A 72,089-nucleotide genomic window follows, 5' to 3' on the forward strand; every position below is an offset into this window, starting at 1 on the left:
CCATGGGAGGCACAGGTAGGAAAGGAGAGAACAGCCTCACGAAAGGCAATTTACTTCACCAGTAACTCTCTGAGTCTCCAGGAGTTTTTACACGATCTGTGTTTTACAGTAAGAGTTTTCTGTTTCTCGGAGCTCACCCCAGCACCACAGTGTCACTTGTCACTGGTAGTGAAGTTGCAGTATGTTGTCCTCGATCGGATGTGATGCCCCAGATTCACTGTTACACGAGTCTGTGGCACACAAGAGTGGCAAGTGTGAAGAAGACATTCGCTTAAAGTAAGTATTTTGTTGTTATGATCATGTGCAAAGTGTTCCTTCACATGAAATACTGCCAGGGGAGAGTTGTCCCTCCAGGAGGACCTGTGTTCTTCACCCTCCTCCTCTGCTACAAGGAGGAAACAGAGGTCTCAGCTGAGGCTTGAAGCTAGGTAGAGGGACACTTGTCACTTAAATGACACTTGGTGTCATTTAAGGAGCTCTGGCATATCCCAAGTAAAATCAGCGGTATGTAGGGATGCATGGCTGCTGGGGAAAAAGGGCTGCAGTAGGTATAAAAAAACCCAAACAACCCACACATGCTTTTAGCATCTCAGGCTTAAAACACAGGGAAAAGGTATAAGCTGAATGAAAAATATGTCCCACTGCGTATTCTGTATCTTTTCAGTGATTAAAAGGTTGTGATATTTCAAGACAGATGGTCAACCCTTGGCCAAAAACCATCCTCTGCAAGCTAAGAACTGCTGCAATATCACATAATACTATTTGATAGTATTATGACAGATAATATATATTATTATATACAGATTATATTATAATATATATATTATAATATATATTATTATATACAGCTTATATACACAGATAACTATTTAGTTATCTGTAGGCTGCCTGTGATGATCTTAATAATTAAAATCATAATAGAAAGAGCTTAACTCAAAATTAAATAGAAATAGTTTAATCTTAATAAATCTGGGAGGTGGAAGCTTTTGCTTGTCCCAGCTGCCACAAGCCGTGCTCTCTCCATCCTGGGCTCTTCCAGTCAAGGGAGCAAGCAAAGAATTGCACAATTTACACTTTCAGGGTTTGTTTGCATTTAACTAAAAAGGTGGATATTCAGTTCAAAAGACCTTCTTAAAAACCTTAATGACACAGTTTAAATTTCCGTGATTTTAAAAGGACACTCCAACAAGTATTTAATCAGCCACCTCTACACCGTTCATTCACCTTCCTAACCGTGAACGATGATTGTATGTTATAAGGAAGATTTTGCTTCTAAGGCAGGTATTCACAGGGTACTAAATATTTTTCACTGTGTATCAGAGGAACTATCCTCTTTTGCACTGTTCAAAAGTCCCATTTTCTTCATATTTTGCATTCAGCAGCTGTGCATATTTAAAATCCATGTAGCGTATACACAATCCAACTATGCGGTTTCTTCAGCTCAGAGTTCCCGTCACATATGGAAATATAGTTTTACCCCATTTTGTGTGTGTATTTTAAAAGCAAGGCAACATACTACACCTACTCCTTCTCAATTTCGTTGAGACCCAAGGATATTTGTAGGGCAGCCATCAAAAAGCCAGTGGCCACAGCCAGTTCCAGCCCTCGTCACCATGGCCAAGGGGCAAAGAGCAGCAGATTATTCTCCTCCGCCTTCTGCAGTTACATAAACCAGGGCAAAGCAGATTTTAGAACAATTATGTCAATGACAGCGTTTAACAATCATTTGGCACCATTTAATGTTGGCACTTACACCCTGTGCATAAGAAAATGGTCCTCCATAAGTGTCACCTCCTATAGGCAACACTCATCTTGCCTTGAAGAAGAGCGGGATGAGTAGGAGAAACAATCACAAATTTAGCAGAGAAACACATTTGTACCTGTGAAAAATTTGTCCTTGTTGAAAATGCTTTTAACATTGAGGTCTGTGGATACAATGCAAACGAAGCGGGTAAGAGGAAAAGCCACATCTGATTATGTGGGATCGTTCAGGTGGTGATGGGTGTGATTCTTGTTTAGTGGTTTGGGAGAGCTTGTACTGAATTTTAGCCTGTCTTCTTTTGAGCAGGATGCAATAACTCATCCTAAGGAAGCAAGTCATGTTTTTGGACATCTTAAATCATCTTGTGTTCGCCTGATATCTTACCGTTTTCCTACAAACCGGAGTTACCACAAAACTAAAAATTCAGCCTGGGAAAATACTCTACTTTGCTAGTTTTGATGTAGAAACATAAATTATGTTCATACCTTTATCCTGGACGAGTGAACCGAGCACCAGGCTTTGGGTTTCGGTAGCCAGGAGTGGGCACCTGCACTGCAAGGACCTTGCAGGGGCTGAAGAAGGGAAACTTCATGGTTGCCCCCACCCCTTTGTTCAACCTGTGCCAGGCTCGGTTTGCCCATAGGACACTGGGCTCCAGGGGGGCGATGTTTCCAGGGGTACCCACGACTGATGGAATCCTCTGAGAGGATGGAGGAAGAAGCCTGGAAGAACTCTCTGTGTCACAGTGGTTCTTTTCTTCCAGCTTTCCCCTTTGCTAACAGGTTTTGGATACGGTTGCTATCTCTTTCTCTCTTGCTAAGACAGGGATGTACCACAAATCAGAAATAAGAGGCAGAGGGCGGAAGGAGTGGAAATTCTTAAACATTCCAGAAGTAATAATTGGCCTAAAAATAGTCACTTTCTGCATGAAGGGAGGAAAAAAAGGAGAATGAGGCCAGTGTTTCTGCTAGGTTTTATTTATTACATTTGTGCCACTTCAGCCTCTGGGATACTATGGCGATACAGTCCCTCTTTTTAACCAGCCAGTCCAGTTCCCAAGCCAGTCTTCCCCAGTGAAAGGGTTTAATCCCAGCACAGTTGCGTTCCCCCTGGGTCTGCAGCTCCATTTCTCCCCCTTGCATCGGCCCATGCTTGTCCCCAGCCCAGATGTCACTGGGATCCTACGGGGTCCTACGATGGGCCTCGAGGGTGGGATTTGTCCTCGAGGGGCAAATCGAAGGGCTACATGAACTCCAATACTCCTTTCCCAATCTTCCTGAGCTTGGGTTTTACAACACATGGGCAAAATCCCAAATGGCTGTTGATTCAGGTAATGTGAATATTTGAGGAGAGCCATATGTTCATTAAATGGAAGCTTCACAGTGAATAAATAACAAAATTAATGATATTAATAGTATATCTATAGATAGTCTACAGGTGATTTTCAACTGCTTCCAGAAAGCAACTCCTTATCCCACTAAAATATTTGTATATTTAGCTTCTCACTAGAAGCTCTTAACACATTTCTTCACACAGAAAAGCTTTGAATAGCAAAATTAAAAGCAGGTATTACGTTTAATCATTTTGTACTTATCGTCCCTAACTCATTGATTTTCCAGTGTATGCTCAGTGTCTTCTCCTCTACTATGGTTTGCTTGAAAACAGTGTTTATTGTATATACTTTTAACAATAACTGTTAAGAAATCTTTGGGTAGCGATGCAATGCAAGAGTATATGCTTTATCATAGCACAATATTGAAAGGAAACCACAGAAATCTGTTCTTCACAGCTTTTTCATGTGCAGTGTGACAAGGTATCTGTTTGCCCAACTTGTTTTTTCTTCAGTGGCATAGAGTTACCTCGTGGCATTTCTCACCTTTACCCTTCCTTTGAATTTTCAATGATTTTTCATCTTTTATTTGTTTTCTTATTTTAAGTTTCTTTAATAATGTGATGTGCTCACATTTGGTTTGAATCCTTTTAGTTGGAAATATCCCAGAACTGTATCATCAGTCTCTCTTTTTATTTACCTGTGAAGCAAAACTTTCCTTTCTATTATTCCAGAAGTTGTAAAACAGCTGCAGGTTAAACAAAAATGAACTTTTAGTGTACACTGCAGGTCCTCCTGATACAGTGGCAGTTATCTCCCACAGACATCCTCTCTGAGCCGGCTTTGCTTTATATCATGTGGTGGACATGTTCTTAGGACGGGTGCCCATGGAAAGGAAATCCCTGTAGATAAGAAACTGCTTCAAATCAGAAAACAGCCAAATTAATGGAAAATAACCCTAGATCTGCTTTGTCTTTGTTGCAAACCAAGTCAACGTAGGACAGATGCCAGTAGCCCACGTCTATTGGCAAATGAGATGGCTTTGCATGTGAAAGGGCTCCCCAGTCCAACACAAATGCTCTTTTCTCATTTCATTCCCTATTATTTATCCCCTCGCTCCCTGTCAAAAAGCTGTTCAAACATGCTCACGTCGGGGGCGTGTTTAAGTTTAAGAAAGGCCCGGGCTCCCACCAGCTGCTTTGACAATAAGGAGCACCCCAGGCTCTGTGATATCTTCACTGGAGGATGCCCAAGCTTTTCATGTTCAGAACAGATCTCTACAAATAAACAGAAGATTTTTCTGCCTGTAACTTACCATGACTGTTACTTGTTTTTCACTTTTCAACCAGTTCTATTCAGGAACAAAAACCAGAAAAGCATAGTTCTGCTGGCAGGAAGGAGACACCTAAATAATTACATTTCTCTATTAAAACTTCAGGTATTTGACCCCCTAAAAATCTATTCGTTATTTGGCGTACACCTTTTCCTTACCTTATCCGGCACCGGTGGGAAGGAAGGCAGAACATACCACTGTCCAAGTATATTTAGAGCAAGCAGCTGCCCAACAACGGCGAAGAAATTTCCCAGGATTTGCGAGAATTATCCCAAGTGCAGTCTGCAGCATCAGGAATATTTAGTAGGCCCTGGGAACCTCTACCTTCACGGATCATTTTAAACTCCCTTTATACATAAATTCTGTAATGAGATTGTTATAGCTCCTAGAAAATTAATCTGTATGTCATTAATTCTCTCTACTTGGGGCCTTAGCTGTTTCGGTGCCTTTCTTTTGTGTCAATTATTATAATTATTACTCATTTTGGCTACCCACGAAGGAGCCTTACCAGCTTTGTGATGCTTTCCTTCTCACTTCTCAAACACAGAGAAGACAGTTCCCAAATTCTCTCATTATTTTCCTCCTTATGTGATATTTCTTTGCATGAGGAGAGCCTACCCTCGTTAAGAGGTGCAACTGCACAGACAGGTCTCAGCCATGAACAGCCAACAAACAAAAATGTTCAGAAAACCAGTTTATCTCAGCTCAGTCTGGTTCTTGAGCTGCTCCGGACTCACCACGCTGCACAAGAGTGCTCAGTGGCATAAAATGTAGGTAATAAAGTCCATAGATAAGTAAGTCTACAGAGGTTAGATGTAGCGCAGGTGTCGCAGTGGTCAGGGAAGTACTCTCAACATCCAAACCAACTTATTTTTCTAGCCACTATCCAGTAAAGTTTATGCAGTACTGTGGAAAAAACTGTAGTTTACTGTAGCTGCAGTGTGGCTACAAAAATAAGGATTTTTTTTTTTGAACTTTCAAAGCCCTTTTCTACTGTGTTGCATATTTTCACTGGGGAGCAATAAATCAGGTATCTTTTGAGAATCTTCCCTGCTTTTACTCAGAGTAAAAAAGTTGCAGATTTACAATTAAATAAATAAAAAATTTGACAAAAGACACAAAAATAACCTCTTAATCAACAGTTTGGCCTATGGTGATGCTCGGCGTGTGCTAACAATAGCTCCTGGCTGGCTCGTGCTCCGGTTCCCGGTGCCTGCCAGAGCCTGGCTGGGAGATAGATCTTTATTGCTACTCCTGTCCCGATGGAATCCAGCAAAGAGCCAACGCTTTACTCGCTGTACAAATACCTTAAGACCAAAGAAACAGACTGAATTGCCAGGGACTGTGGAAGAGACAAAGAACAGAAAAGGGGGAGAGAAATCCCTGCCAAGCTGAAGGACTCGGACGGCAATCGCTAGGGGGAGATTTGGGTTCATCCCTTTCACACCCGTTGAAGGGTGTGAAATCCTTTTCAGACCCACCTCTTAAGGGTGGAGAGATGGTTTGCAATGTGTCGCTCCCAGAAATGTCCCCCTTGAATGAAAAGTGTTATGGAGCCTTGGAATGGGCTGCCTGGGGAAGTGGTTGAGGCACCATCCCCGGAGGTATTTAAAAGATGGGTTGACATAGTGCTTAGAGACATGGTTTAGTGATGGCTTTTATCAGAGTTAGGTTGATGGTTGGACTAGATGATCTTAAAGGTCCCTTCCAACCCAGACAATTCTATGTTTCTATTCTATTCTATTCTAATCCTTCCTGTGGCTTTACGGCAGGTCAGTCAAACATGCCCAAAGACATGTTTGCAAGACCTGTCCGTGCAGAAATAATTTCACAACCTGCAGGTGTCAAGAACCAAGATAAAATAACACAGCACACACCAGCCTGAATGTGGTTAACTAAGTTGCTTTTAGTTTATTAATTTTACCCATATACAGAGTTGGTTTTGAAAACACCATGTGAAAGAGCCAGGACAAAGTGTAACAAAACGGTGCAGGAAAAGATTTCAATACCCAACGTGCCAGTGTAATAACTGTGTTTTATACATACTTTACTTTGAAAACCAAAAAACCCCCAGTTTTCCAAGGAAGTACACATTTTATTTGGGACTGGCAAATTTAGTTTATTAATACGTAAAAAAATAAATCTACAATAGCAACAGTGCAAACACGTGACAACCCGCCTGGCGTACGGAACACAAACGAATAAAAACTATTATACAAAGGGCCCGATGTTTCCTACGGTGCTGGCTGGGACATGTACAACAAACAACAGGGTGAGGAATAAACTGCCACGTGAACAGGAAGATGAGCTGCATATTACTGGTTCTGTCTTGTACGGTCTCTCTATTTCAGGGGGCAAAGCCGTCATGCCTTGGATCTGCAATGAAAATAATAAAAATTGATCAGGGCTTAATCACGCAAGATTAGAAACCTGTGTCTTCCTCTCTAACTAGTTGGCAGCTTGCAGGAGAATCGTTAGTTTTGTAGTGGCGTTGTGACTCTTACTGTGGAGACATCAAGATCAGTAAAAATATTAATATATTATGTGCCAAATGAGTGTGCACATCCCTTCGTCTCAGCTCGGGAACAGCTGTACACACCGGCATCGTCAGTAAAGCAAGGGTAGGCTTTTTTTGCTTGATTTGTATGACCTTACTTTGCTTTGTGGGATTGTGCGGTTGGTTTAGGTTTTGTTTTCATCTTTCTGGCAGATAAAAATTTAAGTCGACAGTGTTACAGTCCTATTGGGATATTGGGTGATATTTGAACGCCTTCATTTGTACATCCAAGGCTTACACTTGCAGTTATTCCTGCACACATTTATTTCACAAAGTCACAGAATGGTTTAAGTTGGAAGGGACCACTGGAGATCACCTGGTCCAAAGTCCCTGCTCAAGCAGGGCCACCTACTGCAGTGTCATATTTCTATATATTGAGCATTTTTTACTCTTCCATTAGAACTCAGTGCAATTTTTACGGAGTTAGACACAACTACCTGCCTATCCTGGCTTTGACATGAAAGTGGAGAGATTTGGGTACACTGCTTGGCTATGCTTTTCCTAAATGTACTCCCTACACATTAGAGAAAAGAAGCTACGGAAAAAGCGAGCTCCTGGACAAAACATTTTTGAAAGTCTGAATGCCCACCTGCACAGCATGTGCTTGCTTGGGGTTTTTTCCATGTTGCAATTATCCGGCATTTCAGGAAAAAAATAATCTAAATATTGACTTAATCTTAGCAAACTCAACACAAAGCTAAAACTGATCAAGGGACCATCCCTACAGAAGGATAAAGGTATTTTCAACTCAATTCCTCTGTCTCAAGTTTTCTCCTTCTTGTAACAACTTCCTGATTGTTTGGCTATTCAGGTTAAATCTGTTCTTGATTTTGATGAAGATGGCCAATTTAATGTAATATCACTAATAAGGAAAGGGAAAGGAAAGAGTCCTAATCTTAGCTTTGATGAATATGCCCTAGTCAGTTGAAATAGGAAACTATGATTAAAAGGAAGAACTAAGCACTCCCAGGTCCAGTGAGCTCATTCTTTGACTATGTTCTTTAAGTTGCAGGTATTGTTCCTTATTCCTGTAAGATAAAGGGGAACAGCATTTTCCAGAAAGAATACAATTTATTTATTTTTTTTTTAAAAAGAAGCCTATCCTCTCTTGATAAAATTTCTATGTGCTTTTCATCATCTTAACTTGTCCTCTGACAAATAACAAGTGAAAGAGCAGCTACGCAGCTGCTACTGGCCAGCAGTTGCAAAGGTCAAGAAGTTTAACCAAAATTGGTGAATAGTGGCGTGTACTGTCAATATCTACTTTTCACAGAAGGTCTGCAGTGGGACGAATATTAGAAAAAATAGGGTGAGGAGAATGAGGCAAAAGTCCTTTCCAAGGAAGTATCTCATCAGTAGTATCGCGTATCAGCTCTGTCAGACTGGCCTAAAATCACAGTAGGAGATAAGCCAGTACAATGAGACAATCTCCGTTTCTGAGCAGAAAAGCTAATATAAGTAAAATTAAGTCTTGAATTTGTACTCCCTAAAGAAGTTCAAGGAGCAATATCTATTTTTCAGCATCTCCTCCAGGCATAATACTATGTCCATTAGTAGTTCTTCATAAACACACATCAACACTAAAAATGACAGCTTTTCCCAGCAGTCCTGTTAAAATACCAGTAGACACTCACAATAAATAATAATTTACTGGGGAATTATTTTTTATCTTACAGATTTTTTCATCAAGAGAACAGGGAAAGGAAAACTATAGAAGATAAAACCTTCCAAAGGTGCACAAAGGAACCAGACAAGCCAAATGTCCTTTTTTTTGGCCCAATACTATAGACATCTCTAAGACACAAGACCAACAGAAAAGCAAGAGATATTGAAAGAGAACTCATATAACTTTAGGTAGTCTAAATATTTAAGTTAAGAAGTTAGATTCTTGAGGCTTCCTTATGCAGTCAATATGCTTTGCCCTTCAGAGCGATGCAGAGAAGAAACCCGATTTAGGGATTTTGAATCATCCATCAGGAGACCCTGAGATATAAGTCCCTGATAACGGAGGCAGCCAAGAGAAAACAGCTTTTTATTAACTCGGTCACCTCATCTGGACACATAGGGTTACTCTCCGGTCAGTCCCAGACACACTGAAAGACTCCATCCTCCTGTTACTGATCCCAAGTCCTAATCAAAGCTCCAACTTTTCTATTCTTTTTAAACACTTCTAAAATTCAAGTTAGGTGAAAGCACCAATAAAACACTCTCATCATTTGTTGCTGTATGTAAATGTAATACGGCCGTGTAAACAGCCTGAAGACATAAAACCAGCTACTTGTTCATATACAATGAAGTGCAGTAAATCACATTTGTTTCATGGCACAGTTGCCCCCTTTTCAACACTTAGACTTACCGACCACTCTGCATTATCTGTTTTTGAACATCTCACGTTCACTGGTAGTTTAAGCACAAGTTCATTGTAGGAGAGACCCTCCGATCTGGACCATTTGAATTTGTTCATTGCATCCATAAAAGACAGGTTTTTATATTGCTTGGGACTCTTGATAATGAAAGGCCAAGTCCTAAAGAAAAATAATTAAATAAATAGGTTTTAAAACATAGATAAATACCATCAAGTTTGAACTGATGAGGAAAAGTTTTTGGAGAATTTACTCAGAAAAATAAATGTACTGTTAATATGTATATTATGCCTGACTCACATTCTCAGCTAAGTTCTCTGCTACTGAAAACTGATGCAGTTTCATTGATTTTAACAGAATTACGAAAGTTTTCCAGCAGTTTAGGGCTTGCTGCCAGATGCTTTTAGAAATGAAGGACTTTGACTTAAGAAAAAGAATTACACGGCTCTTCTCTGATCTACAAGCTGAATACACAGGCAATACAAAACAGATCTTCTGCTGTAACTTCTCAAAAAGAAAAAAAAAAAAAGAAAACAAACAAAAAAATCACCACACCCTCTACTAGGCTTGGCAGAATGTGGTGTAAAGAAACATTTGCCATCAGAAAGCTGCTTCCAGATGGCTCTGCCAAGCTCTGGTCATAACTCAGATAACAGGTCAAAACTCAGCCCAGCACAGGAGCTGCTCCAGCGTGCGTTGGTTGGCAGCAGTGCCAGAAGATCAAATGAGAAGAACCGTGGACTTTGCCTTTTGGCATGTCCCTACATGTTGGCTTCAAGGGGACTTTTCACCCGGGGTGGGATAGAGACCTGCCGCGCTGTTGTGAGAGATCTTCCTCTTTGCCCACATGTGAGAATCCTCCCCGTGAAAAAGTGGGGCCAATCCTGTTCCTCACCAGCCACAGGTGTGGAAAGGGAAGGAATGAGATTTCTCCTCTTTCATTTAATAAATAAAACTCAAAAATAATAACAAAGGAGGGAAAAAAGAAACAGCTAAAGAAAACCTTTTCCATGGTTCTTGCTCTTTCCCTGTTTGACTCTACTGGGATGAATGAAAATCATGGTGGAGAGGCCAAGGTTTTACAAACAGCAAGTCCAATACAGCCAGTGGAACAATTAAAATAGCCAAAACTTTATCTAATTAATAAAACCCAATTAATACTTTGGTTGGAGCATGAGTTATCTTTTTAAAGCACATTAGACAGATCTGTGTTATCTTGCAGTAGGCTGTCTCCCACTTGCTTTGGGTGAAGCGCTGCCCATGCCAATGTTCTGCTCTACTCAACACCGAAGCACGCAGGACTTCATTTTAATCAAACACCTAATTTACACTATTGCAGCCCAATCGCTTTCATCCCAGCTCCTCATGATTTATATCACTGTCTGTGCCACCAGACTGAGGAAAAAAAAGAAGAGTTTTAAAGTGAGCCACAAAGTGCCTTGATCCTGCTTCCAGTTTGCCTTCATGTGTAAGTCAAGCCAGACTTTAGAGGAGTCAGTGGAGCAATTCCTGTGTAAGACTGACACGAGGGAGATGAGTATCAGGTCACATACCCTTAGGCTGACAGAGCTTAATGAAACAAGAATTGTGGATTAGGTCATAAATACTAGGGGCATTAATAATCTCTTCTTCTAATTACTATTCCATTTGCGGCAGACAGTCTGCATACTTACTCTATTCAAAACATCTTTATTTCCCCAGGCCAAATGTGCATTTTTTCCTTAAGTGCAGTTATCATGAATGAACACTCAAGAGAGCGTACATTTGTTAGAATATTTTCTTTCTAAGCTCAAAAAGACTCTTTTAGCTAAGGCTAATTTAGAACTGTCTTCTCCCTGTATTAAGAGATTTTAAATAGAAATAGCGTGGAAAATGAAGTAGACATTGATTGCATTGTGGCTTTCTTCAAACTCTTCTGACTTGGATATGAATTTCAGAACTAATACCAGTAAGCCTGTATGTCAAATTACTTTGCAATAATAGTTTTATATGGTTTTGTTAAGATAAACTTTACAAGGAAATACAGCTACCAAAATTTAAATGTGATGACACACTGTTAGTCTACCAATTTTATTTTAAACTCTTACTACTACCTTAGTTTAATGCAACTGACTATACAAATGTAATTCCCCTTTCACCACTAATAGTGCATTCTACTTTCTATTGTTTGATTATTTTTCTGCATTTCATTCATTTGGGAACTTTCCTCTTTAGACTATTCTCACTCTGTTTACAATCGCTTCCACTGCTATTGAGGTGCTTTAATTTTAAGCACTGTAAGGAACATTTCAAAACTGAAATGTGCTGTTTATTGATCTATTCATACACATTTATCCCGTCTATAGTGGGCTTCCTCCCATCTCCTACCAAAATTTAAATTTTATGTTAGATTCTGGAAATCACTTTCGCTTTTAGTGAGCAATATTTTTGCACAGCTCATCCCACTGAAATTCAAAGGCAGAAAAACCAGATCCAGCACCACACTGGGAAGCATTTTATTCTTTGCCGAGGACTCTCGTGATGAAGGACAGCAAGACTTCTGCTGACTTAATGAAGAAACTGTAACACCTTGTTTAAAATCCACCAGCGCTGTGGTTTTCCCCAGCAGTCAGATGCCAGCTGAATTGCATGGCCCTTCGTGGTGGTTATTACAGATCCTGAGTTGCGTAAATGGTAACAGTCGCCACCCCTTGCCATTCACAGAGGGGATAGTTAATATTTCTGGAGCGCTGAAGTAGACAGATCTCACAACAAAATTATATTACCGCTTTTGAGCTGAGCAGCAGGCCAATATTCAGATTCTTGTGGGTTATTTTTATTAGGAAGAAATATTGAAGAATTATCTAGGGGGGTTTTCTTTCTAACATGGATTTACATCTCAAAAATACGCAGTGTCCTGCTTCCCTGAACGGTAGGAGTCCAAGACTCAGGACACAGTGTCTTTGCACAGAATTGCAAGCCCCTGCATCCAACAGTTCACCTAAAAAGATCTGCTCTTCCTCTTGGCCAGATTCCGACCACTGGTTCCATGTTTTTATCTCTACTCACCTTGCATCCTCTGGCTTGTTAATCTTCCAAAGCCTCCATTCTCTATTTCTCTCCATCATGGTGCTTATCTACCATTTACCTTTTACTATGAACAATTTAATATTCTCTCAATCCCTCCATTTCCCTTCTGACTTACAACTTCTTCTCCTTGTGTGTATTTTTATCAGTGTCACCAGGATAGCATTAAGCTCTATATACAAGGAACAGTTCCAGAACCTGGTTGCACCAATTGACTTCAGCAGAATTTCCCAGGGTAATTCAATACCCAAGCTCCCAAACTCCTCTTTCAAAATTATCTCTCTATGTGTGGAACACTGATATGTTTTGATAAATTGATAGATTTGAAACATTGACATGACATTGATACGTAGTCTTTTTAGAGATGGTTGCGGTGAAAAAAACCACGGCTGTGAGAAATACTATTTCTTTAACAGAAGAAACTGCTCTTTTATTAAAAAGAAGTAAAATAATTTGGCAGGAAAAAATAAGTAGCAGCACAGCATATTGACCAAAAAGAAGTGGCATGAGTGACCCTGCAACATGTTGCGCTACTAGAAAGAAATAAAGGTCGCATAAAAATGACCCTGTGTAATCCCACAGACAGAAATAGAGGTGATACACAGATTCATAAACATTTTACTTGCCTGACTGGTCTATAGATTTCCTTAACTCCGATGAACTGGAGCTGTTCCATTATGTCTGGAATACTTGCACATCGGGTGAGGTTGATTCTCGGGTAGTAGAGCAGGTACGACAGACACATTTCATTCCTGGTGCTCAGACCACCCTGAAAATGGAATTATTTTTTTCTTTTAATCAAGATAGCATTGAAATCCCGCAGATAAAAACACTGATTAGCATTTATATGCTAATGAAATGTGTGTCAGGAGGCCCAATTAAATGGGTTTACTTTGTACATTAGGCTACCAGGTAGCAAGGAGTTATTACATAATTAAATACAAAATACACTGCAAGCTCAAGCAATAGCTCCTGAGCTTAAAAAAATGTCAGAAACAACAATTATCAATAAAATAAGATTCCTATTATGTTGAAGACCACTGTCTGAGTTCAGGCTTATTTTCAGCTGTCTCCAAGTTACTTATACCTCCCATGTTTCAGAAAAAAGGCCTTCAAAGTGGAGCAGATGTAGAAAAAATCTGGTAGGATAATTAGTCCATTTAATAAGAAATTAAATGACCTTTGCCTAGTAAAATCGAGGCTGGGATGGAATATGTGTCTATAAGGACTCTCCTTGTAAGTATATATGCAGAGTATGGAAAGAGTAAGAAAGAAAAGTGTTATTTAAGTTAACAGAAAATGTTGACTCAAGAACAAATGAGCACTAACCATAAAATAATTTATCACAGTAAGATTTTTAGCTAGCGGAAGAAACAGGCTCTTAAACAGTCTTCCATTGAGAGTGATGGGGCAAAGAACTAATTTAAAATTAATCTTGGTAAATATGGACAAGATTATGAGTTGCACGTTCCTAAAACCCATGTGAGAACTGTTCCACAAATCTCACAGGACCACAGGAATAGGAACGGAGAAGACAAAATACATGAACCAAGGGCCAAGAGCTAGTGTGGTCACCACAGAGGACAATAGGACAAAAACTCAAAAGCCTTCATTCTCACTCTTTTGCTTTTCTTTATATACCTACTGCATGCACCTACATGCCAGCCATGGAGAAGAGGGAGAGGCATCATCACAGGGAGAGGTATCCAGGATGCCAGGACCAGGTCTTCCTTGCCCAACAGAAGCCCCTCAGGTCTCACCTCTGGAGGTCTGGATCCAGCCCCTCCCAGGGAAGCGGGATCAGCCCCTGCCAAAGGCTGGGTGCCGGCAGCTACAGCCCTCCCATAAACGCACTGGCTCTGGCATCACTCTCTGGTTTCGCAGCCAGCTGGCACACTCCAGCCCAGGTCCTAACAACCAAATTTGCTTCAACTCCAAAACCAAGTGGCCACATAGCTACAGCCTCTGCTAACCTAAAAAGCTGCGTCTGGGAGACCATGCGCTGCCATGGGCCAAGCCTGAGCTGGACCACCTCAACCTTGAAGGGGATGCTCACCCCCTGGCCATGGCCCTGCCTTGTCCTCTTCCATGGACATTCACCCTCGGCGAAAGGGTGTGAGGGTACGGTGTGGGCTCCTCCTAAGCCATCCCAGGGGCAGCAGATCTCCTGGAAGGTCCCTGAGGCTGGAAAACCCACCATGCGAGAAAGGGAATGGGAAGAGGCTCACTGATCCTTCTCCTCCCAGCCCCAAATCCTGCCTTCCTCCTGGATTCTACATTACAAAAGCAATTAGTCCCATCTTGGTCATGGCACAAGTAAAAATCAGTATTTAAGAACCGGCAATTACAACTTTGGGGAAAAATGTGTAACAAGTTCATAAAAATAATTCATTAGAATATGCAGAATTTGCATGTTAATACATGTTAGGAAGGAAGGACTCCTTACACTAGTGAAGTTTGATTTTTAATGATCTTCCATGAGCTGGCTTGCTTCTTTTTTATAAACTAGTCATTTGAATGCCTTATGCAAGAGATCAGACCACGATCATAATAGCCCTGATGACTTTAAAACCTACGAATCTATGAAAGGAAAGATAATGCATAATTACATGCACAAAGGCATTAGCAAGTAAGTTCACACGTTTTAATAGCATTTTATGAAAAAGGGTTTAGCGCCCAATGTTATCTGTGTACTTATTTTGATCCATTCAAACTTGTCTTACCCATGTCATGTGAGTTCGGTCCACAGTACTATAGTGACATTCTGTGATTAAATTATCCCCCTGAAACACAAGATTTAGGAAGTTCACGGTTCTGAAGTTCATCAGCACCAGCTTCAGGTAAGCACAGATGACAGCAATCACTTAAGAAATAAAGATCAGAGCAGTGGATATGACTTTTTGAAAGAGCAAAGGATTAGGTAATAGGCATACGGTAAGGCTTTGGCACTGAGCAGTCATATTATCCCAGATCCCCAGGCATCCCCCATGGATTTAAACAGAGTCTTATTAATAGTCTGGTCTGTTTTTCTAAAATAGCAATGGAGGTGTCCAGTTATAATCCTATTTTTAGGAGAATTATCTATGTAGACGATGTATACATATGAGCCTTGTTCCAAAACTCACCCAGTTCTAGTTTGGATAGCTTTCCCCAGGCTAATTTATCCTGCCAACTTCAACATAAATACTTGCCAAATGAGGAAAAGAGGGTTTTCCACATCACAATAACAACTATTTATCTGCCAAGCCTGGGAGTAGAGGAGTGGCAGGCAAAGACTTAAACTATATTGACAGATACGTATGGGAAAGGCTGATTACTTACCTTCTCAAGTACATACAATTAACTTCTTGCTGTCTTGACAAACTGATCTACAGTTTGGTTTGACCTTTATTCCCTGTACCTAACCAAATACAAATCTCAAATTCACCACGATAACCAAGTGGGAATTAAAATATTGAAGAACATAGCCAGGTGTCAAAAATGTGATATTTTTGGGCAACTTCATATTGCAAGGATGGCAGAGGTTTATTTGTTTTCGTTAATTTATTTCTTAATTTTTTCTGTATCAGCATCTTCCCTTATTACTCATTCTACTAATCTGAAAAAAAAAATAAAATATCAGATTATCCTTCAAAGGTTGAGAATTTCTCCTTTCCTGTGGGTTGTCTCGTTGCCGAATCAATGACAGCACTAACTGTACCCCGAGCTGCTGCAAGAAAGTTCGTCAGGAGCCGGAGCTCCCTGAAGCTGCTCCTGGTGGGAATATGCTAGCTCCCACCAGTGAGGTCTCTGGCTCTCGTGGTTTACGGACTGGATAACTCTCACTAAAAGTGTTCCTTCTGTGAGATTAAATCTTTTGCTTCCAAATTTGGAAGAGAGTGCTGGTACGCGAAGAAAACAAATAATCTGGACTCCGCGAGCTGAAAGAAGGATGGATACACTCTTGGAAGAGCTGGCAGAAGGAGAGAATAACAAGAACTCTTATGGAAATTTTTAATATTAATAATTAATTGATTAGGTTGTGGTCCGAATTACACCAGAATGATGTATGTAAAACTGTACTGGTATTTTTTGCATAAGACGAAAACAATAAAAGGCATGAAAAAGGCTCACTTCAGAGAAAGAATTCCTGCTTCTACTCGAGCTGTCTTTTTTAAGTTGCTGATACCATCAAATACCTCTTTTAGTCTCTCTGCTGTCTACACCCTTTTGTTCTTGAATTTTAAGAGGCCTTTCTCTATAATCTGCATGGATTTTCCTAAAAATATTACAGGCTTTCTCTGAAAACCTGTCATCTTCTGCCAGCCCTCTTCCTAAACTCTTCAGCACTTCTTTCCTGGAGGAGGTAACACCAGTTTGTCTTTGAAGTCCCTGTGGACTACAAGCAGTTGGACTTCAAAGAGTAAATCCTGCACCTGAACGTCCATGTTTTGCTGTAGAAATTAAATTAGATAGCAAGCATTTTAGCTTCTTGCCTTTAAAGGACAAATATCAAAGTATCCCAGTGTGAGGGAAGAAACATGAGAGAGCAAGGGACTTGAAGTCTGGAAGTTTAAACCATGGGGGTCCTGACCATACTTGAAGTTCAGCCATCCCAAAAGTCTTTCCAGCTCCCTTCCCTTACTGGCTTCAATCATAAAAAAAGAAATCCAGTTGTTTTCTATTTTGTACCTGACCAATTCCATCAAGTAATGTGTTTGTTCACATGCTCCCAGACAGGCATCTCCAGCTGCTCTGCTGGTCAGGTCTGGAGCACCCAACCTTTGCAGCACTAACATTCTGTCCTCAGACCAAAGCTTGAAAAATACATTCAAGAATTCTGCAGCAAAATTAATCCTACATGTGAGTAAATGTCAGGCACACCATCTTCTAAACACTTTCAGGGAAAGAATGAAAAGTGTCGTACTGGCAAGATGGTTCTTTCTTCTTTCAGATACTGAAACTCCTGGAAGTTGAAGTCAAACTCATCGTCATAAGCAAGAAGCTTCTGCTCCTGGCCGTTGCGGAAGTGGCGCATCCTGATAGCTCTGCCGGCAAGATGGGCATGAAGAAGTACTGCAAACACATGAATCCCAGCAGGTCTCTCAGCACCTAGAGCCTGGCAAGGCGAAACCATAGAATCATAGAATTGCCTGGGTTGGAAGAGACCTTTCAGATCATTGAGCCTAACCTTCAACCCAGCACTGACAAAAACCATCACTAACCCATGTCCCTCAGCACCACGTCTGCCCGGCTTTTAAATACTTCCAGGGATGGGGACTCCACCACTTCCCTGGGCAGCCCATTCCAATGCTTAATAATCCTTTCAGTGTAAAAATTTTCCTAATATCCAATCTAAACCTCCCCTGGTACAACCTGAGGCCATTTCCTCTTGTCCTAGTGTCTGTTAGTTGGTGATACCAACATCCAACCAACATCAGCCACGTGCCCAGATACAACGAATGTAATGCAATGTACAAACAGAATGAAAATATATTAATAAATGCATTTTACATTCCCTCAGTTCACAGCAAAATGGGGTCTGGGGCAAAAAAAAAGATATCTGTATGTGAAACTAAAGTTTTATCTACAAAAAAGCTTGGGTTTTGCCTGTGATTTTTTAAACAAACAAAGAAACAAAGATGTTTTGACTCCTAATGCACTTTTATGAAAATCTACTGGACTGCCAATAATTCTCAATAGATTAAGACTTTCAAGGGTGTTATACTAAAACTTGCATATTATTTTACTGCTATTGGCTGGTACTACTGAACATGTATGTTTATTTTGAAAAAAAAAATTGTATGCAGTTATGAACAACATTATCATCAGTATCGTGCCAAGAGAAGCACTTTAAGTTAAAAGAATGTAATTATAATATGTTCCATTTCCCATCTTCAAGTTAACTGGTAGTGAAATACTATAGGTTTACTTCTGAAACTTTTTTCCAGGTCAAAAACATTTCAAAATTAACTTTTCTAAATTGACACAACCCTGACGTTGCTCCCATTCTAACTGAGACCGACAAACCTGAACTTTCGATTTGTTAAACTATGACTCTTGTTCAGAGCCCAAACCAGAAATAACCTGATATCACAATACCTTTCAAATACAGCCTTAAGGTCAGAAACCTCACATTAACAGATTACTCAAGTGCTTTTAGGCTGAAAAATGCTGGGACAGTATGCAGCATTTAACACTAGCAAGAACAAATTTAAACTCCATATCTAATTTGCACTTCACTCCAAACCACATCATAACAAGCATCGATTCAACCTTTCTCCATAACGAAGAAGTATATGAGAATCTCCTGTGATACACTAATCTCGGATTTTAGACAATACTTCCATCATCTGTAGAGATATATAGATTATCCTAATAAAACCAAGTATTTAATGAATGCATAATTTTGTACTTTGGGCTATGCTACAAAACTATTTCAGGTCTTTAGTTTTTGTGGTTGGCCTAAGAATACCCTTCAGGGTTTCACTTCACTATTAGAAGCCTTTTGCACATGCACAGAGCTTAATTAGTCTCTCTCAATACTTTTTTCTGGGCTACTTATTCTGGGCTATTTATAGCTTTGCCATGAAAAGCAATGTATGCTTATATATGGAATTCACAATTAAATCATTGCAAGCACTGTGTTATCCGGTGTTACTCACCCCAAATACCCAGATCAAAAAGACTCAACGTTCTGGAGGGGGCAGCATGTGGCAGATGCCTTTGTTCACATCTCTTTAACCAGTATCTATGAATCTTCTCTAGAAGTTAAAGGGGCTGTCGGAAACTATTTCTAGGAATGAAAACCAATGGATTCAGGCAGGAGACATACCTCTTCAAGACATTCCAGTGTGCAGTGACCCTCTGACACAAATTCAGGCATGTCCGGTGGGATATTGTGGAAGAGGCTGACCCAAAGACCGGCTTCAATAACCCCAGCGTCATATTTCCTTATAACTGGAGTATAAATTAACCTCAGACCAGAGTTATCTATCAAGCCTGAAACAAAAGAACACAGTCAGCCACGGCCGTAAATCAGTATTTAAAAGAAAAAAATCCAATTGTTTCACATTTTTCAAGCCTTGCCCTAAGTTTTTTACATGAAAATCAAATAATCAACCTCAGTAACCTGGAAATGAGTCAAACCATATGCAGGAAGTAATAAATAGAGGAAGCCCACAGGAGTGTTATTAAACACAGTATGTTGATATCTGTGCTGCTCAGATGTGAATGAAAAATACGTGCTGCCTGTAGCCCCTGTGTCCCTTCCATTAAGTTATCCAACATGGACCTCAGAGAGAAGAAGGTAGATCGCAGGCAGAGCAAACAATACAAAGAAATAATAAGACCTCAATAAGAAGAGCTTAAAGTTGCTGTAGGCTTTTTTTTTCTTTAAAATTTTCAAGCCATGTGTTGTCTTTTACTTATGAATTTATCTTTTCCTTCACCTTGAGCCCTAGCATTAATTATATTTTTTTTTGTTTTGGATTGCTTGTCATGTTACAACATCCCTCAGATGACCAAATACACCCTTTTTGCAATCTCCCCTATTAAAAGAGCATTGACTAAACATATTGTAAATTGGCTCCCTAGATCCCAAACTTGAAGATAATACCAGCAGCTTGAGTAAAGTAGACAGGAGAACTAGACAGGATTTTAATGCTTCATTCACTCAAGGACTTCTCTTGATTTCAAAAAGTAGTTTAAGGAACCAAAGCCTGGTGTAAAAAGTTTGTGGTTTTTAAGAATCAAAACTATATGAATTGAATTCATCCACATGTTTAGCCATAAGCACTTGTTTGTGTATCTACTCAGAATTTACGTTGCCTCTATCATCTAACTGCTTGTAATTGTTTCTCTTGTATTAGCCATTTTTATTAGGAAAGGTACAAACAAAATCCACAGATTAATTTGTGTTGCACAAGCTCTACATTCTGTTAGCTCATCTCTTACCTTCCTCTCTGTTGTCCCCTTTCAGATTTCAGTTTTGAAAATTAAAAAATGTAAAAGAACGTCTGCAACGCAATCAGAAGCACTTGTGTCTAGTACATTTTCCAATCTTGCATGTTTTAAAGAGTGTGAGGGCACAAACCTTCTGTGTACGATGGATTGTCATAGTGCACCTCCATCAGAACGAACTGAGGGTCAGCTGCTGTGCCAATGGACAAGCCAACGTGAGGAGGGTAGGTGAAGCCCTGGAAATCAGCACACACATACAGAGTTAAGGTATTTTTGCCAGGGTTAAGAGTTAATTTCTTTTTCTAAATGCATCTACTCTTTTTTTTTTTTTTTTTTCTTTTTTGCAATGATACAAGCATATTAATGATAAAATTTACAAAGGTAACCACTTAAAGCTTTCTGAACATGACATTGTGGTGTAATATATTTATTACATACTCAATGCACTAGATAACTACGTCAATACAAAATAGTAGATCCTATGCTTGTTAAAGGATAAAACCATGAGAAAACTGGTCTGACCTCATCGCTGACCCTGCTTGGAGTTAGAAACTGGTCTAGAGATTTCCTGAGGTCCCAATCAACCTGCATTATCCTGTGATCTTATGATTATTTATCCTGTATTTACGCTTGAGTGGAAAAGGAAAATTCCATTTTAAATGTATAAACATTGCACCATGAAGCAGTTCATCTGGCAATGAAACCCTGATGAGAAGGTGAATCTACACTCTAAATGTTCACATTTTCTAAAAGCAGTAATTTCCAGGGAATATTGAGGTTATGGGTAATTAGGTTGTTTTTCCTGTCCAAATCACTGCATTTTAAGTAAAATGATTTGAACAGTAAAGAAGATCTTCATGGCTACATTTACATTAGCAAGCCATGTAGGGCAAAAGAAATACCCCTGTACAGTGCAACAGCTTGTGCTGGACCCACAATCCCCAAACAATGCTCCTTTGGACAAGCTCCGGTCAGACCCCATGCCCTGAACCCCATTTACTGCTGGGAGGTGCTGGGTTCACCCCTGCACCTTCAGTTTAACTTCATCCCAAAGGGGGGCTGTGCAAGTTCTCAAACCACCCGTGATGATAAACAGAGCTTGGTAAGTGGGGATAACCCGCAGATTTACTTCAAAAGCTCATTCCTGATTCAAACCAAAATACCAGTGTCTTCTAAGTGAACATCTACGAAATTCGCTTTTATATGAATTAATCTGCATAATTTTATAGTATATAGCTAATATTTTAATATGCAATTTGAGATCCTAACTTTCTGAAATGTGCAATTTGAGATCCCAACTTTCTTATGCTTTATGGACATTAGCAAATTAATCGTAGTATATAGTAATAAATACTATCACCTCAACTGTGCGTGAGGTTAAACTGAAGTAAGTGGAGTGAGTGCTCCACTAAACCTGAATTCAACCCAGTTCTGCCTCTCTACAGATCTTTAACACTGGGATCATCCTTGCAAAAGCCTCCGTAATGCTTGTCAAATGATAACTTATTTATATAAGTTTTTTATTTCACTTAATTTAAGACAGTTGGAAGTACAAATACTAGGTCAGAGCATAGCTGATGGCGAAAATGCACAAAGCAGACATCAGAGATAATGCTCATAGTGGATTAAACTTCTGATGGATCCATGTAGCACCTCTGGCTTCCTCACACTGCAGATGAATTAACATATGAATTAAGCTGAAAACATGCGGTCAACGTGGCATCAGAGACTGTTTTCTGTAGATATGTCCCATTGCCATGAGTAAAGGCCAGGCTGGATGGGACTTTGAGCAACCTGATCTAGTGGGAGGTGTCCCTGCCCAGGGCAGGGGGTTGGAACTCGATGATCGGGTCCCTTCCAACCTGAACCATTCTGTGATTCTATGATTCTGTGATTCTAAAGTGGTCGGCTGCAGTGACACAAGATCATTCCTACGCTGAAATGATGTCTCTTTGGGCTGGGTGGGAAACTTCAGAAAGATATGCCTGAGTGATACAACAGTGTAACCAGGTCCTGGTGAGGCACAAAAGGAATTAAATCCATGTCTAACTTCACTTGGAAAAATCTTTCCTCCATGTCTCTTATGCAGTCACCTACAGAGACCTGCTTTTCTTTCTGTCATTCTCCACAGGGAACAGATATTGGCCGTTGTTGGAGGCAGTGTATTTCCATATCAGATGGGCCAAGCTGATAGAGCGACAGAATTCCATGCTCCCAGGCCACCCCTCTTCCCCTAAAGCATCAGTGGAACAGGTTGCCCAGGGAAGTTGTGGCTGCTCCATCCCTGCAGGTGCTCAAGGCCAGGATGGATGAGCAACCTGGTCTAGCGGGAGGTGTCCCTGACCATGGCAGGGGGTTGGAACTGGATGGTCTTTAAGGTCCCTTCCCACCCAAACCATTCTATGATTCTATGATTCTAACTCTCTATACTATTTTCACTAATTTTGGCTTGTCATTTGGAATGTTGACTGCATTTCATACTTAACAGGCCAACTAGAAGTTGAGGATTTACTGGTGAGGTATTTAGGGATTGTGATTGTGTACCCTTAAAACCAGACAAATTAAGTAACCACTAATATACTAAGAAAAAGCTTCATTATGATACACACCATCCTAAAGCCTCATTGATGAACCATGCTGGATAGATGTTCATCCTACCTCTCCTCCGATGGCCCAAGCGAAAATGACCGTCTCACATGTAAGAAAAGAGTCTGGCATGTTGGGGTGGTAGCACTCATGCCCGTAGTCCAGCACGCTGTCATTCAAATTGCTGCTGCACTGGTAGAGCAGGATGTGGTGCACCAGATTCTCGTGGCCTTTCTGGATCAGTGGCTCCACCTGTCAATGTTAAAATGAAAAAGAAAAAGGAAGAAAATACATCTTAGATGTGACTGTTTCAATCCAGGTGATGCAGGCAGAACTAAAAAGAGGAGAGTTGACGTTAGAGTGTAGTTGGGTTGAGATGTTACTTCAGTGCTCTGCAACCCCAAGCATTAAAGACATCATTGCCCAAGTACATCAACAGGGGAGAGGAAGAAAATTCTGTGTCTTGATGAAACCTGTTGCCATCTGTCTTGTTGTCCCTTCTCCCGCTCCAGTCTTGAGCCGTCACTTGCCTTTCTCCCTGCACAATCTTGTTCAGCCACATTCCAGCATGAAGGGGATAGAAACCAGCTGAACTTCTGTCCAGCTAAACCAGCTTGGTATCTGAACTACTCAGAACTCTTCATCCCTGTTTCTGCCTCTTTTGTACTATTTCAAACTAGAGCTGTACATCTTGGGCAAGCCTGGAGGTATACCCCACGTTCCTCAGCAGCTCAAGATGGACTTACACATTTTTTTGACATCTGCAAGAAATTAGAAATTATTTTACAATCTGCTCAGTTGTAAAGACTTTATTAACATGGAAGTCATTCCGGAGAGGTTGGGTGCTCCAGCCTGTTTATGGCAGTGATGAGCTGGAGGGCTCTCAGGGGTGCCCGGGTGCCCCCAGTATAATTTGACCACCGAACTCCAGGGTAGGCTGAAATGATTTTATTCCCATTTTACAGTGTTCCCTCTCTATTTAGATGGATGATGTTAAATCATCTCTGTCAGAGACAACATCCCTGGAGCAAACATGAACACTGCTGAAAAAAATTATTTTGCTTTTCAGTAAGATCATATTCCACACAATATCAGCATGGAGAAAACAGTATTAAAATGAAAGCAGTTTTTTCCTTGCTTCTGCTTTCAAAGATTGCATCCCATTCTATCATATCTACCTTCAAGTTGGATAAGATAAATATCAATGTTTTCACAAGAAAAGTAAAGGTTTGGTGGCATAACTCTTAAGATGTAGGGTGTTTTGTCTTGTGGTATTGCCTTTTGATATTAGAAAAGAGAAGGTATTTTAAACAGGCAAAAAACTTTGCACATGAACCCCAGCTACGAGAGGATCAGAACAGAATAAGCAAGAACAGTTTATTATGTTATTAAAATATTGTCAGCCCAATATTGTTACCAGAAATTTATCTCTCTGCACTTTGTTCAAACCACTAAGCCAATTATAAAAGAGGAAGGGCAGGAAGAAGCAACCGGAGCCTGTGCGTATCGAGACCACCCTCGTTGATATGAATCTGCGAAACACCATTGAAGTCGGGCTCTCGGGGAGTCCAGCTGCTGCCGAGTACCTGCAACTCTGTCCAAGAAAGTGCACAACCCAAAACCACCCACTTCACGGCGCTTAGAAGTCAATGGACGGATGCCAATTTTCACGGATGCGCCCAAGTTTTGTTCTCAGGGCAAGGCTGAGATCTTCCCTACTATTCTCAGTAATCCCTATTTCAGTCAGCGTTACCATCGCTGTGGATTACCATACTATGGAAGTAAAAGGTATTTTTGAAGGAGATCAGAGTTAGTTTTCCCACCAGATAAGAATTTACTCCCAAATACATCTGACCGACTGAGAAAGGTTCAGAAATCCATTTCAGCTGGATGTTCCTTCTTCCCTCTGCTCCGTCATATACCTGCACATTTATCCAAATACCGCACAACCAAAACACACTCATATCACTGCAGATTTTACATTAAATAGGAGTATATATCTCAGGAATTCAGAAGCTCCACATAATGTATATGTTAGTCAGGGAAATGGTTACGGGAATGTATCTGTATATTCCCGTATCTACCAAGAAAAAAGAGTATTTTTGTCCCAACATGTGATAGTTCTGCCTGCTGCTACAAGATCCCAGCACCTGCTGCGCTTACAAGCACCACTTCAAAACCAACTTCCCCTCAAAACAATGGGACGTCACCAAAATTAGAAACTCACATCCTGTCATCGCTTGCTTAGTGTCGGTTACCTAAACAATAACAGCACTTCAAAAAAGTAGGTTTGTTCAGCACTCTTTACTGAAGAAGAGAAAGAAAAAACTAGAACAAAACCCTTAAGCATCTTTCCAATGCATCTTGCAGGGCAATTTATATTCTTCAGATGCACAAATAAATAATGAAGAGCAGCAGCGAAGTTACACTACTACACATTTTTATTACAACTTGGTTAAAGAGGTGCCACCTTTGTCTCTCCCCTTTTAAACAAATAGAGAAAAAAACAAACCCCAAAACTATTAGGAGTGGTCAAAAATCTATTAAGAAAAATTTTAGGAAAATCTCATTAATCACAGAAACGCATGGAAATATTTTAATGGCCAGCTCCCAAAGGATCACAGCGTCATTTCTGATTGAAATGAGAGAAGGAGGAGAAGCAGACCCCCCAGACACGTTCCGTTCCCTTTCTCTGATCCCATGAATAGCTAACTGTATTTACTTACTGGAATAACTTCAACAGAAAAGAAAATAGCATTTGATTCTCTATTGTAGCAATTAACTGGAGCAGGGATTTAAACACACCATCCTACATCCCAGGTGAGTGCTGCCCTAGTTACTCAGCCATATATTATTTTAGCTTATAGAATAAATCAGTTGTTTAGGCTGCCTCCCTCTTCCTCCCTCACTTTCCACAAAGAGCATCTGTACAGCTTAGTTTGCTACAAGCTGAACAGAGATTCCAAAACCTCTTTTTTTTTTTTTTTTCCAAATAAACAAAATTCTTGTTTTCTGGCCAGCCTCACAAACAGTGATGAACAATGACCGAGTTCTTCAAACATGGGGCCAAATTCAGCAAATCACTAATGCCTTTAAATGTGCACAGAAGTGATCTCGGGTGTAAAACTAGTTGCTAGAGCAGGTATCTACAATTAAATATCTAGATCGAGTTGGCCTGGTTTCCAGAGTACTTGCAGCTCCAATGAACCATGACACAATTTGTCTCCTACAAAGGCTCATCTCCTACAGGTTATTCCTATTTTAACAGCCCTTTATCAGCCTTGATCCCCAACTACAGGCATTCGCTTTTAAAACATGGACTGTTTAATGCACACATTCAACATTTCCAGTTATTTGAATGTCCTAAACATAAAGCTTTTGGTTCTTTGATAGACTTTAATCCCTGAATCACAGAACTTAAAGTTAAGCTAAACTAAGGTCTACTTTTGCAGGTCTCCAGTCCCAATACTAGTGGATGAATCCCGAAAGCATCACCAGGACAGCATGACTGTCCTGTTAATTTGTCTCAGGAAAAAGTGCAACTTTTAGAATACTTATGAAAAGATAATAATTTACTGTGGTGAATTAGGGCAAAGGAGTGAAATACAGAAAAAATGGGATAAAAGTAGATATAGTACTAATAGTCAACAGACTCTGCAGATTAAAGTGAAAAACTCAGTTTTATTTGGATTCTTATTTATTCATAATCTTGTTTGTTCTTGTAGTGTAAGGGGACTCTCAAATGACACTTTCAGCCACTAATAACTTGAGGAATTTAGATGACTCACAGTGAAAATGGGAATCTGCCTTTCACTTTCAATAATTAGGAGGAAACCTGTGACTTTGAAACATAGTTTCTTCTAATTGCTTCTAATCCTTGCTAATTCCTACCCACCCCTTCTCGGCCAAGGGAGTCAAGAAAGAGGCTGAAAGGAGACTGAAAGGCAAAATGCATATAACTACCTGTTTTCCCCATTTTGCCTCATTCTTTGAGGCTCATACTCTTGCTGCCACGCAAGGAAGATCCAGCTGTCAGGGTTCATCTCTTTGCCATGTCTGAGAATGAGCCTGCAGAGATTCTGCACCACCGGGCGCCTCGGTGACTTCTTCCCCTGCAGGCAAAGTGCATTTTCTGCTTGACATTTCCCGACTGCCAGAGGCTCAGATAACAAAAGCCCTACATCCACCCTACATCAAAACGCCGAAAGCGTTCAGGACTGCAAAAAAACAAGTGCGTGCAAGAAGACACGATCTCCCCTGCTTTTCATGAAGCCCACAGAAAGAAGCTCCTGTTTTATTATTCATGATGACTTACTTTCTGCAACCTCTCTACCTTTCTTGAAAGCTTGGGAGAAAGTTCTTTCTAACCCACCATACATGAGCCTATCTGACTCCCACTAACAGACATCAAAAATAATAGCATCATAGAATCATAGAATTGTCTGGGTTGGAAGGGACCTTTAAGATCATCTAGTCCAACCATCAACCTAACTCTGATAAAAAAGCATCACTAAACCATGTCTCTAAGCACTATGTCAACCCATCTTTTAAATACCTCCAGGGATGGTGCCTCAACCACTGCCCTGGGCAGCCCATTCCAAGGCTTCATAACCCTTTCCGTGTAAACATTTTTCCTAATGTCCAATCTGAACCTCCCCTGGGGCAACTTGACGTCATTTCCTCTTGTCCCATCGCCTGTTCCTTGGGAGAAGAGACCGACCCCCCCTGGCTACACCCTCCTTTCAGGGAGTTGGAGAGAGTGATAAGGTCTCCCCTCAGCCTCCTTTTCTCCAGGCTGAACACCCCCAGCTCCCTCAGCCGCTCCTCACAAGACTTACAGATGTACTATAACCCACCACCACACCAAATCAGGGCTTCCAAAGATGGACGTATTTAAAATACAATGTATTCAAATGCAAAATGAAGACAGTGCCTTCTGCAGCCAAAAGTATGGATTATGGTTGTGCTATTGGATTAGTGTGACCTGTACTCGTCGGGCAGGTCAAGAATTTTTACAGAGCTCCTGCACTGTATCTCTTAGCACTTCTCAAAATACTGACTTTAAAAGAATACAACAAACACATTTTCAACTTATTATCAGGTTAGTTGAAATAGATGAGACATGTGCTTTCCACCTGTTTATTTAAGAGAAGTTCTATTCTAGTCAAGAGGCCAACATCACACATACAAAGAAAAAGCTTGTATCTGCCAGTGCCAGGTTACTCAGCTTCATTTTTTCTTCTTCTTCTTTTCTATTTCCTATTATCTCTTTACCTACTGCACAAACTGAACGCACCACATGTCTTCATTTCTTAAAAAACCAAGCCAAAATCGTAACATAATAGATCCTTGTATCTCAAGCTGCTGATGAGCAGGGTCAAGATACTGATGTACAATGTATTGAACAGGACGAAAATGCAAACAGCTCAAATGGCCCAAGAAGTCAGAATCCCTACAAGGGAAAAATATCTCCGGAAACCTGGAAGTCTTTCTTGCTTATTCCTGTTTTTCTCCCTTTTTATTTGCTTTGCTTTCTTTGATGTTAACAGCTGTGGTTTCTTCTTCGTGCCTGCTTGTGCGAACAATGAAAGTTATTAAACTAGATCCACAGTCTCTCCATACTGTCCCTGTTGGAAAACAGAGCCCCCTGAGCTTCAGAAAACAAAATGTTGGACTTATTTTTATATGTGAAAACAGCAACAGCTCTTTCATTTTGTTGCACTAATGCTTCTACACTGAAATGTCAGTGAAAAATATGATTTTATTTTTTTCTGGCTCGAAAGGTAATTTTAACTTAATTTTACATTTTAAAGATGCTGTGGGATGGTATATTGCCATATAAATGACTCTGAATAAGGCCCCAGCCTCACACAACACCTTGCGTATGTAGCTGGCAGTAACATAGGGAAAACACAGGGAAAATTCTTCTATAATCTCAAAATTGAGAGCAAAACTTGACTCAATATTTTGTTCTGGCACTGCTGCATCTGAGAGAGTTTCCAGCCTGCGGTTGGTATTTTATTTATAGGAGTTTGCCATTTCCCTGACTAATTCAGACCAAAAAGTGATGGTTGTGAAACTGAGTACTGGCTGAGTTGAGAGAATTTTTGTAGCAGAAGACCAAGTTATTGGGTCTCTGCTTTCTATATCCATCCTCAGGAAGAACTATTACCTTCTTACTGATTACTCTGGCCTTTGTACTTCTTTCACAAATGTGTACCACGTACGTACATTAAAATATTTGTCTAACTTTCTTCAAAGGTAGACATGATGTCTTCTTGTTAGGAATAATTTTTTTTTTTTTTTTTTTTTGCTTTTCAAAAGTGCAGTTTTGGAATGAACAAATATTTGTCTGAATTTTAAGGTTTTAGATTTTTCTTCAGAAAAGCAAATACTTAGAATACTTGGCATAATAAAGCTGGGTCTTTTTCAACAAAAAACTCCAGGTATTCCAGAAAAAAACTCAATAATAATATGGTTTTATCGTCATGTAAATGTTCTGAAAGAAAAACACTAGTTGTTTCTGCCTGACGTTGCTTCTTACACACAACCCAGAGGTGTGCTGAGCAAAAGCCCCAAGAGCTGTAAATATGCCTCGGAGTTGGGGTCGGGTTTAAGTCCGTGACTCCAGGGCAGAGCAGGACTTTAACCCCGACAACCCAAAAGCTACCTCAGGTCAGGAAAAAAGCCTGCCTGGGCCAGCCTCACGCCTGGGACACTAATCTGCTGCAGACTTTCAGTCCGGAATTCAGGCATCCTGGGGTCAGGCAGCAACCAGCCTCCCAGCACTCCCACCCCACCCTGTCTGTCAGAAAGCATTAAATTAATGCCACAGAATAATTAGAGGTGAAACAGATACCTCCAATGCTCAGCTGGCTGCAGTCTAGCATGGACTAGCTCCCATAATCTTTCCTGAGATCTGCCGTATCGGTTGCACATACACAGCTAAGTGACCGTTTCTGATTGCCCCGCTGTACAATCCAAATCATAGAATGGTTGGAAGGGACCTTAAAGATCACCCAGTTCCAACCCCCTGCCCTGGGCAGGGACACCTCCCACCAGACCAGGTTGCTCAAAGCCCCATCCAGCCTGGCCTTGAACCCCTCCAGGGATGGGGCAGCCACAGCTTCTCTGGGCAACCTGTTCCAGGGTCTCACCACCCTCACAGCAAAGAATTTCTTCCTAAGATCTCATCTAAATCTCCCCTCTTTCAGTTTAAAACCATTCCCCCTCATCCTATGGCTCCACTCCCTGATCAAGAGTCCCTCCCCATCTCTCCTGGAGCCCCTTTAGGGACTGGAAGGGGCTCTTAAGTTCTCCCCAGAGCCTTCTCTTCTCCAGGCTGAACAACCCCAACTCTCTCAGCCTGTCAATTCAGTCGTCATTACTAACAAAACCCTTTCAATTGCTCTCTGTCCCAAAAGCCTCTGAATTCATACCGTGCTGCTTACTTAGAAAGGTGTATATTTTGGTGGGTGAATTGCAGGAGGCAGAGCAAAGCTGCTGTTTCTGGTTCACTGATACTCATCTATGTACAACATGGAGCGTTACTCCTTAACTTGCATTGTCCTTCGAACACAAAAATATTCATCCAAATTATTTTCATACCCATTTCTCACAACTTCCAATTGGAGGAAAATGTAACCTGTGTAGTTAGTGATATATCTTGCTTCTCTTATTTTAATACAAAAGATATGGAGATGAGGAAAAGGTCTAGACAACAGCAACCATCCCCACCTCCAAAACTCATGATGTGTTTAGGTAAGGATGGAAATTTTCCAGACCAAAAATAGAGGTTCTGTACAATTCAAGGCATTTAAATTTGCATAAGTTTTCCTTGATATGTGTGGAGGAGTTTTTTTCCAAAGTGAGATTCAAATACAGGACAAAATCCCAAATTGAAATAACAGTGCTGACTTGTTTATTTTTTTATTTATTTAAGCTGTATTGTCGGCATTTGGGTTTAACTGGTTTGGGGTATGCTTTAAAATGCAGAACAAAAATTCTAACATCACCGTGGAGAAAAAGTCCTTACCACATGAATGGAAAACCTTATTCAAGGGACAGATATTTCCTGTTCTTGGCATAAAGAAGAAAGGATTTGTTTACTCAGCGACTGCGTTGTTCAATGAAGGCTCTTACTAAAGTTTTATTAGTAAACCGCACTGAGAAGTAATTACCACACCTCCACTTAAAGCTGTAGAATTTTTGTTGGAAAAGAATATGTACTTTCGGGTAAAAGTTACTGTTTCTGTGCTGTTGGCTTGGAGAGGAGGCTGAATCTCTAAATTCACACAAATTCTTCTGTCCCCATATACTCCTGCTAATGATTACATTCTACGTCCAGAATTCCTATAGTTTAGTGTGCAGAACAACTTAAATATTTTAATTAGGAAAGAGGAATCAAACAACACAATAACCAATAAAAACAAACATCTAAAAATGAGAACTAGAGATAGGTTAAGGGCTTCTTGTTCTCTCTGCCATCAAGTCCATTCTTAAATTCTTATTCCTAATTAACCTACCACTCATAAAGAGTTTCAGACTTTAAAGGCATGCAGTAATTTAGACTAAATCCAAAAGAAGTATACCTCAAAGAAATATTCATAAAACATTGTTTCTGCCTGAGGTATGTCTGAAGATTTAAGATAAGGTGTTTAGTACCAGTTAAAAAGTATAACCCTGAGGAGCAATCTGATAAAGAGCTCAGGTCAAGAAAAAACATGTTTCATTTGGTTACGCTTCCTGACAATACACTTTATTGCTCTCCTAAGCGGCAGAAACACTGGCAGAGCGGTTGTGGTATTCGCTATGGCCATGGACTCCCAGCACCATCGACACACACCAAGCCGAATTAATCGGCAATTAATCAGCAACATCATTACTTTCTTGTGAAAACAATATAATAATAACAAAGTAATATGTAACCAAATATGTTTCAGATCTAAAGCCAAAATGGGTAGTCTATAAAAAGTTTATATACATTCAAGAGGAACATATAATTTGAATAGTATAAATAATAAAGTCAGTGTAGGTACTCCCTTTTGTTCATGAAATCACCATTCACGCACAGTGATGTCTATCTGTTTCTTTGAGATGGCAATGGAAGAGGTTTTAATTCTTTTGTACAACTGCAAAATGTTCTCTTTGATCGTGTAGCTTAATAACATTATAATTTTTCTCCTCCTGCTGTGGAGTGAACATGCAGCTTTGCCCAAAGACAGAGCGCGTGGGAATTTACAGGGTCTCTGTTTCTTGGCGAGACTGAGGCAAAAATGTTGAGCCTTCTCCTCATCCATTGTAACCAGTTTGTCAGTCTTGCTCACGAGCGGGTCCATGCTTTCTTTGACCTTCCTTTTCTGGCTGACATACCTGTAGAAGCCCTTCCTGTTATTCTTGCATCCCTCGCCAAATTCAGCTCCAGCTGCGCCTTGGCCTTCCTGACCCCATCCCTACACAACAGGGCAGTGTCCTTATACTCTTCCCAGGATACCTGTCCCAGCTTCCACTGCCTGACCATCACTTTCTTACCCTTTTCTCTTCTCCTGACCCATATACCTCAGGATACTGAGCTTCTACAAGATACTGGGCTGCTGCAAGATACAAGATTCGGGCACTGAGCTTCTACAAGAGTCACCAACCGGGATGCTCTGACATTGAAAGTTTGCTGAAGAGAAAGCACAGGATAAAATAAGTGCAAGACTCATGATTTTGAGATGACACAGACTCCTGAGTCAGCAGAATAAATATCAGGAACTATTCCTCATAATCCTCTAAAAATTGATATTTACAGGGTTAACATACGAACAGGAGATAGCTTACAAAATAAGTGCGTTTAGGTAATGCCTATGTTAATACTATGATTTCCACATTTTCTCACCCCGAGCCAGATCCTGGTACCCTTGGTACCTTCCAACACCCCTCAACAGCACCCCTGAAGTCACACAACAAGAGCCATTTTCAGATGACAGTTCTTTTGAAGTCACTTGAGAATAATGTATTAAAACTATACTGTATTAATTCTCTAGGAACCAAAACTGTAACTGGCACTTTGTAAAACAGAAAGACACAATTCCAGCCCAAACAACCCAAGAGACAGTAATGGAAAGGTCACTGAAATGAAGGCATGGAGAAAAGAGATTGAAATGCATTAGTTTGCAGTTCATAATAATTTGCTCAGATATTTATGCTTTCTCAGGTTAGAGTGTTTTGGGGTTGGGGTTTTTTTTGTGTATTTTAGTTAGATCCAAGATATAAATTCTTTTCATACCAGGTAAAACTTCACTTCAGTCTTGGTTCAAAGAGGACCTATTCACCACCTGCCCATGGTTCAGTGTCATTTGTGTGGATTTTGATGTTGTACACAGTATGCATGGATGTGGTGGAATGGTATTGTCTGACTATTGTCTGTCTATTTTTCCACTGTTATTAATGTTCTTTCTTTCTGTTTTACTCCTGGGAGTCAATGAATCTATGCTCTGGACATATGGACAGATGGAGATAGAGATGGAGGGGAGATGGAGATGGGGATGGGGATGGAGATGATGGAGACGGAGGTGGAGAGGGCATCTTAACATTATTCTCTGAAAACTAACCCCAGTAGCTAATGCTGGGGTTGCACAGTGAGAGGTTGGTACTGAAGAGAAACACTTTAAATAGTTAGATCAGAAATGAAGTTTCTTCTCTCTTTAAAGGACATCGGAGCAATTAAATGTGGCCCTACAGAAAATTTGCTTAAGATGTTGCTACTATGTCACTGAATTAGAAAGTTGATCTGAAGAAGCTATGCCAAGATGCTTGTAGGACCAAGGTGGACCTGTTCTGTGATCCATCCAGACACTCACGCTGTGCAAGCCCCATCAAGTCAGATTTTACTACCTATGAACCTGCTGTTCTGGTATTTGCACAGAAGATGCTTTATAACTCCTCATCTAAGGCCTAATTCTACTCTGAAATATTTAGTGGGGATCAGTTGGCTGCAGATGAGTCCTAGGCACAATTTTCTTCTCTTTTCTGTGCACCACCTAATCACAGGCTTGCCCTAAAACCGTACACAAAGCTAAGGATGAGGAAGAAACAAAGACATGGTACAAGACAAAATGGGGTTTATCAATAGCAGTCCTCTCCTGAAGATCACCCCACAAATCGTCTCAGAACTGGGAGGTGAAACTCAGAGAGCTTCATAGGAATTGTACCTCCGCCTTCTCCGTGCCCACCACTGGTGATATTTTAAGCTAAGGCTCCTGTCATCTACCACTTGTATGTAACCAGAAATTACATAACTTCTGGCTTTCATTTAACCAGAAAATCACATAAAACACATATTTTCCGACCACGTGCTGGCATAGTCAGTACATTGCCATAATGGATGGATGTCATTTTAATTAAAAAAAAAAAAATCAAAGAAATCTAGTTAAATTAACTAGATGTTCAAGTTTGCTGATGACAGAAATGAAGTCGATTATTTTTGCATACCGGTATGAAAGAAACGATGCAGCAATAGCTGCATAGTTTAAGCATTCTCATTGTAAAGATATGCAAGTGAAATGAAAGAAGACTACCGCAAAATAAGAATAAGCTCCACTAAGAACTTCACAAATATGAAGTTTGGTGTGACGGGAAAATTGGTGGTCATATGTAGTTTCGCCTTTGTTCACAGAATGAAATAATGCACGAAATAATTCTACGTATTAAATAATTGAGCAGAATATGAAAGACGACATTTCTGTTGTTTCCCAAGGGAGCTGCTTGGGAAACTTTTAATTTCCAGCCAGTTGAGTTATACGATTCTTTAACACTGCAAAGCCAATGCGGGCTTGCACTGAAGGGACAGACCAGATCAAAGGGCAGAGACCTCGCAAGCTCCCCCGCGTCAGATCATCGTTTGGTTGCCAACCTAATTTACCGAGGCCAAAATTGCTTTGCAGGGGAACGTACAGGAAAATAGAGAACATTTATTTATGTCAGGCTGCATGATGCAATTTGCTAGAGTTATCACGTTTAGCAAAACGTTAAAATTCAAGCCAGAGAACAACAAGCAGCTACTGTCTGGTATCACTCAAGTTAAAAATCAGTGCCCTCATTTAGGTGCTGAGGGCTACAGGCTGCCCTTCTGGCTTTCAATCAATCAGTCTCTTAAACTGGAGCCCCTTTGTATTTTCACACTGGGGTCTTTGGTATTACTAAAGCATTCCACTGTCAAAAAGCAGAGTTACCCTTGGCAACAAGGTTTTTTTGGAGTTTTTCCTTCCTTATCAGAGATTGCTCTGAAACTGAACATGAAGATTAACTGGCAGCTGCTGGTGTGCTCTAATACAGGCCTTTCTTTAACTGAGAAGAGGCTTCCTTTTCTGAGCAGATCAACGATGGAAAACTTTGGTGCTTATATAAAAATATGCCCAACGTAATGCTTCTCAGCTAATGCTAAATAATTAAGTTTTTTCGGGTGATATGCTTGGCCTGTTTTCCCTAGTCACATCCTAAGCTGAGTGCCAGAAAATTACACAGGTTGAGAAAAACCCATTTTTCCTAAAGGCAAATTTAAAATAAAAAGTTTTATGTTGCGATTTTTGCTCTGGTCACACTCTCTTCTGTCCCCTGATTGTTCTGGTGGGACACGTGTCCCCTAATCCATCCATCTGGGAGCTACATATCTAATCCAGGCTGGTTATCTGGGCTCTCTCTTCACTCAAAGGAGAGAGGGAGAGAGAGACTGAACCTTTCTCTGACTGAGCTTGGAACTACAGGAAAATGAGTAATTCTTAGAAAAAAAGACATGTAGATACAGTTAAATGACCCTACTACCCAACTGCATTTGTTATTTTACATAAACTGGTTTTCCTTCTCTTAATAGCGAAATTCAATGTTCAACGTGTTTTTGTCTATGGGATTATTGCTACTGAAGCCCAGGGGAACTACTTCCCCTGAGGAAAACACAATATATTTCAAAGAAATTAAGGAAATAAAGAGGGAAAATTTATTAGGTGTTGAAACTAGCACAGACATGTTACACACTGGAGCCGAAAAGCTTCACGCAAATCGATTACGGTGTGTCTGGCATGTAGGATACACAGACCATTCCTTCACCAGTAAATACTGTAAATTTTCAGACGTTTACACACAGCATTAAACAATTTGTCAGGAGCAGTGGGAGACCACAGGTACAGAGAATTCGCAGAAAAACTAGAGACACCCAAGGAAATACAGTATCTTAAGGTTTTCTAATTGCGGTGGGAAAAAACAGTGGAGCACGTGGGAGACCTGAGGTTAACGTGAAGCCAAAGCAATGAATCTTTATCAGATGCACTTATATTAATAAGCAATACAATTAAATTAAACAAACAGAAGACATGGAGTATTGAAAGCTAAGCTAAAGACAGTAATAAAAATCTGTATCTGTAGAACCACAAGTGGAAAGAGAAGTAAAAACGGGCTTTGAAAATACAGCAGAAGCTGTATTTACCGAAATACAGGGAAGCATTTCTCATGGATGGGAAACAAATTTTCACTTTCATGCTGTTGGTAAAGGTATGCTGGATGCCAGCTCACGGTAAGCAAGAAATAAATTCAGCAAATAGGCAGAGGTAAACAATCATCACAAACAAATAGTCTTGCAAATGGTCAAAATAAAGAGCGATGTGTCAGCACACACATAGAACACCATGAAAACCAGATATCTTGACGGTATGAGAATTAAAGGATCTCAGAACCTCCAGTGGGCTGCCACTGAAGAACTTTTTTTTTTTAAAAAAAACTGAAAGAGAAATAAAGAAGAGACTTTTAAAATAGGGGGTTTAGAAGAGGGAGGATGATGCAGGGACTCAAATGATGAAAATGATGCTCCGAGGGCTGGAGCCCCTCTGCCGTGAGAACAGGCTGAGAGAGCTGGGGTGGTTCAGCCTGGAGAAGAGAAGGCTCCAGGGAGAACTTAAGAGCCTCTTCCAGTCCCTAAAGGGGCTCCAGGAGAGATGGGGAGGGACTCTTGATCAGGGAGTGGAGCCATAGGATGAGGGGTAATGGTTTTAAACTGAAAGGGGGGAGATTTAGATGAGATCTCAGGAAGAAATTCTTTGCTGTGAGGGTGGTGAGACCCTGGAACAGGTTGCCCAGAGAAGCTGTGGCTGCCCCATCCCTGGAGGGGTTCAAGGCCAGGCTGGATGGGGCTTTGAGCAACCTGGTCTGGTGGGAGGTGTCCCTGCCCATGGCAGGGGGTTGGAACTGGGTGATCTTTAAGGTCCCTTCCGACCCAAACCATTCTGTGATTCTATGATATTTACAGAGCACTGCAAAAATCCTAGCAAGAAATAACCTTAAACCCATCTCCAGAAAGTCTGGTCTAATAGGCGAAATGCTTTTTTTTTCCAAAGAAAGCTACTCCTGAGAAAGCTCCCGGCTAATTTCCGTATGTGAGAAAAGTAAAAATCCCTGTAGAGTAATTTAGCCCGAGGCACATACCACAGCCTGAAGCTCAAAGAAGCAAAACAGGCCAATGCACATGTAGCTCGGGAGGATTTTGCAGACAGGCAGTGATGTGCCCTCTCCCACCCAAAGAGCAGCCGGGGTCCATTGCCCCAGGACCACTCCAGGACCGTCCTGCCAACAGCCAACTAGAAGACAGACGGTTGCCTTCTATCACCTCCAAGCAACCCCTTTCGTCCATTCTGCATACAGCTATTTTCAAAACTGATCTGTTACCCTGATAGTTGGTTCTGCTGAGAAAAAGAAAACACAGGGGAAGGAAAACCTGTAGAAGTTTTACAAATTTTCAAGCAGCCCGCCTGCTTGAAGCTGAGGAGTGATGTATTCTGTGAGGGTCACAAAATGAGCTCAGTGCCTGGTACTGGTTGTAATCTGGATAACTCTTATCACTATTATGCCCAGCTATTGAGAAATCATCTTATTTTGTTTTATTTCTTAACAGGCATAATGTTATTATGAGTTATTTCTCCAGGAGTTCCCGGAGGCATCAGAGAAGATCTTGTAACAGAAGGCATTGTAGGGACATGTAGGAAGACACAATCTCTTCCCTAGGGAAGAAGTTCCAAGAGATATGAAACAAAGGAAGATTAAATAGAGAAGTCCTAACCCTGGCTGGGTGCCCCGTTATCTCTGTTCTCCACTGGTAAAGGCAGCATAAGGAGAAATTACTTATCCATGTCCTTATTCTACCTATGAGATGAACACAAGATAACAATCTTATCTTGTGCAAAATTTACATGTCATGGAGCGCAGCTTGATCAAGAACAGTCAATGGAAAATATGCTGTTTCTCATTACCTGAGGTTCTTGGGAAGTAGCATGAATATTATGTGAAGGGAAAGAAAAGACATAAGGTCTTACATAATTTACCTTCGATTGATTTTGAGACCTCTTACGCTAGTTATATCTTCACCTTGTGCTAACAGAAGATGCCCATCCCTGGAGGTGTTCAAGGCCAGGCTGGATGGGGCTTTGAGCAACCTGGTCTGGTGGGAGGTGTCCCTGCCCATGGCGGGGGTTGGAACTGGATGGTCTTCAACCTTATTATCTTAAGAGAGAGAAAGGAAGCAGGAGAAGAGAAAGAAAGGGGCTCTGTCACTGCGTGTGCCAGTTGCCAGGGCACACCAGAATCAGGTCCTGTGTACACACACACACACACACACAATTGACCCATGTTTGTGAAGACCGACACAAAGTCTTGTTTTGACTCCAGTAAGCAATGAAGCAAATTTTGAAAGTGTAAGAATAATTGTTATCTGGGCTCCTCTCAATTTGCTTAGTCAGAATCACTCACCTTCGTTACATGATGCTTTTCATGTTGTACGGGAATCTTAAACATTTGGCACCAATATGTCGTATCCTTGTCTGGTACAGGCACCTGTCTTAATAAAAAGGGCAAGAAGACGATATTATAAAAGTCACATCACCCTGTTGCAGTAGCCCAAAGCTTTGGCTTCCACCTTCTCCCCGTCTCCACATAAACCCAAAACCCGGAGTAACTTACGTCTTTGTTTGTCAAGTCAAAGTATGGCAAAGAGGCAGATAAGACTTCTTCCTTCTCAGGATTCAGTAAACGTAGACTCTTTGTACCCCGATTAGACCCGTGGTAATTTTGACCTGCTTCTCCCATGTCTTTGTGGTGGTAGGCCCATATTACCCGCACTGTGCTCTCCTGGAAAAACATGAAAACAACCAAAAAAACCATCAGGAATAGGAACAAGATCTTCCTTGGATGGTTCATTTAATACTTAAGATCGATATGATGTAGTGTTGCTGTACCTGAACAATGACAATGTATATCCCAGGCTGGATGGGGCTTTGAGCAACCTGGTCTGGTGGGAGGTGTCCCTGCCCAGGACAGGGGGTTGGGACTGGATGATCTTTAAGGTCCCTTTCAACTCCAGCCATTCTATGACTCTATGATTCTATACTAGAGGAGCAGTCACCTACTGCTTTTTAAATTAATAGTGTTTTATACTCATAGGGTTCATTGCACATCTGCAGAAGTTTAACCTCTCTCTGACAGATTCCTTCATTAATGCCTCAAGTTTAAATCATGTCTGCAAACAGCAGAACAAACTCATAGAGAGGGAACCATCTAAACACATCGAACAATTTCCAGAGGTGCCACTCAATTGGCCACTGAACAAACAGGTTTCCTCCCAAAACAGCTCCCAGGCTCAGCTCTGTAAAGATGGGAAAAATCTTCTGTGAACTGTTGTCCTTACACTCCAGGGAAGAAAGACATTCAATTACAGAACAGATTTACATCTTAAAAATCCATTTACAGCCACAGCATGGGTCAATTCTCTGCAAACCATTCTCAGGTGGGAATCATCACCCTTGAGACAAAATAATCTAATAAATCCTGAAGTGTCCCAGAATGTTAAATTATACGGAGAAAATTCGGAGCAGGTGCAAAAACCGTAGATCCATTGGCTGCCTGGAAATCTGGCCGTTTATACAGCTGTGCTTGTCTTCCTGCACCTCTCAGCTCCTCACATCGTTAGTTTTGCCTATATTGTGAAGATAATGAAAATAGTGCTGAACTACTGCAGCAATATTTCCAAAATGAGTAGGAGACAAATCAACGCACAGAAAGGCTTGCAAATCCTATCTGTCATTTCCAATACAAAAACCATCAACTTCATATAATTTAAAATTATCCTTAGGAAACAGCACAGCAGTCCCCAGGGCAATAGGAGAATTTACCAGGAAAGTATTTTGAGCAACCTGCTCTAGCGGGAGGTGTCCCTGCCCATGGCAGGGGGGTTGGAACTGGATGATCTTTAAGGTCCCTTCCAACCCAAACCATTCTATGATTCTATGATTTTAGTACGGAAAGAGTTTTCACTGAATTTCACTGAATTTTTTAGAGTTGGAAGGGACCATAAAGATCATCTAGTCCAACTCCCCTGCCGAAGCAGGATTGCCCAGAGCATGTCAGAGCATGTTACTCAGGACTGCATCCAGGCGGGTCTTGAAAATCTCCAGAGAAGGGGACTCCACACCCTTCCTGGGCAGCCTGTTCCAGGGCTCTGGCACCCTCACCAGAAAGAAGTTTCTTCTCATATTCGAGTGGAACCTCCTATGTTCCAGCTTGTGCCCATTGCCCCTCGTCCTGTCACTGGAAACCACTGAAAAGAGTCTGGTTCCCTCCTCCTTCAACCCACCCTTCAGATACTTATAAGCATTGATAAGGTCTCCCCTCAGCCTTCTCTTCTCCAGGCTAAAGAGTCCCAGCTCTCTCAGCCTTTCTTCATAAGGGAGATGCTCCAATCTTTGAATCATCCTTGTTGCCCTTTGCTGGACTGTTTCCAGTAGTTCCCTGTCCCTCTTGAATTGGGGAGCCCAGAACTGGACACAGTATTCCAGTTGTGGCCTCACCAGTGCAGAGTAGAGGGAGAGAACGACTTTCCTCGACCTACTGGCCACACTCTTCCCTATGCAGCCCAGGATTCCATTGGCCTTCCTGGCCACAAGAGCACACTGTTTGCTCATTGTCATTTTGCTGTCTACCAGGACTCCCAGATCTTTCTCTTCAGAACTTGACTCCAGCAGGTCCACACCTAATCTGTATTGGTGCCTGACATTCTTCTTCCCCAGGTGCAGGACCCTACACTTTTCCCTGTTGAACCTCATGAGGTTCTTCCTTGCCCAGCTCTCCAGCCTGTCCAGGTCTCGCTGGATGGCAGCACGGCCCTCCGGGGTGTCAGCCACCCCTCCCAGTTTGGTATCATCAGCAAACTTGCTGAGGATACACTCGGTCCCCTCGTCCAGGTCGCTGATGAATATGTTGAACAGGACTGGACCAAGTATTGACCCCTGGGTTTTTATCATAAAACTCTTCAACTTTTGAGTATAGAAGTAAAACCAGAAATACGCTGTAAATATATATGCTCCAATGTTTTTTTAAAAGTCTACCTTTGAGATCAATTACAAGTTAGTGTAAGACCTAAAAAGTGTTTCTCAAGTTCTCTTGAATGACTGTAACTGAGGGACACAGGACTCGATGGCCCAGAGGTATCTCTTTCAATCCTGTGTTCACTTGGTGTGTGAGAAATTAAGAGAATGTAATGTATTAAAGTAGAAGGACAAAGAAAGCAGAAATTAAAATATAAGAGCTTAATAGTATTTTATATACTAGCACAAGTATTTAAGTATATTATATATTTAAGTATATAATATAGTATATAAGTATATATAATTTAAGTAGACCTAACAGATGTTTTGGACAGTGAATTTCTCTAATTCAGTCCTTTTACTAAGATACGAATTTAATAACCAGCTTCATAATCGTGTATACATTTGGCCTGTACTAATTACTTCATCTCGCTACATTAAGGCAGAGCGTCTTACCGTTATGCTTTTGTCATTCGTATCACAAGTGTGCAGTTCTCTGCTAAAAGCCAATATTGTATGCGTGCTGTTTTCCATGGCGTATTCCAGATGGTAATCCTGTTGAGGGTCTTTTTTAAGTACTCTGTTTTCATCTGTAAAATAATCCTGTCAAAAAGAAAAGGTGGGCTATTATTAACATCTAATAATAAGTTAAAAATAAAACTGTTAGTCCAATACTGAAGCCTCTTAAAACACATCTTTATGTAAACGCTGAGGTTATCATAGTTTTGTATCAGAAGATAAATTTGAGGTGGTACTGAATGTTTTTTTTGATTATAAATCTTCAGGAAAAGCAGCTTAAAGAATGTCATGAGCGTCTTTAACAACACGGTGCCTGTATTAAGTGCAGAAATACCGGCTGTACTCAACAACCCAGAAGCCTAATTTATCTCGATGGGGGTGTTGTGAATTTGGAGGGAAATTACAGAGAGAACAGATTTCACTTAATATTCATGCCAATACAACTTTTGTTTTCTGTTTTTTCTTCCCCGCAGAAAGCCAACCTCTTGAACGAACACCCACCAGAACCAGAAACTGGACGGCTTAACGAGCGCGGAAAGTGCTCGGTTCACGCAAAAGGTGCTGGGTTGTGGTGGAGGGGGATTATTTTTTTTGCGGGTGGGGAAGCAGCTGTTCGTACGAAAGAAGCTCCTCAGCTGGGGTTCAGCAGAGGCACGGTGTGATGGAGAAGCGATGGAGGGTCATTAACCTTCTCACCCTAAATTCCCGTGGCCCTGCGCAGCTGGGACCCGTCCCTCCCTCCTCTCCTACCCCTGGCCACCCGGCAAGGGCTGGCCACCACCTCCACTGCACCTCCTCCGGTCACCCTCCTTTGAGGTTTAGGCTGTTTCTGCCCGGTTTGGGACAGGGAAGAGGGCTTTTATTTAACAGGGCTTTTAATTTCTGGTGCCGACCATGCTACAGGCATGATTAATTCATTAACCATTAACAGTGAGGCATCCTTGCAGAATAACATAGCGCCAGCTGTTCCTTGAAGGCGTTTGGTTCTGCAGCTATTTGGACCTCCTTCCACTTTTAGAGAGATTTCTAGCTTTCCCCTTTTGGTTATAATTTTAAAAAAATATAAGATGTTACGTCCAAGTATTTCGATACCAGTAAAAGTAGCTGATACCTTATTAATTCACTTTTAGAGAGATTTCTAGCCTACCCCTTTCGTTAAAATGGAGGTAACCAAGCTAAAAAATTATAAAATACTATGTCCAAGTATTTCGATACCGGTAGAAGTAGCTGATACCTTATAAATTCACTAAAGGATCATTTAGGAGCCGTAATTTTAAACTTAACCCAACCTTGGAAATCTGTGTGTGCAAGAGACCACACCAGTCAGAGTTCACAAGCTGGTCTGCCTTTAAGGATATACAAATAACTGCACACCCAAACATTTCATTAAGGTTTATTAATTTGGATGAAAATTTGTATAAAATTATCTCAGTCGTGATGGGGTTTCAAGGACTAACAGAGTAAAAAGCTGACCATTTTTTATCAGCATGAAAATATTGAGATTTTGTTATGTCTTGCCAAAACTACTGAAATAGTTTGGATTTTTTTCAGTTCTGGAACGAACCTAAAGTTCAAAAATTTTGAAAGGTACCAAAACAAGTCCTTCTTTTCCTGCCAGCACTTCTCATGACTACAAATGAATGAGTACCTACGTGAAAGGATACACACATGGAAGAATAACCACCAAAAAGAGCAAAAGAGGGGCCTGGCACCTGAAGTTGTAGGCTGAAAGAAAGGGAACTGATGAGTTATGTTTGTTTAGAGAAGGAATTTTGGGTTTGCTTTTCCAGGGGGAAACAATGGGCTTGTTCTGGGATGGTACTTGAAGACGGGTATTTTATGGGATCAAAACTCTCCACTTTAACCCTCTATCAGAGCTTGGAAGGAGAAAACACTCCTCTATGGATTCTCGGCTTCCATCTTAAAAATAGCAAGGGCTTGTCTGGACAAGAAATGTAACCTCGGGAACATTAGCTTTTATTGAAGTGTGACATCTCTGCTGAAATGTTACGTTACACCGGAGGAAGCCACCCTTGTATTAGAATTGAATTGTTGAGGAATAGAAATCAAAGAACAGCTTTTCCTCACGTGAGCAGGTTGAAAGGCTTTGCCTGAAACTGTGGTGAAGGAAAGCTCAGAAATGTGAAGCAGAGTTAGGTGTGTATTCTGCTGGATTGAAAGAAATCCACCGTTTCTCAGCAAGTCCGGAGGACACAGCTGTAACCATAAAAAAACCCCTCTCGTGATACAGCCCTGACTTCCATGAGCCCGCGGGGAGTATGCAAAAAAATATCTCAAAGAAGTTGTGTAATTAAGGTATTAGCTCAGATGTGCCTGGGTAGCCTGATTGTCAGTTAATTATCTCACTCGCCCGGATGACAGCAAAAGACGGGTCACGGCTCCGGCTCATGGCGAGGGGCTCGTTTCGTGGCTGCCAGCCAACGCGTTGGGGAAGGTGGTCCCAAAGCCCAGCCCCCAGGAGAGGACCCTGCTGCTCCCCGCGGGAGTCACTCCGTGACTCACCTTAAATTATTTTGTGGGCAGATGCTAATCTGACCGACTACCGTTAATCTTTCCCATGTGAAAATTTCTGTGAGGTAATGAATTCCTTGCCCTTGCTTCCTTTCTCTGCCTGATACAGACCACCTTGAAACAATCCTTGAATATCAGGATGCCGAGAACACCTGGGAAGCAAATTTATGTAGTACCCAGGAAGCCAGAGAGATATCCATTTATTCCTGAAATCCTACAACTCCACCAAGTGCAGTGGGACTGCCCGAGAGGAATCAAGTGTGAATACACTTGCCAGGAGCTATTAAGGAGTTAACGAACTGCCTCTATTACTATTTTTATCTCCTTTGTTGAAAATTATCCAGATGTTCATCACAAAAATAAAATCAAATCATACATCCAAAAAAAAAAAAAAATCCTGAACAGCTCAGAATTCGATTGCTCAACTTCTCAGATGAAAGTGGTTTGTTTACCAGTTTGGAAACAAAATAATACCATATTGCCAAGAGAACATACTGGTGTCTTTCTGTTCACAAAGATTTAAGTCAAACTACTCACATACTGCTCAATTTACCAATCAGAGCTTAAAAGCCTTTAAGACATGTTTGTGTATACAACATAAAGAACAAAAAAAAGTTATCAAAAATGAAGACACACTGACAAACTGTGGTGCCACATCCTTTTCAGTAGCATCTTGAAAAAGTAAGAAAAAGTTAGTAGATATATCTTTATAGATATATGTCTGTACCTTTATGCATCTCCTGTACTTCCTTCAGAGTAGAAAAATAAGAATAAATGAAAGTTCTGCTCCTACGGTACAAATGCAATCAAAACCACCACGTTTGAACAGCCTACTCTCCGTTTCATAGAACCATAGAATTGCCAAGGTTGGAAGGGACCTTTCAGATCATTGAGCCCAACCATCAACCCAACACTGACAAAAACCATCACTAAACCATGTCCCTCAGCACCACGTCTGCCCGGCTTTTAAATACCTCCAGGGATGGTGACTCCACCACTGCCCTGGGCAGCCCATTCCAAGGCTTCATAACCCTTCCAGTGCCAAAATTTTTCCCAATATCTAATCTGAACCTCCCCTGAGGCAACTTGAGGCCGTTTCCTCTTGTCCCATCGCCTGTGACTTGGGAGAAGAGACCGACCCCTCCTGGCTACACCCTCCTTTCAGGGAGTTGTAGAGAGCGAGAAGGTCTCCCCTCAGCCTCCTTTTCTCCAGGCTGAACAACCCCAGTTCCTTTAACTCCTTGTGTCTAGTCAAAGGAGAAAGCTGAAGGCCTTTGAAAAGGGATGTACAAGGCCAAAGGAGGGCACAAAGGATGGATCCATCAGAGGCACCTGGGCTTCAGCTGAACAGAGGACATCTAGATACAGTTCAAAACTCTCCCAGGGCCAGACTACCATAACACAGAACTCATTTAAATTCACCAGTTTCATTCATTGAATTCTGTAGAGTAGGGAGTTTAAAATTTTCACGCACAGAATTACAGTTCTTTGACGTCTGTCACAGATGGTTGAGATGTGCCTTGTGTTAGAACAGTTTATCCTTCCCACCAGGGTGGAAAAGGCTCTAATGTGGTGACCTCTTTTACACCGATTTGGTTTTGCCATCCCATACAGTAAAACATGTGTCTTTTGTAAAATCATAGAAACATAGAATTGTCTGGGTTGGAAGGGACCTCTAAGATCATCGAGTCCAACCATCAACCCAACTCTGATAAAAACCATCACTAACCCATGTCACTAAGCACCATGTCAACCCGTCTTTTAAATACCTCCAGGGATGGTGCCTCAACCACTGCCCTGGGCAGCCCATTCCAAGGCTTCATAACCCTTTCCGTGTAAAAATTTTTCCTAATATCCAATCTGAACCTCCCCTGGGGCAACTTGAGGCCGTTTCCTCTTGTCCCATCGCCTGTGACTTGGGAGAAGAGACCGACCCTCCCTGGCTACACCCTCCTTTCAGGGAGTTGTAGAGAGCAAGAAGGTCTCCCCTCAGCCTCCTTTTCTCCAGGCTGAATTATACTGACACAAGTCCCCCTGAATTTCACAGAGGTCCAGCAGAGATCTGCAATAATTATCAAGCCCCTAAAACCTGAAAACGTGGATTTATGTATTGATTCGACACTTGCATCCAGACTCTTTGGTGTCTCATACACACAAAATATATATCATACGTTGTATACGTATATCATACGACGTAATAAGATGTTATTAGAAAAATGCAGTGATTTCACCCTTATTTTGGTTATTTAAATAGTAAGTGTTTTAAAACAAAGTTCTAGATGTGTTATTGGCCATGCTACATAATAACAAAGATGTTATTTTTATTTCAAAATTTGCTTATTTGAACTGTTTGCATTTGAACCATTTAAAGTTTCCGTGCTCCCTTTGATTATATTGCATAAACTGGCATTTAAAACTCTGGACTAAATTGTGCAACCAGTCAAATAATGAGGGATCTCCTTCCTCACATTAACTAGAAGTTGAAACAACATATGGAAAATTAAACCCTCCTGGCAGTACAAGTTATTTTACGTTCTTTTCCAGATGTGAAGCCAATCGTGTTATGCTGGTTTTCAAACCCCATTAAGCTCTCTTTTTCTTAAAAAAAAAAAAAAAAAGACGTTTCTTGGCGCATATGGTTTCTGATTGCTGCTCTACAAACACTCAGGGAGAATAATTTCTTAAGGATGTGAGAAGAGGCTGTTTTATCCTCCGAGAATGTAAGCACAGCTGCAGAGGGAAGCCTGACCCCGAAAGTGCCACCAGCTGTCATCGCAGGTGTTTATGGGACTCCCTCCCCACAGCTTTACAATGCACAAGATTGTTGTGTTTATGATATCCATTTCCCATCCTAAATTATGCACAGCACCTTTCAACCTCAAGGAGCATAAAATAACTCGCAAACTGTGGCCCCGTCCAGCAATCTCGCCATGGGCTCGGCTCAGGAGCCGGGATTTACACACCCTGCCCTTCCCTAACCAGGAGATCACTGTGATTCCAGCAGTGATTTCACAGAATCATAGAATGGTTTGGGTTGGAAGGGAACCTAAAGATCATCGAGTCCCACCCCCTGCCCTGGGCAGGGACACATCCCACCAGACCAGGTTGCTCAAAGCCCCATCCAGCCTGGCCTTGAACCCCTCCAGGGATGGGGCAGCCACAGCTTCTCTGGGCAACCTGGGCCAGTGTCTCACCACCCTCACAGGAAAGAATTTCTTCCTAATATCTCATCTAAATCTCCCCTCTTTCAGTTTAAAACCATTACCCCTCATCCTATGGCTCCACTCCCTCAAGATCAAGAGTCCCTCCACATCTCTCCTGGAGCCCTTTTAGGGACTGGAAGGGTCTCTGAGGTCTCCCTGGAGCCTTCTCTTCTCCAGGCTGAACAATCCCAACTCTCTCAGCCTGTTCTCACAGCAGAGGGGCTCCAGCCCTCTGCTCATTTTCGTGGCCTCCTCTGGACCTGCTCCAACAGGTCCATGTCCTTCTTATGTTGGGGACTCCAGAGCTGGAGGCAGCACTCCAGGTGGGGTCTCCCCAGAGTGGAGCAGAGGGGCAGAATCCCCCCTTGCCCTGCTGGCCACACTGCTTTTGATGCAGTCCAGGATGCAAGGGACTTTCTGGGCTGTAAGCACTCATTGCCAGCTCATGTTGAGCTTCTCATCCACAAGCACCCCCAAGTTCTTCTCCTCAGGGCTGCTCTCAACACTTACAAGCAAGTAAAGAGACAAGTCAGGAATGGGAAAGGAGGGAAAACCAAGCTGTGTTGCAACTAGTCCTCACCTACGGGCTGTAGCCAACCCATGGAGTTCTGAACATCCCTAAACTACCCAAACTGATGTCTGAGACCAGGGCTGAAGAAGAGTTTGCCAAAGGAATCAGGAAGCCGAAACCAAGATGAAAGTTGGCTCAGGAGAGGACCTATCTGAGTATAAATAGGATGGACAAATTGCTACAGTACGCAAAAGAACTGACCAAAACATTTGTCTGAAATAAGCACCAAGCTATGCCTTTCTGGGTTTCCAGAAAAATAACTGTGGTTAACATTTCTCTTTCTTTATTGTTGCATTTAATTGAGATGGAATCCTGCTGCTCATGGTTCCAGCACACACTGGATGTGACCACCGAAAAGAAGCTGTTTTTACACTGTGTTTGGCAAGAAGCAAACAGAGCATGAGTTTACAAACAAGCAAACCAAACTTTTTTGCAACCTCAAATAAATTTCAGCCTGAGATTCGGGCAAAGACCTTACTCTGCTCTTACGTTCGGGAAAAGCAGAGCCCACCCACAGATAATCTTATGAAGAGCAATTGAGGGAGCTGGGACTGTTTAGCTTGAGGAAGAGGAGGCTGAGGGGAGACCTCATCACTCTCTACAGCTACTTGAAAGGACACTGTAGGGAGGTTGGGGCTGGTCTCTTCTCACAGATCATTAGCGATAGAACAAGAGGGAATGGCTTCAAGCTGCAACAGGGTAGGTTTAGACTGGACATTAGGAAACAATTCTTGACAGAAAGAGTGGTCAGACACTGGAAGAGGCTGCCCAGGGAGGAGTTGAGTCACCATCCCTGGATGTGTTTAAGAGCTGTTTAGATGTGGTGTTGGGGGATATGGTGTAGGGGAGAACTTTGTAGAGTAGGGTTGATGGTTGGACTCGATGATCCCAAGGGTCTTTTCCAACCTGAATGATTCCATGATTCTATTCTATAACTAAGGGGAAGCAGGGGTCTGAAAGCATCGCCGCTCTGTACAAAGCACACCTTGAGAGCATTCCAGTTGACTGACCCAATCTTAGGATTGGCCCCAAATGAAAAAATACCCATGGAAAGGGTATTGAGACAGCAATCGAGCAGTTGCAAGAAGTTCCTAAAGGAACCGGGATCAGGAAGTTCAGCTGCTTCCCTACGAGCAGTCTGTTCGCAATTAATTTACTGATCGATTAATTTATTTTATTTGTTTACCTACACAGCAGATCAGTATGAAGTGGTTCAGGGACAGCCTGGACCTCACTCAAGTGGGCAGTTCCGAGAAGCTGTGCAATTCCTGTTACAATTCCAATCAAACGGAATTACGCTGGAGTAAATGTGGCTTGTTCACTTCAGGTAAATAAGTTACTACTAACTTTAACAAGGACAGAAAATTTTTTATCTGTAGCAAATAATTGTGGGTGTGTCTGTATTTTAAACATAGACACAAAGACACGCATTTGCCCCTTGTCTATTTACAGAAACAGATAATGCACGTGTGTGTGTGTACGTGTACATCTATTTTCTCTGCAAAAAAGAGGGTGTGTATTTTTTACACACGAAACACATTTATTTACTTAGAGACGTGTCTTTCCTCATTCAAACTGTAAGTTATTTGAATACACTTCGGTGTATTTCTTATATCTAGTTAAATGGTGCCTGGGGCAGCTTCCCGGTAGCCTACAGCCGGCTGTGACACCCCTTGGCATTCCTGGGAGGTATAAAAATATGGTTTTCTCCACACACAAATGGAAAACCCTGACATGTGGAGAGGTCTCTAACTTACCAACGCAAAGGGGTAAGAAGCACGAGCGCTTAGAAGCTGAAATACGACATCGCTTCTCGGGGTGGATAATTCACCTTCGCATCAGAGTCCCCAGGACTTACCCACGTCTTTACACCAAGAGAAAACGTTGATTTAAGAGGTTATATTCCAGTTACATCAGAAGCTACAGAGCTAGATTAAAGGCTGTCCTAACACAAACAGGCTAGACAAAACATGTAGCAAAGTGTTTTAGGGGAAGGAAAACCCGTAAGTAGGAGCTACTGCATGCTCCAGTCTCCCAACTGTACCTTATCACAAGGAACATTCCTTACACAGGAGCCACATTTAACCAGTACAAGTTTTCTTGTTTTAATTACTTTAATTACCTCAGTTATCAGGAAGTTTTTAAAAAGACTGAAGGGATTCTTCAAGCACGACTGTTAGTGATACTTGCTCCCAAAATTCCGGAGTGTGCCTTAGGAAATCCCCCCTCCTCCCTCTCCTACTTCCAAGACATTTGTTTATATTGAGAATTAAATCATTCCCCTGTTATTTTAAGCCTTTGCATCACTCACGGTGGCTACATTTCCACCCCGCCACAGATACTTATTTTTGGGGAGCTTTAAGAAAATTCCATTTCCTTGGTGTTTCCAAAATCAAGAAAAAGATGAGAAAAAAAAAAATCAAAGGCAAGAAAAAATACCATAAAGAAAAAACAAAAAACAACAACAACCAAAAAACCTTTGCAAAACAGCTCCCCAGAGCCTGCAAAATACAAGAGCTATGGAATTCTTCTCATCTTTTGTTCACCAACCGTTGCTTCCTTGTCCTGAGCATTGTACCTCTGAAAGGGAACCACAAAGCGCCCAGCCAGTGGAGATGTACACTGGAGTGTCCCTTTATGCCCCACAGGGAAGCCAAGAGGGACTCATTAGTCATCTGGAGATTTGGCCCTGACGCCCCAAGGCATGAAATAGCCTCCAACAAAGCACCGACTGAGATATGTCAGGGTGGCGCTCCCTTTGCATCCCTCTCTTGGTGCCTTTCAAGTTGTTTTCTCAACACGTCTTTTGTTGCTGTTGGCATGAGTGCACTTAAAAGCAGCATATCGTTATGTGCAGAGAATGCTCACTGTTTTCTGTCCTTTAAAATCTCTTCCAAGTACTTCCCTATGAGCAATTAAGCTAACTCTATGGGATACATTTGATAACAGATATTCTTTAGTTTGGGTGACAGTTAACAAGCAGGGCTGTAATGAATAATAAAGTACTTTTTAGTGACACACAGTCCCTATTCACCCTGAGTGGGGACTATTTTTGTGCAAGTTCAACAGAAGGTTCTAACAATGCCACCCTCTTGTATAAGTCGCACAAAATAGGCATTCATCAAGGAGGATTACTCTACCCCAAAACGGGGCTCTCGGCAGCTACGTGCTGTGGGTGGGGATGCACAATTCCAGACAGGGGTGGAGACCGAGGAAAAGGCATGGGTCTAGCACGAAAAATGCACGCTGTGTCAATTCATAAGCACAAAAGAGATGCATTTAAGAGAGAAGAAAAAAAAAAAAAAGAAAAAGAAAAAAAAAAAAAAGAGGAATGAAAACTAGATACAAAACCTAAGGCTGCCCCAAGAACTTTTAGGAAGAGTAATACGTGCTCCAAGGGACCATGGCAATATTTCAAGGTAATATTTTGCTAAGTGTGAACTCTCCTTCCAAGTCCACCCCCTCCCTACAGAGACAAAGGCAGCTCCCCGCTTTCCATCACCAGCCCCCATTTTGGTATCTTCTACTTGTTCTTCAAACACGCTCAACCCCCACCCCACAGAATCTGCCCCTCAGTCACTACAGGGCTCTCGGGGAGGGGGGGACATGAGAGAATCATTCATTTACTGATCTCCCTCTTTCTCTGCTCCTTGGGAGAGGTGCCTCCCTCCAGGACGATCCAGTCAAGCTGTATGTATGTATACACGCACTCGTGTGATGCCCTCTACAGCCTCCCAAAATACGGTTAGGTTCCCATTCCAAATAGCAAACTTCTGAAACATTAGGATAGTAAACATATATAACTCTCCAACCACTCAAACGCTCACCAAAAAAACTACTCTGGTACACCATGGAGGTTTGTTCTTCTTCTCTCACGACGTCATAACGCTTTTCACCTTGATATATTTAGAGACAACTAAACCTCAGACTTTCAAATCAATTTAGCCTTTACTTACGCCAGACACCCTTTTAGCTTAAATACAGCTCAAACCCGGGATAGCAAACCAAAACAAATAACTCCTTACGCCCACATTCAGGATACACCTAAAAACGAGAGAAATTCAAACCCAATCTCAGATATCCACAACTTTGAGTCACCAGATTTTTTCCAGGCGAGCACTGCCTGCTGACGGTGGGAACAGCATCTGCTTGCTCCGAGAGGACGAGGAATAAATGCCAGGGGAAATTTTTTTTCTCTCTTCTCTGAAAACTAACTGGAAGTTTTCCTCTACCTTGATACACAGATCTCCCACAGACTAAGGAGTATCTGCTTTTACCTTTGCTGTAGACTAACTACATTTACATCTTTGCTCCCAGAAGAGGACTCTGCCCTCCGAGAACACTTTCTATTTTTAAAGGAGGGAGAATTTAAGGAGGGGGGGAAAAAGAGGCTAAATTCTCCCTAGAGACTGGCAATTTCAATGCCCACTTGAAAGGCTCTAAAGGTGTTTCAGAACATCTTCTGAAAATCAGGCCACTAACAAGCGTCTCAAAACTTTCAAAGAAACCAAAAAGTGACCCTTCTAAGAGTTTAGACCACGATGCACATTTTCCGACTGATGATCACGGAATAAAAACATATTTCTAAAACCAAAAAGAAAAGTGAGTTCTTTCATTATAGGGTGTACATATTTAATAGAGTGCAGCTAGGCATAAAACCACATACTTTCAAGGGTACTATCTATGAAAAAATTCTTTTTCAGCAGTAAATAATGTAAATGATGGTGATATACGCTTAACACAGAACGTGTCTTTAAAATATTAACTGTATTTGTGTGTCCAGTAAAGGGAAAAATTAGATATGATTGAAATAGCACCCTAGAACAAGTTACTCATTTTATAGCAATCCCTGCTGACTGGCCAGAAAAAGCCTTCGGAAAAATTTTGTTTCTTCATCGTCTTTGTTTCTGGTGCAAACATGGAAATATTTTATCTGAGCAACTTTTAAAAAGACCTCAGTCCAGATTAAAAAGAAGCTTCGCTGCCTGGAAGTGAAGAAGGAATGGGGATGGAGAAAAGCTCATGTTGCAAGCAAGTTTAACAAAAATACTGCTTCTGTGCTTTACCTACTCAAAAGTGCAACAAAGTAACTCACAGCACTTAGCACAGCAGATATTTGGGTGCTTAATTAGTGTTTTGGGGAAAATATTAGGTGTTCTGTAACTTCTGTAACAGGAGGCAATTTCTACAGTCCTTCCCTCTTATATCTCAGTTGTATTTGTCGTGGGACGCCAGGGAATAAAATCTGTGGAAGAAGAATGGAATTTCTACGGGGTCGTTTTTGAAGGATGCTGGAAAGCTGCAAGGGGTGCTGAAAAGTGCCACAAAAGTGGCTTTTAGTGCTGGGGAGAACATCCTGCAGTGGGATGCTTCAAGAGCTCGATCTAGTCATTTCATGCAAAAGAAAAACGAGGAGTGACTTGATTACAGCATATAAATAACTTTATGGAGGTGGGATGCGAGGTGGGGAGTGGAGTTTTTAATATAGTAGAGAAAATACATAGCTGGAATCTAAACCCCGACAAATTAACACTGGAAATCAGGAAAAGCACAGACTCTCCATTCCCACAGGCTATCAAGGGAAGTGATGGATCCCGGATGTCTTCACACCAGGTTTGGATGCCTTTCTAAAAGGCTTGCTTGAAATATGGAGAAAAAAAATATTCTGAAAATCATCAGGCTGAACATAGATATGGCAAATATTTGCCTAAACGTCACACAGCAAACTAATAGAAACAAAAGGAAATATTTATCCTAAAAGCTCCCTTCTTCTGGAGAGGCTTTGATTTTATAAAATCTCGACAAGTATTTTGTCAATATTTGGGAGAGCATATTAAGCATTTAGTTTTCTCATGGTGCAACATTAAAAAAAATCCATATTCTTAAAGAAAAAAAGTTCTCAAAATTTAAGACACAGCTTAAAAAGCCAACTAGCTCTAACACAATGAAGAAAAGACAGACACCTTCTCCTGACCATACTCTGACAACTGGGTGTTATTCTGCCCTTAAATTGCCTCTCTAAAAGTTATTATTCGGGCAACTGGGGACGACAAGATGTCACACAGGACCTGATTCCCCTTTCACTCACCCATGGGACAAGCTGTCCCTGCTCCCCCAGCCCCACAGCAGCTCCTCCAGGCTGGATCTCAGGTCACTGAGAGAGAACCAAAGGTGTGGGTCCCTTCCCCTCTCACGGCTCCTACCCCACCATCCCCCTCCTGGTGGGGATGCTTCGCTGGAAGCACCAGCGGAGCCTACGTTCCACGCTCCTGTTCCCAGTTGCAGCCCTGGAGCTATCTAGACAGCTACAGAAACACACCTAGAGAATTATGGCAACACAGCTGGGCTCCTCTGAGGTTGCTTTACCAGACCAAGGACAAGTACTGGGAGCCCCAGTGGTTACTCTAGAAGTACTTTTCAAGATCTGGGTCAAAACACCTCCAGGTAAGGAGAGAAGGAACACCAAGGGAAGGAGCAGCACCGGCTGTGCCCCAGCAGACGAGGACATGAGCAGGCTGGGAAGCTGGTGGGATCATCCCCCTCGGTGGGATTACAAAGAGGAAGCCCAGGTGGCACCGGGACGGCCAAGCTCCATCACCTGTTGGTTGCCCCGATGCCCTACGGATGGGTGAGGGAAAAGGTGCCGCATCTCGGTGGGAGAGACTCCGCCATCCCTCCCCTCTCCTCCTCCTCGGGTCCGGGCTCGGGGGGGGGGCGGCAGGGAGAGAGTTCCCAGGGAGAGACAGAGAAGGGCTGATGCATTTTTTGGATAAGGAGGAAGGAAACCGGACACCTTTGACGAAACCCACGTAGAAGTTCAGAGGGAAGGTTGGCAGGGAGAGGACCGAAAAGGAGCAGCTCCTTCGCGGGGGGGAGAGGGACGCCGAACAACAGGGATAACCAAAAAAAAGCTGGGAGGAAGAAGCGGAGAGGTACGAAGATGGGGGGGGGGGGGGGGCAAGAAGAAGGGCAGGGAAAGAGGGGCGTCCCGAGAAAGAAACAGCGGCGGGGGGGTGGGGGGTGTCAAAGAGGACCCGGGACGCGGGGTGGGAGCGGGGAAGCGCTTGCGGGAGAGGGGGGGAAGGAGCCGGACCTTACCTGCAGGTAGGGCTGACCCCTCTCCACGCCCCCCACCACGATGTCGGCCGAGGCCATGCCGCCGCCGGCCGAGAGCCCCAAGCCCACGTAGCCGCGGGTGCGCACCTCCAGGCGGAAGGCGAGGGAGCTGCCGCGGAGGCCCCAGCGCAGGCGATACGCGCCCGCCCCGTCCAGTACCGCGCTGTGCGGGTAGTTACGCGGCGGCGGCCCGGCGGCGGCACAGAGCAGCCCGCCCAGCACCAGCGCCCAGGGGCGCAGCCTCCGCATCCTCCCGCCGCGCACCGGCGGCCGCTTGTCTGTGTGTGTGTGTGGGGAGAGGGAGAAGGAGGAGAAGGAGAAGAAGAAGGAGGAGGAGGAGGAAGAGGAGGAGGGGGGGGGGGGGGGGCCGGGTGGCCCGGTCACCCCGCCCCCGCTGCGGGCGGCACCGTCGGGGCCGCTTTGTTCGCTCCCCGCCCCGGCCGCCCCCCCGGTTCTCCCCCCCACCCCAAGCCTTGCGCCGACCGTCGGGGCCGGGATGAACCCCACCCCCCCCCTCCCTGGTTCTCCCCCCCACCCCAAACCTTCCTCCGCCCGCCGGGACAGGGCCGAGCCCCCACGGCGCCGGTGGCACCTGCGAAGGGGCTCCCGTCCGGGGCTTCCCGGGGAGTTAGTGTTACTTTTCCCGGAGTTGGTGTTAAACGAGGGAAAATCCTTCTCCCGACGGGGGAAGCGGAGAGGAGGAGGCGGCGGCGGACGGGGCTCCCCCGCTGTTCGTTGGGGGAAACTGCTCCCCAGTTCGAGACAGGGAACTACTGGGGAGAGCCCAACGTAGGGCAACTAAGATGATTAAGGGATGGGAGCATCTCCCTGATGAGGAAAGGCTGAGAGAGCTGGGACTCTTCAGCCTGGAGAAGAGAAGGCTGAGGGGAGACCTTATCTATGCTTATAAGTACCTAAAGGGTGGGTTGAAGGAGGATGGAGCCGGACTCTTCTCAGTGGTTCCCAGTGACAGGACGAGGGGCAATGGGCACAAGCTGGAACATGGGAAGTTCCATTTAAATATGAGGAGAAAGTTCTTTCCGGTGAGGGTGCCAGAGCCCTGGAACAGGCTGCCCAGGGAGGGTGTGGAGTCCCCTTCTCTGGAGATTTTCAAGACCCGCCTGGATGCAGTCCTGAGTGATGTGCTCTGGGCAACCCTGCTTTAGCAGGGGAGTTGGATAGATGATCTCTAGAGGTCCCTTCCAACTCTGACAATTCCCTGATTCCATGACATCCCTCCTTTTTTCACCGCCCCATCCCAGCCCCAAGGGAGCTTTAACTCCGGAGGCAAAGGAGCGCTTTCCAGCTCTCAGCCACTTCTTCACTTAGTGCGAGAGAGAGCGCGGTGTCATGGAGGGATGGAGAAGCAGGAGGTGTGTGTCGTGTGTCCCCCTCCCCGCCCCATGTCAGGAGAGGGTTTTTTTGCTCCATAAGTGGAAAACGAGACACCAGCCTCTGAAGTCATTTGCACCCAGGCGGCTCCAAAAAGCACATCTCAAAACCCCACCCTGTGTCCCTTGACACCCCCCGCACCCGTCCCCGGTGCCACCAGCCTCGGTCCCCGACACATCCCAAAGAGAAGCTGCACCCACCTCCCCTCCCCACAGCCCATCGCTGTCAGGGCAGGAAAATAAAACTCTGAAAGGTGTTTTTGGAGCAATGTTCCCCAGCCCCCTGCAAATCTGGAGGGAAAGAAAAAATAGCATAGCACCCAAAAGGGGAAGATCATGGACCACCAAAAGTCATATTGGCCCTTGAAAGCTCCAAGCAATAAGAAATCAGTTTTAAGATGAAGTTCTGCTGCTTGAAGTGGGTTTTGTTCATGTTAAAAAGAAGGAGAAAGAGCCTGGCACTCAACAGAAATTAAACATGAAACCCAATCAAACTCTTACCTAAGGGAAATTAGTAATGCTTCTTTTTTAGGCTTTTGCATGAAAATGTTTGACAAACACCACTGGGGTTTGCAGAATATCACCACCTACTGTGATGTGAGGAATACATCAAACTACAAAACAACTTCTAGAAAAGAAAACGCTTAAAAAATGACAAGCACCAGAAATTACTTTCACCCAAAACATCGTAAGAAATGAGAGAAAAAACAATAATTAGACACTGGTGAAATGAAAATAATTTTTAAAGGGAATAGACTGGCGTGACCTTTCTTCCAGTTACAGCAGTAACTTCAAAGGTACAAACTCAGGCGACTGAGAAAACGGAAAATGGTGAGGTGCTGAGTGTTTAGATTCTTTTCTAAAAAAATTGCTAACACCTACGAGTGGATGTGGATCAATTTAAGGAGAAATTGCAAGTACACGGTACCTCTCAAGGCCAAAGGTGTGACCTCAGCACTCAACTGGGGGGACGCACCCTTTGTAAAAGTGTGTATTAAAGAAGGGATCCTTAAGACAGTTACAAAAAAGTATGTTTATGTTTCCTGGGGGCAGGGACAAAGAAGGAATGATGCATGTTTTTTACCATTAGCTTTTTTCTTAATTTTCTTACAGGATTGTATCTTGCGTTTCTCACATAACAGAGACCCTGAGATAAAGTTTCAATCCTGTGGCCATGATGAGCTCGTACGGCAACTTCTCTCTCAGAAAGAACCATTGAATGACACGTCCGGTAGGAGGATCGGTGCCTTTCAACCACAACAGTGGTCACCAGAGTCTCACTGGTGCTTCCTATAGCACATGTTACGGAAAAAACTCACTTTAAAGTCCTCAGTTTGGTAAGGACGGCACTGACAACATTTTGGAAGCCTGTACACAACATGGGATATTGTTCTATAGGGAGGGATGATGGTCTCTCCCATGCCATGCAGTGTGCCGTACAGCACAGCAAGCAGAAATAGGGCTCCCCAGCCAGCTTGGATGCGGGTGCCATGAGGGCAGCAGAGCTGGAGGTAGGTGTGCACCATGGAGGATGTTGTCAGTAAGAGCTGCACATCTCTGAAATTCAACCAGGGCAAGTGTAGGGTCCTGCACCTGGGAAGGAATAACCCCACACACCAGTACAGGTTGGGGGCTGACCTGCTGGAAAGCAGCTCTGGAGAGAGAGACCTTGGAGTCCTGAACAACAAGTTGACCATGAGGCACCAGTGTGCCCTTGTGGCCAAGAAGGCCAATGGCATCCTGGGGTGCATCAAGAAGAGTGTGGCCAGCAGGTGGAGGGACGTCATCCTCCCCTCTCCTCTGCTCTGGTGAGGTCCCATCTGCAGTTCTGTGTCCAGTTCTGGGTTCCCCAGTTCAAGAAGGACAGGGAACTGCTGGAGAAGGTATAGCAGAGGGCTACAAAGATGATCAAGGGAATGAAGGACCTCTCTTATGAGGAAAGTCTGAGGGACCTGGGTCTGTTTAGCCTGGATAAAAAAAGACTGAGACAGGACCTTATCAATGCTTATCAATATCTAAAGGGTGGGTGGCAAAAGGACAGGGTCAGGCTCTTCTCAGTGGTGCCCAGAGACAGGATAAGAGGTAACAGGCACAAACATGAACATAGGAAGTTCCAGTTAAACATGAGAAGGAACTTCTTTCCCGTGAGGGTGGCAGAGCCCTGGAACAGGCTGCCCAGAGAGGTGGTGGAGTCTCCTTCTCTGGAGACGTTCAAACCCACCTGGATGCATTCCTGTGGGACCTGCTCTGGGTGACCCTGCTCTGGCAGGGGGTTGGACTAGATGATCTCCAGAGGTCCCTTCCAACCTCTACAATTCTGTGATTCTGTGATCTCCCCATAGAGAAAGCCCGGCCTTCACCTCCGTCCAACTCCCTGCTCCTCTTACAGCCAGCAGGCACAGACAGAAAACTGGAAAACAGGCTCCAATGAACTCAAACTCGGGGTCAGCTGAGATCATTCCAGTAATTCAGCCAAAAGCCAAGGCAGCAGGATCATCCTAGTGACTTGGACAAACTGCACTATCTCGGACCAGCCAGAGGTTTGTTTTAGTGGCTCTGGTAAAAGTGGTAACACTCCTGGGAAATAACCTGGTGTTTCTGGTGAGCTGCAGGAGGCCTGGGGGGTGGGCAGCCACCACACAGCCTAGCACACAAGTGTCCTGTGCCAGCAGAGCCCGTGGCCAGGGCGTCCCTGTTCCATGGCTGTGGAGCTAACCCCAGATTGCTCCTAGGCTTTATTTTCTTTTGTGGGGAAAAATGACATTTTGGAGGCTGGGAGCTGGAATGGAAACAATACTCGGGTTCTTGAAATCTCCCGTGGGACTGAATGATCTTCTCTCTGCACAGCTCCAGGGTCACCCTGCTGCTTCTCAAAGCTTTATTCCCAAAGCCATAGTGACCCTTTACCAAAAGGGGGGTGCTAACGCTGGATGTGTTGAGACCAGTAGAAGTGTAGGAAGAGCAGCCCTCTTGCTTCCCAATCTCCAGCAGATATTTTTCCATGAAAACAAACCATCCCAATGGCTTTGCAGAGCCATGCACTTGACCTACAAACACTGTGACAAACCCAACCTTGTTCAGCTGGCTGCTATTTATAATCCTACAGAACAATACTCATGTAGTAAAACTTTCCTAGCAGAGTTAGAAGGGGCCCTTTGCGGGCAGAGTAGTAAAATTCCCAAAACTCACATTAAGAGACTTTGGTGACTTCACCAAACGTTTTTGTTTTTTGTTTTTTTTTTTTTACATCATTAAGAGACCAAGCTCATATGGAGGAAACTCAGCCTAAATCTGAGCCTTGGCCTAGAAGCGATGCTGCCGTCAGGAGCACAGGGTGACAACCAGGTACCTTCTTGATCTATTTGACACCTTCTTCTATTTGTATCACACATATTTGAGGAAAAAAAAAAAAAAAAAAAGCACAAGATCTATAAAGTATTAAAAACTTCTAGAAACGTAGACATCTTTTGATACGAACCAGAGCACTTTGCTACAGGAGACGCTTCACCCATCATTTCCCAAAAGTGTAAGGAGAGAAAGAACATGGCGCTGTTGAAACAACAACCTGGGACTACCCAGAAGAAAGCTGGCCCCCAGCCAGTGAGCTAATTAAGCTGTGGAAGAAAAAAAAAGTCTTAGAAGTCACTTGGAGACCAAAGCGACAGCAGGTTTCATCCAGAGCATCAACGTGACTGTCTCTCTCCAACACATCACTTACCCAAAAAACACTCCTGTGCCAGAAACCCCTCATCTAATTAGTATGGAAACGTTTGAAACCTTCTCGGGTCCTGCAAGAAATGGATGGAAATGTGTTGCATCCAAGCGTGGCACCAAGGACCCGTGAGAAATGCTGTGAAGAACAGAACACAGGAATTACAGTAAAAAAAAAATAAATCTGCTATTAAATCTATGCAAAAAGCATTTAAACTGTGTGCGACTGTGTGACAGACAGATGGACAGGCAGGTAGAATGATAATTACACGTGCTTTAACTTAGTAAAGACATATATGAAGCATAAGTAATCATTTTAAAATGGTACTTGCACTGAAAGATACGTAGAATCACAAAATGGTTTGGGTTGGAAGGGACCTTAAAGATCATCCAGTTCCAACCCCCTGCCCTGGGCAGGGACACCTCCCACCAGACCAGGTTGCTCAAAGCCCCATCCAGCCTGGCCTTGAACCCCTCCAGGGATGGGGCAGCCACAGCTTCTCTGGGAAACCCGGGCCAATGCCGTATGTCAAAAGGTACTCCACTTCAGGGAACATCAGCATCAGAACAGAGACGATTGGGTTAAAAGTAAAAATAAAAAATTGAGATTGGGTTAAATTCCAATGAAAGAGGATGAATTTTTCCCCACACCTGAGGAGGTCTGGCCGTGCAGAAAGGTCATGTCTGAGGCATCCCCTTGTGGCACTTCCTGGAAGTCAAGCTCCCGGTCTTACACTGCGGGGCTGACAGCAGCCAAGTGCCTCCTTTCGCAGAGATTCTCGTAAAAGGCAACAATCACAACCGAGAGAAATGAGAGACTCTTTGCTGTAAAGCCTGTCGGCATTTCCAACCGGTCTAATGAAAAGTCTTGCCCTCCGATTTTATCTCCCAAGAGAAGGAAGAAGTTGTTAGGAACTTGAGTTCAAGGTACTTGGAAATTTGGCAACGTCTGCAGAAACCAGCCTGCCAGTGTGGAGAAAGCAAGCTAAATCATTCCCTGAGCACAGGGTTGGGAACATAATTTTTTTTTTTTTCTAATATTTTTTTTCTAATATTGATTTTATTTTTCTGTCCTCGGGCAAGTCATTTAAAACATCAACCGACGTGAGTCCAAACTCATCATAAGAACAGCTGAAACTGTACTAGTTTTTATTTATACTAGTTTGAGATTGGCAGAGCACTTACAAACGGTTTCAGGTAGCACAGGAGAGTTCCAAAACTCTCCTCACTTGAGCCAAGGTCAAGAGGCTTCAAGAATGGAAAGGTAGAAATGCTCCACCTCTGTTCCTGTTGGTGCCAAACGTTGCTTCCAGCTCCAGAGACTGATATATATCACTTCATTAAAAGAATTTGCACCTCCTTGGTGTGCCAACCTGAATATGTCTTCTTCTGTAATACCCCCAGCAAAGGAAAAATGCAAAACAAGTACATAAAATGCATCATCAGAGAATTAAAAAGGCTTATAAAAGCCTTCACACAGTTACTGTGTTTGCAGTGATCAATCACATTGTAGGCATTTTCCACTTTACAATGTAAGGATAATTTTCAAGTATTTGGGAAATGGGCTGGAAAAAGGACAAGGGGAAAAATAAAACTTCAAAGACCAAAAGATGAAGTAAAAAAGCAAATTCCAGACAAAAGACAGAGAGCTTGTATCCCCGCTTCGACTGATACTTGGCTTTTAGAGGGCTTCCATTTTCAGAAGACACAATGGGTCATGTATTTCCCCTTTCAGAACTAGTCCAATGCCTTTGATATCTTCTCAGAAAAACACCGGAGTGCATAGGAAGGGTAAATACCCAATTTCTGGTGTATTTACATGGTCATGTTGTTGCTCTCCTCGGTGCAGCTTCAATGAACATCAAGAAAATGAAAACGACTCTCTTTTCTCCCACTTTAATGGAGTAGGTTAAGACAAAACAGTTGCTCCCAACTCAAAGGTGCTTTTTTTTCCTCTAAGTTAAATACTTTAAACAACTGTTTAAGAGCAGCCAGATCATCGCATGTCCCCAAGGAAGTGTTTGGCGCTGGCAGAGGCACAGGTGGAACTTTTCCACCTTACGCTTCTTGGACCAATCTTGGCCCTGGATGAAGACAGAAGGGTTTTCCAGCTCCTTTTACTTGTGCTGGTAGCGATGTTCCCCAGGAGCCTGTTCCTGCTGGCTCAGTATTTCAGGGATGATACCAACGTTCATCCCACAAACCTTCCCGCAGTTGGAACCCCATCTACAGTGAACACACAAACAGGATTGTCAGCGATGTTGGGTTTATTCCATGTAGGTGTTCTCCCACTGTTCAAGGCTTCCAGCTGGATCTGTGAGTGACTTTTCTAACCTTCTTGCATCACGTTGATGTCAAAATCTGGATTTACATAAGTCGTTTTGATAGGGGATAGTAATTAAAACGGTAAGTAAAAGGTGCTTCATCACATTTTCACAGGTGACAACAGACTTCTTGTTGCCCTCTGTTAGCAAGCTGGCCTTGCTATTGGGCAGGTAGTTTATCAAATGTTTATAAAAGACTTTGCAGCAATTAGTGATGTATAATCAATGTTCAATATTCATGAATTTCCTGCCTGTAACCTAACTTAGAACAGCCAGCAGGCGCCCAACCCAAATTGTGCCACAGAGCGCAGGAAACATTAAGAACAGGCTGAAACCAAACCTTTTTATGTCTCTGGGATATTTTGTTGTCTGCAAATGGGCAGAACAGAGAGTTCTGCTGGGCTGCACACACCAAATTAGGTCACTACCCATGATCAGGCTAAATCTTCATCATTAATTGACTCGTTAAGGAATGATTGAGGCATCATCTCTTTGCCCTTCGCTCCCCAGCTCCTATCAACACACAGGTGCACCCTCGATCGGGCAGCACCAGGAGGCAAAGTGCATCTCGTATTTCCCAGAGCTCACTACTTCCCAGAATCTGCTAAACCCAGGTATTTCACACAATAAAACCTGCCACATTTAGTTGCCATGCAGGTGTCACTGTTGTAATGTGTAGGCTTGAATTAATGAGAGAATCATCACATATAATGAGTATGAAAACAGTATATTTATTTTGGAAGGAAGTCTCTCTAACTTAAAATGCACACAAGCCAGAGCTAAAAATTTAAAACCACCAAATTTAGAGCTGCATACATTAATTTTTCAAAACAAATGAGGAGTCTGCTTCTGGTTTTGAGTGGTATATGGTACACCTCTAAATCGGTTTCTCATAATCCTATTAAAAATTCCATCCCGAAGATTTTGGTGATGGTGAACATCTGGCTGGATTAAACACTATAAAGAATTCCTCTTTTCTAATATATCTTCATCTGAAATATACGTCCTATACTCCTCCTCTCATATGGCCAGATAAATCCACTTATTTGGAGTAGCCAGCTGGCCCCAGGAAGAAGAACAACGAGTGCCAGGTGGACTTTCACCACAACGACAGCAGCAAAAAAAATTGAGTTAAACTGCTTCTCTCTGCTGTGTATTTATAATTTCAAGCATGAGTATAAATCTGGAAAACCAAGGTTATTCAACTCATTTTTTACTGGTTATTGTAGATTATAGAATCATAGAATTGTCTGGGTTGGAAGGGACCTTTAAGATCATCTAGTCCAACCATCAACCCAACTCTGATAAAAACCATCACTAAACCATGTCACTAAGCACTATGTCAACCCGGCTTTTAATGTATGTTGCTATCTCCACATGATACTAAATTTCTAAGAGATAAGGTAGGGTTAATAATGATTTAATATTAACATTCCTTTTACTAAAAAAAAAATAAATAATGCAGGTTGTCAAATAATTGTCAAAAAGAGAATAGACCTGTTGATTTTTAATTATTTTTTTTTCCTTAAGACAGGCTGGATAAAATCACAATAAAGTCAGAGTAATGCACTTCCCAGGTGAGAATTAACCTCCTGAGACCACCTGGACTGACTCTGGGGCAGGATTCCCTTTTACCTGTGCCAGAGCCAGGAGACGACTGTCCAACCTCCCCTTTAGGATGTCCATCAGTGTGAACCGAACCCTTCCCTTCCCTTCCCTTCCCTTCCCTTCCCTTCCCTTCCCTTCCCTTCCCTTCCCTTCCCTTCCCTTCCCTTCCCTTCCCTTCCCTTCCCTTCCCTTCCCTTCCCTTCCCTTCCCTCTTTTTTCCTTTGCATAAAACTGACTCCAATACATCACCGTTCTTCCCAAGAGAAAGCTCTGTTGGGTGGCTAATCTTCATAGCAGATACAGAAAATGACTGGAAGAGTCACTGAAGGCCTCAAAAAACCTGCTTCCATTTCTTAGCTCTACGTCAAAGGTAAGAGAGGAGTTGATCATGGCCTGTAAACACCAAGAGATAAAATTACAGTAAAAAAAGATATTCTGTAAATGAAGATATTGCCCAACTGCAACACGGAAAGCAAAAACCACTCAAATTCAAACCAAGAAGGACAACTGTATGGAAAAATTAAATGGGAACCCATAAAAGCCTGACCAGCTTCCCAAAAGATGTGGAGGGTACCCAGACCTTGCAGCCTTCCAGGCAGGACGCACGGTCCTACGCGCAGGTACGTAGGACCTCAACCCCAGCTCTCTCAGCCTGTCCTCACAGCAGAGGTGCTCCAGCCCTCTGATCATCTTCATGGCCTCCTCTGGACCTGCTCCAACAGGTCCATGTCCTTCCTGTGCTGAGGACTCCAGAGCTGGACACAGCAATCCAGATGGGGTCTCCCCAGAGCAGAGCAGAGGGACAGAATCCCCCCCCTCGCCCTGCTGAGGATGCACCCAGGATGCGGGTGGCTGTCCTGCTGGATGTCCTGCTCTTACTGCATCTGAACTGGGTAAAAAGATCACTGTCCCAGCCAAGCCCCAGATATTCACCATCATTTTCCTAGTCGGGAGTTACCATTTTCCCCCATCTCTCTCTTCCTTCCCCACACTGCTTCTGCTCCTCATTTTACTGCCCTAACCAGTCCCTAACCCAGTGCTTTCCAAACCAGTGGGCCCAAAATTGTGCTTTTAAAGCTTTTGAACTAGCTTAGCTCATTATAGTTATGATAAGAAATTGTGCTTTTTTTTCCCCCCAGGTTTGTTATACAGCCCTGCCCTGTATTTGTATGAGCAAGTCTTGTAATCTCTATACAACGCCATTCACCTCCACAGTAACCGGCTGATAGAGAGGAGTCTGCGTGGATGGTTTATGATGAGGTTTATGGTTTATGGGAAGACCTTCTCGCTCTCCACAACTCCCTGAAAGGAGGGTGTAGCCAGGGGGGTTCAGTCTCTTCTCCCAAATAACAGGCTATAGGAAATGGCCTCAAGTTGCACCAAGGGAGGTTCAGATTGGATATTAGGAAAAATTTCTACATTGAAAGGGTTATGAAGCCTTGGAATGGGCTGCCCAGGGCAGTGGTGGAGTCACCATCCCTGGAGGTATTTAAAAGCCGGGTTAACATAGTGCTTAGAGATATGGTTTAGTGATGGTTTTTGTCAGTGTTGGGTTGATGGTTGGATTCAGTGATCTGAAAGGTCCCTTCCAACCCAAGAAATTCTATGATTCTATGACCATATGAGAATGCCATATCTGGTAAAATATTCTTCCATGCTCAGTTTGGTCATTTAAGAGTTACTCTACTAGAATTATTTATACTTTTGCATTCTTATTCTAATACGGCCACGTTGAGGATACAATGTCACCAGTACATATTATTTGATGAGTCACTGACATTTTTTTCAAAGACATCATGCAAGTGTTGCGGAAGAAAACAACAAGTATGATGGAGAGATTGCAAGACTTTGAGGAAGCCCAGACCACAGCAGATCGCAGAGGTTTCTTCCAAAACACCCAGGAGAAACCCAACTGCCAGTTGCCCGAAACCCCATACTTGCATAAGCAACCTTTTTACATGTGACTGTACCAGCTGAGCTCAATATCCATCCAAATATCCACTATTTGCAGGGACTCCTGCTCCTGCAAATTTATTGCAGGATTTAACACCTGGTGATATAAATTTGGGTCCTTTTTTTTTTTATCCTTTATAGTCGACTCCAGGTGTACTGAGCTGCGTGGGTGTGAGGGGAGAAGCAAGATCATGCAGAAGCGACTGCCTATTTGCTGGCTTTTTTTTTAACCCCGGGTTTAATTCCTTTTGTGTTAGTCACAAGTCAAGATATTAACAAAATACATAGATAATCCCATTTTGACAAAACATCAACGGGCTGCGGGGAAAAAGAAACTACCTCTTCTTTGAGAGCTTGCTTTGAACTTCCAGGAGCTGCAGTTCTTTAGTATGAAAAGCTGACAAGTAAAAAATAGTATCTTAAATAGTTATTTAATTTTATGAAAACATTTATTTTTAAATAAGAAGATCAAGACTGATTGCTAAATGTACTTCAGGTCAGGTTGTGTGGTCACCTCATGGTTGGGGTGGAGGAAAGCAGGGAAGAGATCACGCAAGAAGACATGGAGACACCCCCCCCCCAGCCCTGCTCTTACTTTCCTACAAAAGCACCAAAGCAGGGACCGTCCCTTCCCGGCTCCCAAAGAGGCAATATTTCTATGAGAAAAAGTCATAAAGACGGGAAAACTGCTCTGATGCCCATTCCTGCAGGCTCGGGGGTTAGAGCTGGCCAGCCTACACGCTGTAAATCCATAGGGGTGCTCCTTTCGCAAAGCCAAAGCGGGGATGCCGGGGGCCGGGCAAGCAAGATTTCTGCAGCAATTACCCAAGCAAACTATTAACAGGGTAATTGTAGTGATAGCATGAGGGGTAATGGTTTTAAACTGAAAGAGGGGAGATTTAGATGAGACATTAGGAAGAAATTCTTTGCTGTGAGGGTGGTGAGACCCTGGCCCAGGTTGCCCAGAGAAGCTGTGGCTGCCCCATCCCTGGAGGGGTTCAAGGCCAGGCTGGATGGGGCTTTGAGCAACCTGGTCTGGTGGGAGGTGTCCCTGCCCAGGGCAGGGGGTTGGAACTGGATGATCTTTAAGGTCCCTTCCAACCCAAACCGTTCTATGATTCTATGATGAAATAGAAGCGCAGCGGCTTTTGCCCAATCTGGGAATACGCCTGGATGAAACAATCTGTTCAAACCTCCCTCCCCACGGAGGGAAGGTCAGAAGCATCCCCAAACTGCATATTTTTCAAGGGACTGGTTTTTTGCCTTAAATGCCGCGCTCGGTGAAGAGATTTCAAGCCTGATAGTGCCCGTGAAGCACCTTGCAAACAGAAAATTCTTCCACAGCCTGTGATGTCTTTATGATACAGCATTTTGAAGACACTGATCTTTTCATGCATCACTCTTGCTCAGAGCAGGAAAAGAAGCTTTTTTTTTTTTTTTTTACCCCCTTTCCTTTTGCTTCCTCTTACAAGAGAAAAATAGCCCTACTGAGATCAACCGGGTACAGAAATAGCTCAAGCAGGGAAAACTGCGGGGAATTACAATCCCTGCTGGGAGGGGCAACTCCATTAGAGGGGATCTCCATTTCTCCTTTGGGAAGGGATATATGAAAACATAAGACAGGCCACCGAGACGACAGAGTTGAGGAATTGCTCTGGGCACAGAGAAGCTCTCCTTTTCAGCTCTGATGGAGGAACTCGCACATCTACCACCACTTTGCAGACTGTTTCTCTGAAGCTAAGCCCTCTAAAGACACCAATTCCCAACACTGCTCCTTCCTTTCCCAACCAACAACATGTACTAGCGCTTACCAGCAAAACTTACCAGTAGCATTTGCCTTCTGGTGGCCCCTTGCCCTGTTAGTGTTTGACAGCTCTCCCTCAAAACACCAACACCTCCAGCAGACAACGATTTGTTCTGGCAGAGTAATGCTCTGGAGCTCACAAATCTGGGCCCATAATGGTTCTGCTGTTAAAGCAGAACTCCTTGAGGAAGCGGTGAATTCAGCGCTCTCCCCCCACCAAGCCCTTTGTGGAAGCTGGAGAAGGTGGTCAACAGGACACATCCATCTGTGGTCACAACCTCAGAAGACTCATGTGATCCCAATGCTGCTGTCGACCGCTTCTTTCCAACCTCCTTGCACAATATGTCATTTTCAGTAACTAGTGGCATTTCATGGACTTTAAATCATAATGTGTTTTATTTTTTTTTCTGTTCAACTTCATTCATCTCTCTCTGTTCCTATAAGCCTGACATTGCAACAGCCAAACTCTCAGTTTTCCGTTAAATAGATGGTCTACGAGTAATGAACTTTGGTTTGTTGGCGCTGTACTGTAATTTCACAGTGCTAAGTATAGATCAGAGTCTGACTCCTCAGCATTTTTTGGGACCTTCTGTATTATTTTAACACCATACTCTTGTTATGCCTGGTAGGATGAGAGGTTTCAGTCCAAACCCAGACTTCCCTGCAAATTGCTAGTTTGCGCGCTTGCAGCCTCTTGTCAGAGATTTCTCTGTGAAGTACATCATCGCTACTTCAAGAGACATCCACAGTCACCTGTTTATTCTTCTAGCAAATCGTAGAATGGTTTGGGTTGGAAGGGACCTTAAAGATCATCCAGTCCCACCCCCTGCCCGGAGCAGGGACACCTCCCACCAGACCAGGTTGCTCAAAGCCCCATCCAACCTGGCCTTGAACCCCTCCAGGGATGGGGCAGCCACAGCTTCTCTGGGCAACCTGTTCCAGTGTCTCACCACCCTCACAGCAAAGAATTTATTCCTGAGATCTCATCTAAATCTCCCCTCTTTCAGTTTACAACCATTACCCCTCATCCCATCGCTCCACTCCTTGATCAAGAGTCCCTCCCCATCTCTCCTGGAGCCCCTTTAGGGACTGGAAGGGGCTCTAAGGTCTCCCTGGAGCCTTCTCTTCTCCAGGCTAAAATCTTTACCTGACTAATGATCTACAAAAACCCACCCTCGAGGGTTTTCCAGACAGCATCTGCAAATCTTGGGCTGCAGGTCTTGGGCCTTTTTTCCCCTGTGTATCACCAAACTGCACTCCTATAGCCGGTGGGAAAATGTCATCAATAGGGTGACTGGTGTCCAGGTTGTCCTGACCCTGTTTGAGGGAAAATTAGGCTAGGTAGGAATGCCACCGCATCCCAGGCTTCGGACTCTACCAATAGGCTGTTGCCTGAGTTTCAAGCAGAGAGTTGGGGTTTGTTGGTTGTTTTGGGTGTTTTTTTTTAATAAACAATTTCCCCATCACTACCTCGGAAGCAGCACCATGCAGTTGTGACCTACTTGGTCTCATCTGAGATGACACTCACGCACCAGCCCAGACTAGCCCCAGTCTTGTGCCGTCCTCTTAAAGCCCACTTCATCCCCTTGCCCACAGCGTCTTTAACAAAGTAAACACTCGAGGTACTTTAGCCCTCCATGAAAAGCAAATCAGTACTATTAGCACTGAAATCACTAATAGTCATTAAGCGCTACTCATCACAGCGGGCAGTATTCCGTAATGCATCTCCATGGAAAATTTTACGACCCTGAAAAAAACCCAAAACAACAAACAGCTCCTAAAAACAGCTTGTGTTAGAGGCTGGGCCAAACCATGTTCAATTTGCATTCTCCTTTCTCATTTTGATTTACAAACCTCCCCCCCCTTTTTTTTTTCTTTAACATTCAGGAATTTTTGACCAGACAAATGGTTTCATCATAAAGCATTTGAGGTCGCGGGAGGTGATTCTGCCCCTCTACTCTGCGCTCGTGAGAACCCACCTGGAGCACTGTGTCCAGCTCTGGAGTCCTCAGCACAGGAAGGACATGGACCTGTTGGAATGGGTCCAGCGGAGGGCCACGAAGATGATCAGAGGGATGGAGCACCTCCCCTATGAGGACAGGCTGAGGGAGCTGGGGTTGTTCAGCCTGGAGATGAGAAGGCTCCAGGAAGACCTCATAGCAGCCTTCCAATATCTGAAGGGAGCCTACAGGAGAGCTGGAGAGGGACTCTGTCAGGAAATGTAGTAACAGGACAAGGAGTAATGGTTTTAAATTGGAAAAGGGGAGATTTAGATTAGATATTAGGAGGAAATTCTTTCCTGTGAGGGTGGTGAGACACTGGAACAGGTTGCCCAGAGAAGCTGCGGCTGCCCCATCCCTGGAGGGGTTCAAGGCCAGGCTGGATGGGGCTTTGAGCAACCTGGTCTGGTGGGAGGTGTCCCTGCCTGTGGCAGGGGAGTTGGAACTCAAAGATCTTTAAGGTCCTTTACAACTCTAACCATTCTATGATTCTATGACTCTATTCTATAATGTTGTACTTTTTGCCTCCCTTAAAACATTTCTGGGCTGATGTCGTTAAGTGCCTGATCAAAAGATCCTCTGTGTCTCCACATGGCAAAGTTCAACCAGGAAAGGCCAAGGACCAAGGGCTCGTGCTAGAGACATCCCAGCAGAATAGCATAGGAGCGCTGCAGGTGTGGGTTCGGGGCAGGGGAATTGTGGTGAAAAGCAAAAATGAATAAAAACGCATTGGGAACAGCCCATTGCCTTCCCCAGCACCTTCCTGATAAAACAGCACAAAGCTGTTGGAAGCACAAAAGTCATTAAGAAGACAAAGTCATTAAAATACTAACGCTCTCATACTCTGTGCCACCTTAAGGATGCTGTCCAGGCAAATAGATTTATGTCTTCCTGCAATTTTTAATATGATTTATTAAAACACCTGAGTTGCTAAGTGTCTAGGGTTTTGAGACTGGTATATATTTCGTTTTATAACAACTCATACACAGCCAAGCTCAATTACGCTTGTCTATCTCAATTTCTTGCTATTATTATGATGCCATTACTTTGGTCTTTTTGATCCTTTTACAAGCCTTTCTAAAGCATCCTGTCTCTGCCCCAGTCCTCCTTATGTTTTTTTTCTGTTGTTTTTTTATGGTTTTATGGGTTTTTTTTCTGCACACACCCCTCCCAGAAAACACGAACATAACTGGGAAGTCAAGAGAAGTTCAGGGATCTGAGCATTTCCCTAAACTCATAACAAAAAACGACTCCACCAGAATCCTCGGAACACGAAGGAAACACAACAGGCAGAAAAGCTCCTGTTTGGTTCTTTTTTTTTCCCCTCCCAGAGCTGTAAAACATCAACAGCAGAGATGGTTTTTCTGGCCATGGAGAAGGCGGGCTTTAGAAGGCTATTCATAGAAGAGCAATTTCCAAAATTTGAGTCATCGGCGCTGGGTGATAGTTGGCCACCAGTTATTGCCCAGAACAATGTCTCATAGTGTTATTCAGCACAACCCTCCGCGGTCACGTCCAGTTTCTCAGACCTACAGTTGTTCTATTTGCTTCTGCCCTTCTCCACAGCACAAGCTACAGAACGATCCTTTCCTGTCTCCCCGGCCTCATCCTCTCCCCTCAAATATTTTTCTTACTTTCATTTAGTCTTGCGGTCTTTCTGCAATTTTCTGGGGTTTCAGAGTCCTTCTAGCCCACGTGCACAGTTTACAAAATGTGCCTTTGACCTTTTTTTGCAGAGACGTGTTTGCAAATGGATGAGTCACAAACCTCATACTTTTTTTTCTTTTGTTGGAAAAAAATTTCTACTGAAAATGCAGAGAAGTTGCAGTTTAGCTAGAGAGTTTACGGATATCTTACCTCTGGGGGAAAAGAGAAACTTCAGGTCAAATTTCCACTCTCCTGGCAATGCTCAGAAGTAAATTTGGGCTGGGGGGAATCATTACAAACCCCACCTGGACCACCAAGGCCAGGCTGGATGGGGCTTTGAGCAACTTGGTCTGGTGGGAGGTGTCCCTGCCCAGGGCAGGGGGGTTGGAACT

General features: G+C 42.9%; 1 protein-coding gene across 1 annotated transcript; it reads right to left on the minus strand.

Moving 5' to 3' along the window:
* Nucleotides 1-6,636: 6,636 nt before the first annotated feature.
* On the minus strand, nucleotides 6,637-55,508 carry MOXD1 (monooxygenase DBH like 1). The gene is made up of 12 exons (XM_074169148.1): nucleotides 55,242-55,508; nucleotides 41,775-41,921; nucleotides 38,920-39,087; nucleotides 38,710-38,793; nucleotides 23,011-23,190; nucleotides 20,486-20,588; nucleotides 19,226-19,392; nucleotides 17,318-17,509; nucleotides 15,135-15,194; nucleotides 13,038-13,180; nucleotides 9,339-9,507; nucleotides 6,637-6,801 (listed from the first exon to the last, which is right to left on the minus strand). The coding sequence occupies exons 1-12, from the start codon at nucleotides 55,506-55,508 to the stop codon at nucleotides 6,637-6,639; spliced, it is 1,845 nt and encodes a 614-aa protein (XP_074025249.1).
* Between the last annotated feature and the right edge of the window lie 16,581 nt (nucleotides 55,509-72,089).

This window comes from Numenius arquata, chromosome 2 (assembly GCF_964106895.1).
Source record: "Numenius arquata chromosome 2, bNumArq3.hap1.1, whole genome shotgun sequence".
Classification (NCBI taxonomy): domain Eukaryota; kingdom Metazoa; phylum Chordata; class Aves; order Charadriiformes; family Scolopacidae; genus Numenius; species Numenius arquata.

Bases quoted from the DNA above. Each gene is read 5' to 3' on its own strand.
- MOXD1 (XM_074169148.1), bottom strand. From the start codon at position 55,508: ATGCGGAGGCTGCGCCCCTGGGCGCTGGTGCTGGGCGGGCTGCTCTGT. The intron at 23,191-38,709 runs GTGAGTGATTCT...TAACATTGACAG, and splicing joins AAAAGCATCATGTAACGAAG to GTGGAGCCACTGATCCAGAA. The intron at 9,508-13,037 runs GCAAGTAAAATG...ATTTTTCTTTAG, and splicing joins GAAATCTATAGACCAGTCAG to GACTTGGCCTTTCATTATCA.